This window comes from Lygodium microphyllum, chromosome 20 (assembly GCF_053477565.2).
Source record: "Lygodium microphyllum isolate KBCC chromosome 20, Lygodium_microphyllum_v1.1.10, whole genome shotgun sequence".
NCBI classification, from domain to species: Eukaryota; Viridiplantae; Streptophyta; class Polypodiopsida; order Schizaeales; family Lygodiaceae; genus Lygodium; species Lygodium microphyllum.
This window is the reverse complement of record NC_141154.1, coordinates 129,239,696-129,311,784: the sequence shown is the minus strand read 5'-3', so window position 1 is coordinate 129,311,784 and position 72,089 is coordinate 129,239,696. Positions and strand designations below refer to the sequence as shown.

The following is a 72,089-nucleotide window of genomic DNA, read 5'->3' as shown; positions in this document are numbered from 1 at the left end:
GCAACATCTTTTCCTTTTGTTGGAAAAAGCCTTCAACTCCGATAGCCTATTCAATGTATCCTTGAACTTGCGAGGCATTCTCTCCACTAGTGACAAGTTAGCAATGTAATCATAAATTGGACCTATACCAAAACCACCTCTCTAAACAAATGTTGCTTGTAGACTCTATCAAGTGAGACTTCTTCTCGGGAGAGACACCAACCTATTCATCTAAGGCAACCGACGACACCTTCCTAGGGAGATAAAATTACACATATCGCATGCTCTGTCTCTCTCTCTTCCCCCTCTCTCTCATCACTCTTTCTTTTTCTCCTCGCATTTTCTCAACTAATTGACTAATAATTACTTAATTGACTTTATGAGAGAGATATATAATTTTTAATACTCAACTAATTAAATAAATAACTACTTAAATAGATATAAGTTATTATTTAAATTCTAATAAGTAATTATTAGTTATTAATTATTAATCATTAGTTACTAATTATTATTTGCTACTTACATTTCAATAACTAGTTACTAATTATCAATTACTAATTTTAATTATAAACTAATGATTAATTAATGATTAATTATTAACTAATAATTGTAAAATATTTTTAACTAAGTACTAATACAATTTATGACTAACTATTCTTTGCCTAATTAAATCAATTAATTAGCTAATTGAAAATTCTCAACTCATAAAAATATTTATTATTAGTAAAATTAACTATATAATAAAATTAAATAACTAATTAAATTATTGATAAATTAATTTTCTTTCTAATTATTGACTAACAAATAAAACTAACAAAATTTTATAACAAATTAAGTCAGCTAACTAATTAATATCAATTCACTCACAAAAATATTAATTATAAACAATTAAGTAACATGGTTTTTAATTATAAAATTTTTAAAATCGGTTTAGTTTAATTAGTTTAAAGGCTCATTGACTAATGAACCGACTAATTTCTAACTAACTATTTAAATTAGATAACTAATAAATATTAAGTAAAGTTTAAATTAATTAATTAATTAATTAATTAATTAAAAAATTATCAATTATTAACAAAACTAATAAGCTAAATAAATTAATTATTTAATTTGGATTCTTATTCACATACACACACATTATATATATATATATATATATATATATATATATATATATATATATATATGCTTATTTTTAAAAAGTCAGCAACTAATTAATTAATTAAGTTTTTAATAATCAATTGTAATGTGCTTGCCTATCGGTTGTCCAAGCATGTTTTAGCGGTCCATCGAGAAACGAATCTAAGTGTTGCCACTCCCATAGAATGTTCCAGGGTTTGTCATCTAGGGTTTCCCGAGTCCGCCTCGCAATGGAACGTTCATGGCCGAACCCACTAGGATCGACCTGAAATCTGGGTTCCTAATTGTCAAGGTCTCCTGACAGCATTCTAGCGTTGAGTTTTGGACATCCTACTTTATGCAAAGATACCCAATCTAAAGCAGATCCATACCGCACTTGGTTCAAAGAGAATGGGAAATGAGAGGGATGTACTGCTCAACCTCACTGCCCGTAGGGCATAGTCCCATTCTGGTCCCCTAAAACGGCATGAATCGGGTTCTAAACTTAACAATACCTAAAGTTGAACGATGATAAATCCTTGTGAGAAGCCTCTCGATCTCTGGGACCACCCTGCCGTAGGATAGACCCATCGGGAATTCCGCCCACCCGCTTCCCTTGTTAGCTTTAGTTTTCTAATTAGGTCCTACCATATTTATGTGCGACATTTATAATCAGCTTCATTAATTGAGCCTTTTAGAAAACATGGTTCGTTCACGTAATTTACAGCACAAACACAAAAACAAAACAAGCAGTCCTTTTAACAAACAAGTTCCTTAACTTATCTTCAAGTTAGTCTTTGTCTCCTGCCCATACAAGAGAATTATGTATCCCTTCTATCCAACAGAAGTACCTAGTCCAAATCACATGGCACCAAAATTTCCATCCTTTATCTAGAATAGGATCTTCCAACGCCTCCAGACGTTGGGCTCACGGCAGTCTACAACTTCGTTTCGGACTCGGCAAGGGGTGTCTAGAGCTCCACTGACCCCAAGCGACCTAGGAGCGAGACACACTTTCCGTGGTTGGCCTTTTCACCACTCGACCTTCGGCTTGTGAATCGAGTAGTGCCCTCTTGAGGTAATCCGCGGTGTGATCTTGGAGATGATCCACCCGTGCAAAATATCATTCCTTAATTAATCCATTTAAGAATCGAGCACAATCAATGCAATCAGCCTAATATCATCTTCTAGGAAAACATTACTTTATTCCCATGGCAACTTGTCATTACAAATACCTGCCATCCATTTGCCATCAACACAAGCCTTGATTAAATATTGTTAAATAATTTTATCACATAGTTATTTTGTAATTAATATTATTAATTATTCAATTGATTAATATTAATCTATTAATTAAATTATTAATGATTTTTATTAGTATGAGAAGTAATTAACACATGTTAAAATAAATTAGTATTTACTCAGATGGTATCAATTAGTTTTTTACTAGTTAATTAGTGTATCAATAAAATTATATCAATTATATTATTAATTAATTAATTAATTAATTAATTAATAATTATTGGCTTGTTCATCAATTCATGCATATCAACTAGTTTTTTAATTAACTAGTTATTATAATGACCAATTAGTATGAACTATTGATATATTTATATCAATTAACTTGTATATTGATTTGTATGTTAGTATTAATCATTTCATATAAATCAATGTATTAGTATAGTAATACTATTAGTTAATATGATTGTACATTGATATGTTAGTTGTATGGGGGATGAAGAGAGAGTATGTGCATGTGGATTAGGATCGTTCTGCCCCTGCTGTTGAGAAAGGGGTTACCAACACCCGCATCTATGTTAGTTATTTGGGTTTAGGATCTATAGTATGGGAGAGGGAGTGCGTGTGGGCCAAGATGATTGAAGAGAGAGTGCATAAGAACTAAGATCATTATGTCCCCCAAGAAGGGGTTGTCAGTGCCCCCATATTTGGTGTAGAAAAATATGACACCCTGGCCCCCTCTTGCGGCTCTCTCTTTGTAGGACACATGTCTCTCCAGTCTCCCTACATCTCTCTCTCTCTCTCTCTCTCTCTCTCTCTCTCTCACATGCATTTAATGCCCCCTATCTCAAAGTGGCTATATAAGGCTACACACCCCCTATGACACACCACCTCCCCCTCCCTCAAGTTGTGGAATATGTTCTTAATCTTGCAAATACGTACACCTCTCTCTCTCTCTCTCTCTCTCTCTCTGTGTCTCTCTCTCTCTCTCTCTCTCTCTCTCTCTCTCTCTCTCTCCCCGTCTCCCCTCCCCTCCCTCACTCTATCCATCATCCCCCTCTCTCCCTGGCTCCCTCTTGCTGCCCTCCACCCTCTCTCTCTCTCTCTCTCTCTCTCTCTCTCTATGGCATCCACATCCACTAACACACACACTCTCTCTATCTTCCTCTTTTACTCTCTCCCTCCCACACAAATCTCTCTCTCTCTCTCTCTCTCTCTCTCTCTCTCTTTCTCTCTGGCACCCACATCCACTTACACACACACACACACACACTCTCTCTCTCTCTCTATCTTGCTCTTTTGCTCTCTCCCTCCCACACAAATCTTGCTCTTTTGCTCTCTCCCTCCAACACAAATCTATACATCCTCTCTCTCTCTCTCTTTCTCTCATATCAAAGCACTTGCACACACACACACACACACACACACACACACACACACACACACTCTCTCTCTCTCTCTCTCTCTCTCTCTCTCTCTCTCTCTCTCTCTCTCATGCCAAACATTTTATATATCTGGCACTCACACATACACATGCACACTCTCTATCCCCCCTCTCTCTCATGCACATGCTTTATATATCCTTCACACACACACACACACACACACACACACACACACACACACACACACACACACACACACACACACACACACACACACACACACACACACACACACACACACACACACACACACACACACACACACACACACACACACACACACACACATATGACATACATCCCTACACAGTCTTTCAATGACACATGTATTTGACATGCATATTTGTATATGTGTAGATAGCTTTGGAAATGGATCCAACATCAAATGATGCTAGCCAGGTATATGTTCTCGATACCTTGGTCTCACAAGACTATCTTGTCGAATAAGGAAATGGGCTGACATTGCAACCTTCCCCCACCATAGACCTCATCCAGAGCCCTTGTAGCATTGAGAAAACAATAATCACTATGGAAGCATCACCACCCCCTAGACATTGAGAAAAAAAAAATATCCCTATCACGCTTGATTGGAAGATGAGGGGATTCGAAAATCCTCTTATGTTGTAAGTGTGGTTGAGTACATAATATCTTCGGGGGGCTGACACTGAGTGTTAGGTCATTTGCTTTAGAATAAGAGTGCTATAGAGAGAGTGGAGGAGATCCCAGTTTTGTATGATGGCAATGTGGTGTATGAGCTTCCACTAGTAGCAGACAATATGTGTATGGAGCAAAAGTACAATGACCATTGTTGGACAAAGCTTGTGTCAACATCAATGGAATTCCTCGATAGTAATGTTTGTCGAAGCAAATGGAGGGTATGGAGCAAAAGTACAATGATCAATTGCTGGACAAAGCTCATGTCAACATCAATGGCATTCCCCGATAGTACTGTTTGCTGAAGCAAATGGAGGGTATGGAGCAACAACACAATGACCATTGCTAGACAAAGCTCGTGTGTCAACATCAATGGCATCCCCTGATAGTACTATTTGTCGAAGAAAATGTGTCAGAGAACTAGAATGTCCTAATAGAAATTGTGTTGGCAAGTCAATTTCTAGCTCCCCAAACAAGGTGGCATGGATAGGTACAAGATTCTTCATTTGCTAAACTATCATTAAAATGATTGCGGAGTCACATGACATGGTTCTAGTATCCTATTGCAAGTAAATCATACTAATCATCAAGTCCCAATACATGCCATGTAGGTAAACTCAATACCAGCATACTGGCTGTGGGAATGTTAGCTTATGGTCTTGGAAGCCTTGGATGTTTCTATTGTAAGAACCCCCCCATCTTGCTTTCCAAGCGTGAATATGTAGTGTATTATGTGATGTCAGCAAGCCCAATGTCAAGACTATCCATTCATCAAGGCACACACAACCATGAGGTGCAAAGAGGCACATGCAGAGCTAATGTCAAAGAGGTGCGAAAGACCATAGAGAAAATGGTAAGAGACTTTAGTGCAGCTAGACCTCGACACCTGCAAATGATTGTGGCTAGAAAACTATTAATGAGTGCCTTGGTTCATGAGCAAGGTGTCCCCATGTTTGACACTAAACTCTCTATGATACTCGAGGAACTTCAACCACTCATTCAGAGGAACATGTAACATATTATTCCATTCAAAACACATCTCAAAATATAATTAAAAGGCATGCATATGAAGGTCAATATTCTGTGCATGCAGATTCAAACACATAGTCCATGCAACATGTGTTGAGAGCGATTAGGGAATGAAATCTTGTCTTCTAAAGTTAAAGCAACATTGTGCATGCAAATTTTTCCATGGTAGCCTGTTTCTTGGCAAGTCAGTGAGACAATGAAAGTAGGTGCTTTATATTCAAAATGTCAATGACTGGGCCAGTCTTAGGGGTTGACTTAGTGAATTGTATGAGAAGGAATGGCATTAGGGACCTATGCAATAGCTATGTATGCTTCAACCATGTGTATCACATTAATGATTGGATTACCATGGCAACACATGTGTATGAACCAAAGGTAGTTTCACGTACATGATTCTACCATCACAACATGAACTTAACGAACATAGCCCTCCTTACTCTTCCATTCTTGTCTTGTGTTTCTCTAGTGTACAAGAGTTTATGACTCCAGAAATATGTGAGATGAAGGAAGAAGATATAGATGTATGTACAAGCTCTTTTGTGGACAAAGATGAATGAAGTGATGGAGAAGTGTGGACACCCAAGCATTGCTTTTCAAGGATTCATGGTAGATGAGGCAACCACCAACTGGAGGGGGCCATCCACTTAGTGTTCAATGGTGGTACAAACAACATAATGTAAGGAAGGGAGAGACCTTGCTTATTTCATTGGGAACAAAATCTCCAAATACACACATCATAGAATGTGCACAAGAGTTTCCAAGATGAGCATAAGTGCTTGTGCCACATATGGAGGTGTACAGCCCACGAAAGATGATGCAACAATGCAATATCAATTCATTTGGTCTTGTTGGGTCTCAGGGAAAGTTGTGGATTGCAATATACTAACAATGGATTGTTGGCTTAGTTGGTGGCATATTAGATATCCATGTCGGAGGTGACACTATGTCAAGGTAAGACTAATTTGTAATAGTAGGATGTAATATATAGAGAATTTGTTTTCTCATGCTCCATACCCTCTCGTGCTGTATTTTTGTCTAGGTGGTGGAGGATATTTCTCATACGCCAACCACGAACTTAGTAGAGCCAATGCATGCAAGTTGGTTGGCAAGGGAGGGATTCAAGGGATCTATTAGTTTTTATGATGCATGTGTCAATGATTTAGCCAATCCTCTACTATAGAGCACAAAATGGAATGCATTCATTGGTGGAAAGTTCCATGGTGTAGGACACACTACAAAGAAGATTTTGAGTTGACTACAACAAGGAATTAGCTCCACACCTTGATCAATAGCAAGGATGGTTAAGGAGGTGGTAGAAGAAACTAAATTGCATCAACATCCTGATTTTTGAGGGGACAATGTAATCGTAGCAAGAAAACATAAGGTTGATGGGAAAGTGGGGTCTAAGGAAGCCAACGCCTCTCAAAGGCTTGAGTATGTGACCAAAAACATACCTAGAAGAAAGGGTACAAGAAAACTAAACTTTGAGGACCCTTTGCCTTCCAACCAATCAAGAGTAGTATCACCAAATTATTTAGAGGAAATGGTGGTGGAGATAGTGCTTCATGAGACTATTTGGGTTATAAAAAGGGTTCCATCTCGCAGTCATGTGCAATGTCAAGGATGGTTGGGAGATAGAGAGGGAAAATGCAAAAAACATATAAAAAATGTGACGCATGGGGTGCATGCACCTTCATTTTGGGGCATCATGGAGTGGTCCAGATTAAGAGGAGAAGCTAGCAATCAACATGGAATACGATGCCAGCTCGTGGTTTTGTAATGATAGTATGAACCATACATGGAACATTCGTTCTTCCATTCATCACACACAGCCCAAGGTTCCACAAGTATGGCTAGTAGCATGAGGCACAAATTTGATAGCAAAAGAAATCCACATGTTGGAGAGTGGTGGGTTTGTTTTACAAAAGGTAGCACAAGAGGTGGATGTTAACAAGGGCTCATGTGAATATCGAAGGGGTGTTTCACAGGCTATAAGGAAAAGGATAAACTGGGCATTGGCTCTAGATGCAACTATGAAGGGCCACACAATGTAAAGACCTTGAAGTATGATGTTTTCAAACTAGAGACACCTAACTCAAGTGTCGTGCAAGAGTGTTATGATGTGCATATGGCAAAGAATCCAACATGTAATTTTTGGGATTTCATGGAGCATGTCGTAGAAGGAAAAGCATATTTGGCATGCAAGAACTTATACTATGTGCACCTTCGAGTGTTTGGAATGGATACAAATGCCAACATGTTTATACACTAACCCACACTCACTGAAGAAAACTTGCATATTGTATTTGGAAGTAGAAGAACTTTTCCAACACCACCTACACTATGACCAACAATGCAATGCCAACACTACCTCTTAGCACAACCATATTTTATTTTACCAAGAAATTATTGTTATACAATTTAGTTGGATGGCTTGTATCAAAATTTTGACAAGCCTTTGGTGACCTTGTCTCTCTTAATTTGTCAAGAGAAATAGTTTTGACAAGCCTTTGGTGACATTGTCTCTCTTAATTTGTTAAGCAAAAGCACTATTTCTAGAGCTAACACAATATAAATGTACATTTGGATTGCTTGTATGAACTGTCTTGTATCAAATTCATTGGGGCGAGGGGGGGAAGGGAGAGAGAGGGAGAGGGGAGGGAGCTATCAATCCATTGCAATTAAAGTTCTAAAAACACAGAGTAGCTGCACAAGTGTTCACATTATATATATATATATATATATATATATATATATATATATATATATAGCTAGCACAATATAAATGTACATTTGGATTGCTTGTATGAACTGTCTTGTATCAAATTCATTGGGCCGAGGGGGGGAAGGGAGAGAGAGGGAGAGGGGAGGGAGCTATCAATCCATTGCAATTAAAGTTCTAAAAACATAGAGTAGCTGCACAAGTGTTCACATTTTATATATATATATATATATATATATATAAACACCATGTTGGGGAATATGGGAATTTTCCATAAGTTTGGGACACATGGTCAAATCTTTGGATTTGTCATAACTTGAACACTATAACTCCAAATTGAGCCCTCTATAGCTCAATAAATTCCATTTTTTCCAATGATAGGTCACATCATATGGTTTTCAGAAACTTATGGGCATGTTATCTAGGTGCCACCTTTTTAGTATTCAAAAAATGGGAATTGGGAGATTCCCAAACTCACTAATATTGTGTTTATATATATATATATATATATATATATAATTTAAGAGAAGTGTTTGTTACAATACCTACCATAATCTGATGTAACAATAAGAGACATGGCTTTTAGATAAATTTTACTCTCTTGGTTGACTATTTTATTACTTTGGGATGGATCAACTAACTTTCCTTCCCATTACAGGTACTTTATCACGCAACTAACTTTATGTGTAGCGTTTAGGTATCGTAGATGGAGAACACTCAAGGATGAATGGTTGTACCTTGCTTAAGACACGATGAAAGTATAGCTATGGATGTTATTATCATTTATAAGGGTACAAGTCCCAAGTGTTGTAGATGGAGGATGATTAGCCCTTGAGTATAATATGCCAGGAAATTGCAATGTTAATGAAAAATCCACCTACTAGCTTCTATTTTAAAATAGATGGTAGAAAGGTTCGAAGCCGAGCTAAGGGTACTATTCATAGTGGAAAGTATGTGGCTCCACATATTTTAGAAATTATAAAGCTCCTTAAAATTCCAACTGCATAAGTTGTAATATCGAACACTTGTAGACTTTTAGATTTTTCTAACTAAGTGAATATTATCATTTTGCAAAATCATACACCTGTAATATTTTAAATTTTATTTTTTAAACTTGATGTGCATTTATTTATTTAGATTCAAAACTATTTGAACATGTGTATGTGTAACATACTTTAAATTTTGAGATAAGATACATGCATCCAACTACACACCAGGGGAGAGAAACACCTATCCCAACCTTGATTCTTTTGTGCGCGCGCGCACATACACACACGCGCGAGCGTGCGCGCGCGCGCGCGCGCACACACACACACACACACACACACACACACACACACACACACACACACATTTAATTGAAATAAGACACATATATCCAAGGAAGGTGTCTCTCTTTTTACATTAATTGATGGGTATGTATTTTCTTGCAGTTTATAATGAAATTTTTGAACATATATAACACCATTTTATTGACATCTAATATACACATACACACCTATGTAATGGAGGGGGGAGGGGGAACTCCTGGGTCATGCTGATATAATCTGTAATTCTCACATCAACATGTTTACATATTCATGTGAACTTTACAAATATGCTAAGTAAAACCATAACTAAACATCATATGCAAAAAATCATTTAATGGTTTAAACTTAGGGTTTTTAAGGTGGAACCATTTTAGTTCTTGTTTCTTTGTTTTATTTCACACATTCTCTCTTCATCTCTCCATATCCACCATATCCCTCCTCCTTGCTATTGTGATGGATGCTCACGTACACTTTGACGCATGAATCCATGAGACTCTCTTTGCCAGCCAGGGTGACAAAATCTTTGAGGTCTTCTCAAAGAACTTTAACCCTAAATGCATGCTCTCACCTTTGGATCCCCCCTTCAGGTCTTAGAAGACATTGTGACCACCAACACCACTTGCACATACTCCATCGAGGGATCTGACATGGATGCCTCTGGAATAGCTCATGGTGTTTCAAATAGAGAAGAACCATTGGAAAGTGGTGAATAGATATTTGGCTCATGTGGATCCTTCACACAAAGTATACATTGTTCCCATGGAAAGTGTACCAAGTGCAACACCTTTGGAGCTTGTGGAGCATGACTTTGCATTGGTGATTTACCTCCTTGCATTGGATACACCCATAGAGGAGGAGAGCAATAAAGATAGAACTCCATAGGGTGTTGCCATCACATACAAGGGAGAAGAGCCAATTGAAGATCCGATAAATGTTCAAGAGGAATATTGGGTAGTGGCAGAGCAAGGGTTGGCTCTCACAATGCCATCCTCTTCAAAAGAGCTCCAAGTCGACAAACTCAAACTTGCCTCCTTTATGCCCATTGAAGTAGATAGTGTGTAGTACTTGCTTTTATCGGATGTGCTACAATACTTGGAAATGAAGGAAAAATAGTTGTTTTCATCCTAGTCAACGATTTGATTCGATGGAAGACCTCATCGATTATGATTATGTGGATGTATATCCAACAATGGTAGAGGTTAGAAGATATAATGGCACAAGCTTAGATATAGTGAGTGCCATCATAGAAGTACATGAGCAGATTATCCTAATTGAAGAAGATTACCTTGTGTTGAATGTTGAGTTTGAAGTGCTACATCACGATCTATTCAAACCAAGGTCCCAACTTCCTACCAAGGAGTTTATGGATCCCTTTGCCCAAAGAGGTGCCTCATTAACACACGAGGAAATAAAGATATAAGATGATCTAGAAAAGTTGAAGTTTTTAACTATCATACATTTTTACATGATAAAACTTGACTGTAGGGTATAGTGGGTCCCCAAAGTCCATCCATAAAATCTTGGAAAAAAATGATACATACATCTACCTTGTCCAAAGTCCGATGTTTGGGGCCACTTTCGTGGTAAGAAAGTGGCTCAAAATGCCAAACTTTGAACAAGAAAGTGACCCCAAACACTGGAGTCTAGATAGGGCAACTACGTGTATCATTTTTTGCCAAGATTTCATCGATGGACTCCAAAGGACATAATGCACTCTCTGGTCAATTTTCATCATGTTCCTATAACTCTAGATCAATTACCAATCATATTGTTTGATTTACTAGTATCATTCAAGATATACTATATATAGATAAATTTGCATTGAGGCAAGGAGGATCTTGAGATGAAGATCAATAGAAGGATTTAGCTCTAAAGGAGTACATTGGCAACATTGTTGCTAACTTGGTGGTCTTCCACAATAAGTGCTCACCATGAAGAGTGGAAACAATCATGAAAATTCACTAACCAAGTTTGGACCGTTTTGAGTGATATCTCTGACATTTAGATTGAAGAAGGTGGTGCTAGTAAAGCAATCAAAGCTTCTCTACCTATTAGACCAAGCATATGGTGGAGCAATGTATGTGCTCACTACATTACATGAGCTCACAAAAGTGTCAGATCATCTTCTCCTAGAGGAAGAGCTAGAGGGGAAGTGTATCATTTTTGAAGCAAAGAAGAAACTTCTATTCTCATTGGGATCAAGCTTCTCCTCTTTGTTGATGAAAAAGCCAAGGAACGAATGAGAGTTCTTGTTGGCTATTGGCTCTTTGTATTCGTCATCATTACCAAACATCGCATGTATTTTTCTTGATGAATTTAAGACATTTTTCTTTGTTTCTATAAATAAATATTCAGTGAATAAATGTGTGGTTTGTATAAGTGTGGCAATAATTTGTGTGTTAATGATGCTTTTGCATACCTTAACATTATCTTATTTAATTATGTCAATACATACTACGTATACTCGCATCATACATAGACTATAACTTAACTTGTATCCGTACCTATTACTACATTTAAAGAGTATGCATGTTAATCAAAAAATAAAGATCATGCATTTCAAGAAACAAAACAAAACAATTTTATTTAAACTAATTGAATTGAGTATACACACACACACACACACACACACACACACACACACACACACACACACACACACACACACACACACACAATGTTACATACTATACAAGGTGTTTTGGCTTTTCAAATATGATAGTTCTGTAGCACTCGTGGTAAAATCTAGAGAGGAGTTCCCTTACTGTGTCAAAGCCAAATGATAAAGTGCATATCTTTATCTATGATTGTGATGCACTTTTCATGAATGGCCATTAGCATATATCATCGAATAGGTCGATGAGAAATCCTATTGTAGCTGTTTGCAGAGCCTCCATACCTATAGCAATCCGCTTGCATAACAATGGGCTATCAAACATTTGTACCCAAAACCTTCCCAGCCCTTTCAGTAACATGTCTTACAATATTTCTCAAATGACCTTCTAGAAGGAACTTTTTGGGATGAGAAGCTCATATCCACAATGGATTCTCCTTATCTCTTGAAGGGCAACAATCCTTAGTCTATATCTCCTCTTCTTCTATGGTGGTCTCTTTGGTTGAGGGGGAGCACGTGTTGTTACACTAGAGGAGGATCCACCTCATGCTCCAGGTGAGCCATGGCATTTGTTGGGGGCCCAATCTTCACCCTCGACAACTTGGTGTTCCATCTTTGAAGGAAAAAATGACAAGAATCTTGCTTGACGTGTGCCATGCAAGCTCAAAGAGGATGGGATGGAGGAGAGATAAAGGTTGGGGATGTGATAATGGAGGAAGTAATGAAAGCAAGATGTGAAAATGAGAAGAATAATGAACTTTTAACCCATTTAAACCTTAAATCGAGTTAATGCAGCTTCATAGCATGGTTCATAATGTGATTGTAAATCCATAAACTTTAATCAGAATGTGATAAAACTTTACATGTGCCCTATTAGATGGACAAGAGCCATTTTCTTTTGGCTTTTAAAAAAGCTAGGAGACCCCTTGTCCAAATTCTAGCATCTAAAAGTAACTCCAAATGTTAGACTTTGAACAAGAGGTCCCTTAGCTTTTTTTAAAACCAAAAAATAATAATAGGCTCTTGGCCACCTAAGAGGTGTACATGTAAAGCTTTGTCACATTCTGATATAGTTTTGTATTTTTATATTATACTGTACCAAAATTTTGGATGGATCAATAATCGAGAAATGAACATTGTGTATGGAGGATTTGCAAGTGTAGGAAGAACAGAGAGGAAGTAAAGTCAAAGTGTGCACTAGATTAATATCTAAAAAAGCATCTCGATGGTCTAGCTACATCTGAGTTTGATTGGGGTTAGGTGAAACTCCGATGGGAAGGTCTTCAAGGCTTAGATCAAAGACAAGGCCTTCTTGATACTCCAAAAATTGGTTCAGGTGGAAAGTAGTGTAGATGCAAGGCCAAAAAGAAAGAGGATGCAACAAATAAAGAGATGGTTGAGCTTGAACTAGCAATTGATATCCCATCAACTGAGAAGAGAAGAAGGATGAGGTGATGGAAGGTGTTGATAAGACTAAAGAGGTGAAGATTGTTGAAGATGTTTCTATACCCACTAAAGATGGGAAGGAGAACATGACACTGAGAAGGTAGATCCTTTAGAAAAGCCATTATTTGAACCAATTATAGAAGTTTTTTAAGCAAATTCATCCAGTTTTCAGAAGCCTTCTATTTGCCATCCACATGATCTGCATCAGCCGCCCCCAAATGCTACGTTTCCACTCTAACTGGCCTCCTTCATCACCACCTCGATTACCATTGTAGCTTACATGTTCCTCCCCATTTCTTATGTGCATCATACATCCAGCTTGTTGCAAGCTCAAGTTGAGACAGTTCTTTCTATTGTCTCCAATAGTGAAGGGGGAAAATCTAGTGCCATGGCTACTATTGACAAGGGACAATCCATGTGGATGATTTCAAGAATCAATTATCAACTAGCTTACATCAATCACAAGATGAGTTTCTTGCTTTGGAAAACAAAGAGGCTTCCATTGAGACTGATTTCAAGCATCGAAAACCATCTTGCTTGGATCAATTCGTGAGAGATGAATTACCTTGTGTTGTTTATTTGGATATTTTCTTTGATCCATCGACCACATCTTGTGATCATAGCTTTTGTAGAGAGTGCTTGCAATCTGTGCTAGAGAAGTGTATTCTATGATGCCCAAAATGATAGCAATAACTCGAAGCTAATACATGGAGGAGCTACCGTGTGAGACTGTGGTGCTATGGAATATAGTGCAACTTCTAGTCAGTTATAAAACACTCGCAACCTATAGAGAAAAGTTATAATAAAAGTAAAGAGCCAACTCATTTTGGTGCACTTTATAATATCTCATAAAGCCATATTTTGCATTTTTTATTAAAAGTTATATATATGTATGCATATAAAGACTTGTAGAATAAGTGGATCTACGAGCAAGTCCGCTTGTCTACATTGAAAAGCCAGAGGCATGTAAAATGGATAACGAGAGTTGAGAGAGAAAGAGGCTAAAGGTTGAGGCCACTTGCTCGGGAATCTTGTGTATATGTGTAAAAAATGAATGGAAAGTTATGACCACCTAGTGTGGTATCCGTGGAGTTCTCTAAAAGCTTTTCGAATAACATTTGGGCAAGGTCTCCTCAAGATTTGTGAGGAACTCTTGACAGCTCAGTTATTGTCCCCACTATGTTCATTTCCTTATTCTAGTTTGGTCTCATGTTGTCTATTTGTGAAATCTCGTAATCACTCAACTAAATTTTGGGAAGCTCTTGCATTAGCTAGACTCTCTTTTAGGACTTTGTTCATAGGTTTTCCTTCCAATTCTACATTGAGACTTTGGTACTCATTGTGATGAGTCTGCACGTGGTTAGGGATGTGGTTGATTCTTTTCTCCTCCATCTTGCCCCTCTTGCTCTTGTTTAATGAGGGTGTTGATCAGGTTAACAATGATAGGGATGGGAGTATGTTTTAGAAGGCCTTTGTTTATGGAAGACATTTCTGGATGTATATTTCAAAGTCAATTATTAAACACTCGCAACCTATAGAGAAAAGCTATAATAAAAGTAAAGAGCAAACTCATTTTGGTGCACTTTATAATATCTCATAAATCCATATTTTTCATTTTTAATTAAAATTTATATTTATGTACGCATATAAAGACTTGTAGAATAAGTGGATCTGCGAGCAAGTCCTCTTGTCTACATTGAAAAGCCAGAGGTATGTAAAATGGATAACGAGAGTTGAGAGAGAAAGAGGCTAAAGGTTGAGGCCACTTGCTTGGGAATCCTGTGTACATGTGTAAAAAATGAATGGAAAGTTATGAGCACCCTAGTGTGGTATCCGTGGAGTTCTCTAAAAGCTTTTCGAATAACATTTGGGCAAGGTCTCCTCAAGATTTGTGAGGAACTCTTGATAGCTCACTTATTTTCCCCACTATGTTCATTTCCTTATTCTAGTTTGGTCTCATGTTGTCTATTTGTGAAATTTCGTAATCACTCAACTAAATTTTGGGAAGCTCTTGCATTAGCTAGACTCTCTTTTAGGACTTTGTTCATAGGTTTTCCATCCAATTCTACATTGAGACTTTGATACTCATTGTAATGAGTCTGCACAAGTGGTTAGGGATGTGGTTGATTCTTTTCTCCTCCATCTTGCCCCTCTTGCTCTTGTTTAATAAGGCTATTGATCAGGTAAACAATGACAGGGATGGGAGTATGTTTTAGAAGGCCTTTGTTTATAGAAGACATTTTCTGGATGTATATGCATTTCTTTCTATATAGGGTGAAGTATTGTTGTTATGTTACATGTGTGCCTTTCCATCCTTAATTGGCTCGATATGTCTTTTTCATTAAGGGGACTCGCTCTTATTTAATGAGGCTATTGATCAGGTAAACAATGACAGGGATGGGAGTATGTTTTAGAAGGCCTTTGTTTATAGAAGACATTTTCTGGATGTATATGCATTTCTTTCTATATAGGGTGAAGTATTGTTGTTATGTTACATGTGTGCCTTTCCATCCTTAATTGGCTCGATATGTCTTTTTCATTAAGGGGAATATGGACTTAAAAATAGAGCCATGTAAGGAATCGCTTAACAAAAGCATTAGTTTGGCTAATATTCTTGGGAGTGGTTTCTTCATTCCAAGGTGGTCTTGGGCCATTATATAAAAAGAAATATTAAAAAGCGTACATAATAATATCCTTTGCAGGCAAGAAAGCACATGATTGGTACTTGGATTAGTGGTATTACAAGTTGGCTGACAGCCTCCTTGGGACTCAAGGTCAAATCGTATTTGTGTGAAATCATTAATTACCTCCCCTACTTTTTGAAAAGGAAGGGGTGTGCTATGCATGTGGCGACACCTGGTTCAATCCCAAGACGGAGCCTTGGGATGCGGCAAGATCTTCGTTGTTCCCGGAATTTGAAATGTGGGACCTTCGCTTTCCTAGTTCTTTTTTGAATAATCCTTTTTGAAATTCAACTTTGAAAAGGATGCTGCATGTCATTACATCGTTTGCTTTGAGCGAAATGGGGGTCCCTTAAAAAACCACTCGACTTTTGAAAACCACCACCTCTCCCACTAATCTGGATAAAATGTGCACATCACCCCTCTTCCTATTGGTCCACCTCAAATCCTTTTTGATTAGAAGGGAGATTAAATCCTAAGCTGAAGGGCCCTTTTATGGCCCATATCTCCCTTAATGGTTTGTGCATATGCAAGAGTATGAAACTTAAGGTGTAGACTTATTGCCGCTTCCTTTTTGGTTTGCATTTTGCTCTTCAAGAGTTGTAGTACTTTTGGTTGTGGACTACCTTTCTTTTCTTTTCTTTTGGTTGTGGACTACTTAAGGTTTATATGGCCCTCAAGTCAACCTTATAGTTTGGATTCTAGGGACATTTTTGTAAGATAAGCCCAATTCACTCAAGGTGGCCATCTAAACAAGTCAAAGTGATTGGAAAACTGTCTACTACAATCGTGCTTGTTTTTGCTTTTGTGATATAGCATGTGGCTTCGTACTTCCTTTTACTCGCTTGCCATGATCAATAAGTGCTTGGATTGGATTCTAGGGTCATTCTCATAAGATAGGCCAAAAAATGACTCATAACCCTAAAATGAATCATAGGATCACTCGTTTGTTGTCCTCTGGATGTAATCCCTCCAGATGCTTTGACTATGTAAGGTGGTACCAAGGATCCTGTATAATGCAAGATCAAAGTGTATTTATTGAATTGGGCACGCTCTGTGAAAATTGGAGACAATTTTGTGAGGCGGGTTTGTTGCTCAAAGTGATCGTGGGTCCAATGAATGTGATTGGGGAGCTATTCCTACTCATAGGAAGCATTTAGATTAGGTCGTGGGTCCAATGAATGTGATTGGGGAACTATCCCTACTCATAGGAAGCAATTAGATTAGGTAGTAACATGTGATGACATCCTAGCTTTCTCTTTTTGGCACAACATCATGATAGCAGGTTTATAGCTATGAAGGATGAGAACATCCCAAAATCCTATAAGAACTAGTGTGTGCATAAGTATTTAAAGATAGCCATTACCTAGAAGAGGCGAGACAATGGTGTTCTTTCCGAGTTCTAAGAATATATAAGTGACGAGATAATCTAGCAAGTAGATGGATAGGTGGAAGTTTTTGGTGAACTCTACTTGCTCCCACACCAGCATGAACCAATAGGTCCGACTCGCCTGTATGCCAATTCTCTAATTTTAAATTTTAAAATTCGCGTACTCGAGAGTCTTAAGCATTCAACCAAGAGGGGTTAAATCTTGTCGCTCATGTTGCTTGCTTGTTAGACGAGTGCACCGTGCTGACTCAGGACGTCACGTGCGCTGCTGCTGCGAAAAGATGGCTTTGGCAGCCAAAAAGCGCCGCCGGCCATGGGGCTCGAACCCATGACCACAAGGTTAAGAGCCTTGCGCTCTACCAACTGAGCTAGGCCGGGCGGTGGGCCCATTTTGGGGGCACTACATTTAAACCCAATACCACAGCTTTCGAAAAATTCCCACCCCCAGGTTTGTAATGTACCACCCACCTCCTTCAATGGTCTCTAACCGAGAAATTCAGCAAATAAAGCACGTGAGTGAATGAAAGAATGGACGTGCAACAACTATAGTATTTGCTTTGTTCGATCTAACTCAAAGACAAGCATTTCCTCGAAGTGAAATCACAAGCATATTTCAAGGCTATAGTTCCGCTTAGCTCGTGCACTACCGATTCTTGGGTGTGTCCAAATTTGAAGCACGTTTTTTGTGTTGCAAATAATAGCTAAAAGTTTCGAGCATAGTTTTAAACATGAAGCTTAGGAAATCGTAAGGTGTAGGACGATAGCATAGTGTGCAACTATTCAAATATGAACATAGTGGAAAGATGTTACTTGGAGTCCCAAATACAACTATCCTGAAATTTCCATTACACATCTTCAAAAGTTTGGTTTCCTCTCATCATATTGTGCTTATGTGTTATTCGAAGCCATTGTCAGTCCTTTCCAAAGCATACCATGCACCACAATCTTATTGCTCGATGCCAAACCTCCACGAACCCCATAGCTTGGGCCAAGAAGGCAAACACAATCTAGGCCCTTACAGAGTCCAAGTCATCATACACCTAAGCCTATGACCTAAACTTAGGAATATGTAAAGCGCATTCCACTCGCTCCACCAACAAAGTCTTGCTACCATCAAGCACAAATACTCTTTCCTCCTCTGCAGCATCATGTCAAATACATCTCTTTCCCTCCATTGCTATGGGTTGCTTTATGGGCATGCTCTTCTTTGTAGTATCCTCAATGGCATAGGTGCAGGGGTGAGCACAAATTGCATACTGAGAACAAAAAGTTCATGGTTTGTTCATCACTTCCTACCTACGAGGCATTTGTAGCTATATGATTGAGTTGTTAGCTAGGGGAATACCCTTTTATGCTTCTATCTCTAGAGTTATTCATTAAACTAGCGTGCAACATACACTTCCGCCACCACTTTCAGGCAGCACCAGGACCATGTACCTCTCTTTGCCTCTCTTTGTAACTCAAGCTTCAAGATGGGAGCCATACATGCAACACCAAATTAGATGATGGATTGATCTCAATAGTTAGGTGCAACACACTACCCTCGACATATACATTGATTATAACTTGACCATTTGATGAGAGAGAGAGAGAGAGAGAGAGAGAGAGAGAGAGAGAGAGAGAGAGAGAGAGAGAGAGAGAGAGAGAGAGAGAGAGAGAGAGAGAGAGAGAGAGAGAGAGAGAGGTCCACTATGGCCTAGGAAAGGGCACATACAAATGTGCCAGCATTGAGCTTCATATCTTGTAACACATGTGGTCAAGGATGTTATGGGCTCCACGTTTCATTAAGCTCAGCCTTCTTTAATCAACGCGTGCAATCGTCATGCACAATGTTATCCATACTTCAAGTGATGAATGTACTATTTTGCACGTTAAGAACATTCACCTTGGACAATTATCTTCTACATTCCTCCACCCTATAAGCTTTTCTAAGTGGCTTTCAATCTCTGCTTTTTCTCTTTGATGCCACGGTTATTGTAGACATCCAAATCTAAATGGTCCCATAGCTACGTATGTTTAGACCTCAATTTACATATATCTATGTTGTTATGCCAATCAATATAGTATAACGCTAGCTCTATGTTTCCATGTGTATATGAGTTCACATAGTTGACCTATAACATGTCCCATGCTTCAACCAGCATAGCCACAAAGTCCACATATACCCCTTATGGCACAACTTTTGCGCTTGCATCAACTTTGATTGCTTCCGCTTCCTTGATTGCTCTAGATCCAATTTTTTTGTTGCAATTATTTTTCTTCTTTCATCACATTGTATGTAGGTTCTTGCATCAAACATGCCAAGCCAAAAGAGGATATATCAGCCCTAGTTTTCCCCTACCAATGGATCATGTTGAGAATTATGAGCACTTGAGATATTATGCTCATTACAAACATAAAGCAATAGGGGTCGAATTTTCCTCTAGCTCAAGCTAGCTCAAGGCCAAGGCCAACCATTCCCTAGTGATATTGGCCTATCTCCCTTCTAGAATTAAGCAACCATTTGAGAATAAATGGAAGAAATACCACATGCATAACTATTCTAGAGTGTTCAAGCTATGGTGGAAGTAAGAATAACATGGATGACTTTATTTATTGTCACTTTTTCACAATGCCATGCTAGCCAATGTTCAATGTGCAGTGTCCTCCAAGACCCATAATCATGTTTTGGTGTTAAAACTTGTGCATGCATGCATGGGGAAATGAGCATTGTTGGAGCCCATGGATGGCCTAATTGATGATACCATACCTTTCGAAACATATGGAAACAACATAATGAGATGGAACACATCAATGAGCACAACACATCTAACAATTCAGAACTTGCATTCAAAGTAAGCATTTCTTTTGAATTGTTTTTCTATCTTGACAATTGATATAACCCATGAGGGCAAGTTAGGAGACTATATGTAAGAGACTAGGTATTTTTTTGATAAACATTTCTAGCTAGTAGTAATAAGAAACACAATGATTTGAATAAGCTATACTATTTTTTATCTTTGTAAAGATACATTTACTCCTATGTAAAACACTTGTAGAAATGTTGATAGTGCTGCTATGTGCATACACTATGTGATGGTGTAGCAAGGATGGGAAATACATTTCAACGTTGGAGCCAAATTGCTTTATTTAAAATTATGTGTTTTGTTGTGAATCCATATGTGTGCAAAGGTAGGTTCAAGTGAATTAGTAATAGGGGTCAATTTTATAAGAACCTAGACCTTAGTCTCTCAACATGGTGGATCACTTATATTAGCAATATTGTAAAAGAAGTTTCCTAGTCCATATAGGACTCTCTATACATTATGATATCAAACGTTGTTTAATCTTTATGCATTTAATGCACACTACTTTTGGAAGTCTCTAGAAGGTTCGCAAACAAATGAGTCCTTTAGGGCACAATCCCCTTAGCTTCCAACACCAATTATGAGGCTTTTGCAAGGTGAGCCCCCTTTTATCTCACACTCTAGTCATTTCCTTGGGTATGGTTTTGTACAACGATCTTGTAAGCAAGAAATATAGTTTTGTGCTCATTCTTATCCTCACATTATATTCTCCATCAAATTATCATCTTCTACTTTTATGAGATCTATATAGGCAAAAAAACTTAATCTTGCCAAGTTTTGATCATGCTCATAATAAATATAGGGGCACATCCCCTTTTCAAGGAGCTACTATGTGCTAGCATGGGTTGAACCCTAAGGCACCCAAAGAGATGTACTCAAGCCTATTAAAATGGAGTAGATAAACAAAACATTTGTAGTGTGTGCATGGATGAATACTCTCTCTCTCTCTCTCTCTCTCTCTCTCTCTCTCTCTCTCTCTCTCTCTCTCTCATATGGCTACCTCTACTTTGATCCTAGGTAGCTTTTGCACCATCTCTAACATGGTCTTAGAGCCAAACCATTCTTACAATCTCTTTAAGTTGCAAACATCTCCATTGTATCTCTAGTCATCTATTTGAGCTCTCAAAGCATAGAAAGACATAACCCATCCAATCGGACTTGATTTTGGATCTCTAATCCTCTATTTGAGCTCTCAAAGGATAGAAATACTTAACTCATCCTATAGGACTTGATTTGCTACCCATATTGCTCATCTCATAGCTTAGATTTAGGAGTTCAAAGGCTCAACATCTCCTTCAACATTGTTGCATAAGGACAAAGCTTGTTAAAATTTAGGGCTTCTTATTTTATGAGTTAGGGACTCCAAGTTTCCCTTATGCACTTCATTCTTCAAAGAAAATAAAGTATTTTGTTAAGTATAAGGGTTCATAAATGTTTGTCTGGAACTATATGTATCTATTTTCATGATCCAACTAAGAGATGTCGATGGCAATCTATATCATTTGAATGAGGCATTGCTTTGAATATCCATGGTGAAGACAATGAAATATTCATAGTGTATATCCCAAATCAAAACCTTGTAAAGAAAAGAGTTTTTATTAGTTCCATGAGACTCAATGAGAAAAGGATATGTGATGTTTGTTTTCCATGTACAAATGCAAAGCCTTGTCCAACTAAAGATGAAGAACATGAAGATTAAGAACATATGAAGTTCGAGAAGTCCAAGAAGACCAACAATAAATCCACAATAATAGAACACTTAAAGATCAAGTCACCAACAAGTAAATGACCAAGCCAGAGTAAAGTCTGGAGCAAAAAGAAAAAGAAAAGGACAAAGAACCAAAGACTAGAAGACCAAAAACTTCAAGTACTGGTATGAAGATTGAAGAAAGTGAGGAATGGAATAAAAAGTCAACAATAGTCCCTCATGAGATTCACTATATGTAAATTCTCTATATCACATATGTTCAAGGCCTCTTTAAACATACCCTTATTTGTGATTTTTTCATAAATAAATAATAAACCTCTTTCCAATTCAATTTGTGATTAAACCTTATATGTGATTTTTTCATAAATAAAAGACACCCCTTTTCTATTAAATTTGGGAATATGACACCCTTATGTATGCAAAAAATTGTGTTAAAATAGTATTAAAGATTCCCTTATTTTGAACTCATGTGATATTCTCACATATTTATGTGTGAACCCCCCCACCCCCAAGAGAGTCCCAAGAAGCTAAGAGGATAATCTCAACTAACAAAAATTGAAGCAATACACTTTTCAAAAACCCTTGAAAATTATCCCTAGTATGGTGTCCCTTAAGAGGCCAACCACCCAATAGGGGCTTTCTTTTTCCACTATTCATTGAACTCTATAGAAGCTATTAAGTTTCGAGTTCAATCCTATAGCCTTATGTTAGGATTAAGGGGGCACTATATTTCCACCCAATATAATCAATCAACAAATCATACCTTGAGGGGAGGTGTGAGAATTCATAAGTGTGCAAGGGTAGGTTCAATTGACTTAGCATTAGGGATAGATTTTATAGTAATCTAGACCTTAGTCTATTTGCATGGTTGCTCATCAATATTAATAATGATGTAACATATCAATCCTAGTATATTTATAAGTCTTTGAAGGTCAAGAGGTGAAGTGAATATATACACATATCCCCTTTTCAGGGAGCCACCATAGGCCATAGGTGGATTAACCCCTCAGGCACCAAATATATGCATTCAAGCATATTTAAAGACTGTAGATGAATGAAGAATTTACCTTGCATGCATTGATTGCTTCTTTCTCCCCCATTGTTATTGATTCCACTTTTGATCTTGTATAGCTTCCACACATACTAATATTGAGAGAAAATTGGTTGGATCGATAGTAATGCCTCCTCAAATCATATCTATAGTTATATTTCCTATCTTCTTTGGTCAACACTATCAAAGTAAAATATTTAAATCTACTCTTTTATCTCAATGGAACACTGGGTTTTCATTTTGGGGTTAAAGTAATGGATGAGAGCATTCTACTTCCGCGTTTCTCCACAAAATGAATGAGAGCACTCTACTTTTGTATTTCTCTATAACATGTCATCATAAAAAATTATTGACTTTAAAACTCATATCTCATCTCAATCATGACCAACATCAAGTTTATGGATAATGGGGACTCTTAGTTGTAATTTCTTTACATAGAAAGGTAATGGCTCTTTACATAGATAACATAGATAAGTACATAGGTAATGTCTCTTTACATAGGTAATGGCTCTTTACATAGGTCATGTCTTTACATAGTTGTACTCTCATCATAGATAAAAAAAATTCAAAAGGATAAACCAAGACCAATGCTATTGAGGATAAGATATTGTGAGTTATGATTTAATGTTTAGAAAATATTTAGGTTTTTCGAAGAAAACCCAACAAGCATAGGATTGTAGGCAAAGTGAAAGTATATTGGACACCATTTAAAATGGGCTGAGTAATTGTGTGTGAAAAAAGACATTTTTAAGACCATAACCCAATAGATGTATGTTATTGTAATAAACAATGACTTAGACATGATTTGTGTATTCCAACTAGGGAGACACTACTTGATTTGGAAGAATTTTACTTTGGTAACTGATCATATGAATATCAAATGGAACTTTATGCAACTAGATCTAGAAATAAGACAATGAAGGTGGATTGAGGTCTTATAAGAGTATAGCTTCAAGATCAAATATAGACCAGGAAGGATAACATCATTGCAAGTGCACTAAGCTACAAAGCATTCCTTAATGCTCTCATCTTGGAAGAACCTTTTAGAGCAGGATCACTAACCTCCATTGTATCGGATCCAAAATATAAACAATTGATGAGGGATGTTTAATTTATGGAACAAGATCCTAAGTTATGGCTCAGTTTATAAAGAATTGTTTATTAAGAAAGAGCTTGTATACTTCAAGAAGAGGATGTGCATCCTAACTAGTAGATGATAGTTGAAGAAGAATATACTTTGAGAGGTAACCACTCTCCATTTTCAAGATACCCGCACTATTCTAAGACACTCAATGTAGTTACGAAGAGATATCCTAGTGGGAGCTCACTCTCAACTACCAAGACCCAAAGACCACTTATCGCTTCAAGCATTTCAATCGAGCACAAATGGCTATCTCTCACCTAGCCGATGCATCTTTGATCCTACGGGGGTGTAGCGAGCTTACCTTGATGGCCAAATGAGTAGCCTCCTTCCTCAATCAAGCTAGTAGCTCCATGATTCAAGATGTGAGCTCAAGCAACCTCAAGCATCCTCCTTTGAGCTCCATCCTCCATAGCCACAAGTGAGAGAAGAAGAAGAAGAAGAAGAAGAAGAAGAAGATGATGATGATGATGATGATGATAGAGAGCTTCTTCTCCAAGATCCCTCACCCTCACACACACTCTCTCAAGCACACACAAGCAATCAAGAAGAAGAGTAGAAGAGAAGAAGAAGAGATCACTTTTTGCCACACACTAAAGAATGAACTCCTCATTCACTTTTCAAGTTTCTATACAAGCCCTAAATCCCTTGGGCACCTATCCCCTTTTTTACATAACCAGGCATCTTGCCAAGGTCATCTTTCCCTATTCCCTTGTAGTTGCCTTATCCCTTCATCTATGCCCTTTTAGAATTTACAACTTGCATAGGAGGGAGTGTGGCACTCTTATAAATGAATTACATTGCGCCCTACTCTTTCCTTGTGAGAGCCCTCGGAAGCTCTCCTTCATCCTTGAGAGAGCATCCTTCATCCTTGAGAGAGCAACTTGCTAGAATGTTTGGTGCTTTCCTTCATCATTGAGAGCACCTTGGTAGAATCTTTGGTGCTTTCCTTCATCCTTGAGAGCACCTTGCTAGAATATTTGGTGCTCTCCCACATTTTTTTTGAGCTTGCATTCTCCTCCACTTTTCTTGCCAGGGCAGAATGAGCTTCTTCATTCACTTTTTGACTTGGGCTTCCTCTACTTCTTTTTGGCTACATGTGTCAAAATATTGAGGATGCATGCTAAGGAGGATCATTGATGAGCAAATAGACAATCATAATGAGGCATAAGCAATGACAAAGAAGAACAACTAATATTATCCAAGCATAATGCAAGTACAACTGAATGATAATGACTGATCAAATGGGTGTGGGGCCCTGAGTGCCTTTTATAGGCTTACAGTAGGTGGTATTGGTAGGTGGAAAAAGGTGGAAAGGGACCATGGTATTCACCAATTGTGGTTTTAATAAACCCTGCATACATGACCTAGTCTAAGGCTTTATTTGCAATGTGATTATTTGCCTTGTTGTTCCTTACAAAGAGGCTATAGTGGATGTGATTGCACATTTCTCAACACCCCTCCTCAATCACAACCAAGAAAGACATTGAGTATACAGAGGCTGTCATGAGTAGAACCTTATTAGGTGTGGACATGGAAGGAAACAACCATATAAAGCTAGAGGCTATCACAGGGCCTCATTAAGTGTGTAGAGTTTGTAGTGTGCAAAGGTTACACGAGGAGTACAAATGATTATGGTAAGAACATTAGGCGAGTACACATTTAAAATTTAAAAAAGTTTATCAGAAAATGAGCTACGAAAGAGGGACTGGTGAGTCCTATCCTTTTGTTCTTGGGTGTCTTCTTCATCTTCTTCTCCATTGTTGTCTCCATCTTCTTTGACTATTGCAAGATATGCTCTTTGAGATCTTTTCTTAGCATGGAAAAACTTCTCAATATGCCCAGTTTTCTTACGAAAATCACAGACTATACTCTTCTTCCCTTTCACAAAGAGAAGTTGTTGGCCTCCTCTTGGGATTCTTGTTTCTCCCTTGCCCTTGATCTTCTTTTCTTGATCAAGGGCTGACCGAATGGAGAGATCAGAATCTAGTCTTTCTCTCTCCTCCCTCTCTCTCCTCTCTATGGGCTGTTCATGCGCACTATCTTGAAGGAGGAATCGGGAAGGAGATTAAAGAAAATGATGATGGAGATTGATGGAGATGCTGAAGATTGATGTGCAGCATTGGATTGAGAGCAATGGAGGCTCCGTCGGCTGGTCACGCAATCATTTAATGCGTCTCGGGTTTTGAAAAAACATGGTATGACTATTTTTTATGAAGGAAATGAAGATTTTTTTGGTATTTTATGATGGAAATGATGTTTTTATTTGATGAAAATTTGTTTGAGTGTTGGTTTCACCGTGTTTAATTGCTGTTTATCAGAAAATCTTGATTTTGCAATGATTTACATATGCTATTTAAATTCCCGCAAAACCCGAAATGTAGTTTTTAAGCGGTAAAATGATAGTTTTGTCGTTTCGGGTGGGTGAAATGTGTTCCTATGGGGGAAAAATGAAAAAATAAATTAAATGTTAAAATGTTAAAGTGATTGGAACAAGAAAAATAAAAAATAGCATATTTTATTGATCAATAAATCAAGTAAATGGGAAAAATAAGGGAAAAAATAGAAATACGTCTCACAAAAATAAGAAAAAATATAATAAGTGTTTGTGGATGTATGGTAGTGGCAAAGAATGAGGTTTAGCCTTAGTTTGCCCTATCTCTTTGTCAAATTTTGTGATTTACTGCTTTTCACACATCAAAACATGACAAAATGAACCTCTACGCGTATGCAATGAAAGCAATACCTAAACGTAGGGGGGTGGGATGTTTGAATGGTGCGATTTGCGTGCTGATTGTTGCTGATTTTCTGATGCATATCATGATATAGATTTTATTGTATTTTAATTAAGAGGATAGTAGTACGGGCGTTGTCTCGGTGCTATCCTTACATCGCCGCAATGAGTTAGTGAATGAGCATTGGGAAGCTTGGTTGTGCACAACACATTTTTGATTGAAAATCATGTTTGAGCACTTTAGAATCATCCACTTTTGCATGTGCATGTCAACCATTGTATCAGAATACAAAGAACTGGATGCATAGCACTTGTTTTTGATGACGATGACCCACGCTTGAGCGTGGAAAGGCAACCTAAGCCGTAGGATAGACATTCGTTTCTTGGGGAATTATTTGGTAAGGACACATGGTATCTCCGGGAATACGTTCAAAATGAAAGAGTGGAGTTTGTTCGTTTGTTCCATATGTTGAGCAGCACATCAAGGGGCCAATCCCTGCGATGTAGGAGAGCTGCAGTGGGGCCGCAGTGATTCCACCGAGAGGTTGCCTCCCATGTATGTGATTATCGTGGCATTTATTGCCAATCTGTATGGGTTCTTCCTTTGTGGAGTTTATAGGAAGGGAAACGTTGGGCTACAAAACTATAAACACATAGATTAGGGTTTAGGATAGTTCGTCCTTTAGCAGCAGATAGACACTCCTGGCCCCCGAGGCCGTGTTGGTGTGTTTGTCTGTTATGATCATGAAGTCCGGCTAGTGCTATAGCCAGTGCTGGCCCATTTGAGGTCAAGTCAATACTAGAAGATTCTAGATAGAAAGTTCTAGAATGTCTAGAAGATTGGTTTGTTTTCACATCATGTTTATATTGTTGTACATTATGATTTCAAGTGTTGTTTAATCTTTATGCATTTAATGCACACTACTTTTGGAAGTCTCTAGAAGGTTCGCAAACAAATGAGTCCTTTAGGGTACAATCCCTTCAGCTTCCAACACCAATTAGGAGGCTCTTTCAAGGTGAGCCCCCTTTTATCTCACACTCTAGTCATTTCCTTGGGTATGGTTTTGTACAGCAATCTTGTAAGCAAGAAATATAGTTTTATGCTCATTCTTATCCTCACATTATATTCACCATCAAATTATCATCTTCTACTTTTATAAGATCTATATAGGTAAAAAATCTTAATCTTGCCAAGTTTTGATCATGCTCATAATTAATATAGGGGCACATCCCCTTTTCAAGGAGCTACTATGTGCTAGTATGGGTTGAACCCTAAGTGTCATGAAGGAAAAATACTTTGATATTTTTGTACTTTGGAATCATGCTAATTTCATACCTAGTAATTTCCAGCCCTTGTAAATTCAGCCCTTGCCTATGTAAATGTGCCCTTAACCTTGGAAATGAGGGGTTAGGATAAAGAAGGCAAGAGGCTAAGAGAAGACATCTTTTGGACTCATTCACTAAGTTTGGCTATTCACTTTCTTGTTGTTAGATTTCTTGCTAGATGAAGTATCAACTATGGCTGTCATGTATTTTTGGAACTCTTATCATTAATACATTGCAAGATGTCTTGGTGCAATAGTTCTCTTGTTATTTCATGTCTATTCTATATTAGTTAGAGTTATTTTCTTGGTTGAATGCTTCATTACATTGGTATCAGAGCTTTAGTTTAGATCATGTCAGAAGTCATTTTCATATAATAGATTTAGTTGCAGTGACTAGGGAGTGAAAACCACAGTTAAAATTCAGTCTCACAGGAGTTAGTTCTTCCATAACCGTGGCCTGACATGGAGAACTTTTATAAACCGTGACTAAGATGGAGGTTCTTGGCATGAACCAGTGGACAATGGCGGGCTCCAACCAATTTGGCAACTCGTGACCAAGTTTTGGACCAAAAATTGGGGTAAGTTGGACAAACTGAGGGTTAAAGGACTTAGTGAAGGTAAAAGTTAGAGTTACTTTTCAGGAAACAAGGGTTTCTTCTCTTTCCCTTCAAGCTATCTTCAAGAATCCATGGCAATGAACTGATCTGATCTCTTCTTCTGGATCTCTATCATGTCAATGGATCACATAGCCTCGTTCCTCTCCTCATTAGCTTCATTTGGAATACTCATATGACTATTGTAGCTCACTTTTTTTGAAGAAGGACAAGAGTATGTTCCTGCCGCGACTGGGCAACAACATACTCCTGCATCAGCATGAAAAAAATGGAGCAAGAGAGCTCCTAAAGAGCTTAACTAGTACTCTTATACCTTTGGCCAAGCTCTCCTTCAAGCCTTGACAACCTTTCTTCCATGTTTGAGCTTTCCCTTCTCTCATGAAACACTAGACATGACTGTTTGGACAACACCAAAGAATTTTTGAAATCTTGAAGCAAATGAAGGGGGTTTTAGTGGTAAATCATCCCTGGAGCATCCTCAAGCATTTGCCCTCAAGTCTTCATCAACATTGATCCAACATTGGAGAGTTTTGATCCAACATTGATAAAGGGAAGGTAATGGACAGCATGTATCTTCAATGTCATTGAAATTTTGGAGTCTACACACTACATTGGAGCTTCTTTCATTCGTCCTTCAAGCTCTACAACAAGTAGAAGAAGAATTTTACCTACATCAACCATTCTTGAAGCTATTGGAGCAACCATGGAACTCAATGAAGCTGAGGCCTATTTCTTTATGGAGCATTCGTGAGATTTGGGAATTCTTGGATGGATTTGAAGTTGAAGTCAAGCTCTATTTGTGGGAGATTCCTTCATCAACAACAACACTCTTCTCCTACAAGCTTAAGAGGTACTCTAATCATCTTTTAATCTCTATTTAAATCCTCTTGCTAAGCTAAGTCCAATTGATGAAAGAGGGATTAAAATGATAAAGAATCCCATCCATTCTATCAAATGCATTTCATGGGAAATCCATAGAGCTATCTTAGTGATCGATCATTGCATAATCACTGTCATTACTGAAATAATCACTTCCAAGTGCCTTAAATCCTCATTTCATTTACCTAACCCTGATATTGAATTGTTTACTTTTTTTTGTTTCATTGACATGAGTGAAATTTTACCCAATGGTAAGTGAAATAAGAATTGTTGAGAAGTGAGTCATTGCTGAGGTTATCCCTTACCTATCCCCATTTAAATTTCAACCTATTCCATTCGAGTTCTTGCATATCATAAAAGGGCAATAAAATTCTTTTCATTCCATGCATTTCATGCTGATTTTTAGAGCCTAGCATTGAACTGCCATGTATATATCCACGAGGAAAAGTGGATGCCGGGTGAGTTGGTAGGACAAAAGAGAGGTGACCCTCCCCTACTGACAAGGACCCTGAAGGGGAGCACAAATCGGCTTGAGAGGGAAATTTGCAGACCCCCTCAAGTCTCGAATCCCACACATTTAAGTTCAGGTGCAGGTACCATTCAAAGGAATAAGATTTCAGCCTTCAACATGGTATATTTGGCATGGGATTACATGATACAAAAGCAAATCTATGGCAACATAATGCAATGCAAGTAGCAAATGTGGACATAGTTATGCTGAGCATTATGAATGCTATTGTTGGCATTTGTTAATTGGGTTAGTAATAAAAGAGTTGGAACATGATTTTCTTGCAAAGTTGCATTGATTGGACATTTCTTTTGTAGCATACAGTAGGATTATTAAATCCTTGGTTTATTGTAGAGGTTATTTTCAGTATTGGCAAATGTTGAAGGAATTTCCAGATAGCTACAGTAAATTGTTTACAGAATTTTATGTGCTCAACTACTGTCAACACTTGATAGCTCGTTAGAAAGGGGACTTCTCAAGCTTCAAGAAGAGCCAAAAGGGTTTGTTATTTTAAGCACTAGAACTCAAGATATTTGAGTCTTTCTTCTGTTGTATATACAGGACATGAAGTTACTCATGGCAAGAAATAAGAAAAGGGATCCTATTTTGGAGACCATCAATGAAGAGCTGAGAGAATACCACCATGAGCATGAACATGAAACCCCTCAAGAAGCTATATACCACATACATTATGAGAATGAAGAGGTTGATATAAGCTCCACGCATTCTCCTATCAATCAACCAACGAATGGAGTTGCGATGTCCCATGCTTCCATGAACTCTAACAGTCTACAACAACTCTCAAATGATATTAAAGACATGAAATCAGGCCTTGATGGTATGAGAATGGGTATTGACAAGTTAGTGGCTATCTTTAGTGAAAGGATGTTTCCTACAGCTGGTCCTAATATTCCAAACCCTCCTTTGGCTAAAGAGCAACCCGAACCCTCTACTCCAAAGGTGGTAGGACAATTTGAGATTGGGGAATCGCTAAAGGCTAAAGATTTTATTCAGCCCACTTCATTTCAGCCTCAACCCCATCAATCAAAGGCCTATTCTCAGCCACATGGGCAAGATCCATATGATAGGGTTCAAGCAAGCTCTAGGCATGAAGAGGACATCCACGGTTGCAATCCATTTTATAAACAATTTTATCCTCAACCAAATATTGGTGGGCATGGACAAGGGCATGTGAATTTAGCCCCAAACTCTTATGGACAGTAACAACACAATTCTCATACTCAAGTTCAGCCTAATAGACCAAGCCCCTTATCCAATCATGGTTGGCCTCAACAAAACAATGGGTAGCAACCACCATTTAATATTCCTATGCATGGACAACATCAAGGGTACCGTGGACAACCTTCCAATATGGACAACACTCATTTTAAACCTTAAGGACATTATTTCCAACCACAAGGTTATGGTTTGCAGTATGGATAGCAAACCCCATATGCACAAGGAACTTGGAATAATGAATTCCCTAGGCAAGGCTCATTTGGTAACTCTTTTGTACAGCAACACCATAATGGACAGCATCACCACAATGGGCAGCCACCTCAATATGAGAGAGAGAGTATAAAGAGAAAATTGTCATCTCAAATTTCAAAGGAGAGAATCCTTCACCCACAGAGTTGGAGGAGTGGTTTGACAAATTGGAGATGTACTTTTCCCTTTATCCAAGGCCCGAAAATGCCAAAGTGAAGTTTGCAACCCTTGATTTAGAAGGCTATGCACATACTTAGTGGAGATATATGACAAGAATTGGGCATGACTTCTTATCTTGGGAAGCACTAAAGAATGCTATGATTGAAGTCTTTGTCTCTCCCATTGAAAAATAGCGCCTGGAAAAGAAATGGTATGCCTTGAGCAACGTGACCTCTCAATTAGAGAGTATTCAAATCAGTTTTTACAGTAAGATACCAACTTTTCCCACTGTTTATGGACCAAAGTAGGGCAGTAATTTCAGATGGGGGAAGTCTACACAGCTTGAAGGCTCTACTAATCAAGAAGAGATGCATGAAAGTGAAGAGAGTATCCATGATGAGTTTTATGACCCAATGGATGGCTTTCCTTTTGATCCGAGTGGTCATTACATGGATGATTCTTGGATTGATTTACATCCCTCACTATGTTCCATATCAAATTATGCATGGAGTGGTTCAAGAGGGGACAATACCCTATGCCTCAAAGGCCAAATCAATGGAAGGACCGCTCATATACTCATTGATACGGGCATCACACATAGCTTCATTAATTCCAAATCACTCAATGGTCTGAAATTGAGTACACATGATATGCCTTCTTCCCTCAAAATCCAAGTGGAAAATGGAGACTTTGAAAATAGCAATCAATGCTGCCCAAATGTTCCTATTACTCTATCTCCATTGTGCACTACATCAGTGAGTTTGATCGCATTAGAAACGGGTCCCATTGACATTATACTTGGCTGCAATTGGCTGAAATCTTTGGGTACATTTACTATGGATCTTAACAAGCCACCATATTGCCTCTCCAAAAAGGAAAGGGAAGAGGTAGAGCGCCAAGTGAAAGAGCTATTAGAAATGGGTCTCATCAAGGCAAGCCAATCGCCTTTTGCGGCTCCAGTTGTTAACCCTCAAACGAACAAGGTGGAAAAGCTGAAAAATCTAAAACAGAAGACAAAGGCATGCCAAGAAGAATCTGGAAACACAAGAAGTACAAAAAAGTCCTAAATCAAGGAAAAAGGTGCACAGGAAAAAGCGCATGTCAACACTTTTGTAAAAGAGTGCAAGGCGCACTATGATTTATTTTAAGAGTGCCAGGCTCTCACTCGTGCAATTTGTAAATGTAGACGAGCGGTGGAAAGGAAGCTAGGAAGATAGGATGATAATGGGAAAAAGGGCCTACCGGCCATGTAAACAAGGGGATAAGGGGATGACCGTCCAAAAGGGTTTTAGGGTTTTGTATATAAGGTTGAAAAGTGAATAAGAAGCTCATTCTTGTGTGTAGCCAAAAGTGGATCTCCTCCTCTTCTTCTTCTTCTTGTTATTGCTTGCTTGAGCTTGTGCTTGAGAGAGGGAGTGTGAGAGTGCGAGGGAGTGAGTGTGTGAGGGTGAGGGACCGGGGAGGAGAAGCTCTCCATCTTCTCCTCTCTTCTCCTCTTCTCTTCTCCTCTCTTGTCTTGCTCGCAACGATGGAGCTTGGAGCGTGGAGCTTGAGGATGGAGCTTGCTTGAAGCTTGCACTTGGATCGTGGAGCTACCAGAGTGCGCGGGAGAGAAGGTAACTCGATTGGCATGGATGTAAGCTCACTACACCCGTAGATATGGATGGCACGTCGGCTATGTGAGAGGTAGCCATTAGTGCTCGGCTTGGAACGCTTGAAGCAATAAGCAGTCCGTGGGTCTTGGTAGTTGAGTGAGAGCTCCCACATTTTGATTCTGTTGCTGGGACCAACGGATTCAAGCCTTGAGCACTTGCGCGCTTTGAATCGAGCATTGAAGTAGGGTTTTTTCCGAACCAGTGCTTGAGGTATATATGTAGGAAGCAAGGGAGTTTGAAGAGGTATTCGATCTCCTTAGCAAGTAGGTTTTGGTTTTTGGACTTGGAAAAGCATGTTGGAGTAGAGCAGGTATTTGCTTTGTGATTCGGATGCATTAGCATAGGGAAAAACAAAAAAGAAGAAGAAAAAGAAGCACCAGGGTTTCTGTTGTCATAACAAGGCATGAGGGTTTGATTCATTTAGGGATTTGCATTTTGGAGTTTATTGGCTATTCCAAGTATATACAACACCTCCCCTATACCCATAGCTTTGATCTGGAGGTGTGTGAGATAGACCGTGACCTAAATCGTGTGATTCGAGCGATTTATTGCTGTATCGACTAAAATCGCGTCGCATTCGGCCCATCCGAGTGACAGTGATTCTAGGCCGAGTCTTAGAATCAGCCCTCGGTCCCGACCGAATCAACCATTTGGCCCATCTTACTCGGACACCCATCGCTCAGCCCGTCCGAATCGACCATTCAGACTAGCTTGATATTCGACCCTCGGCCCCGGCCGACTCAGCCACACACTTGACTCGACCCTCAGCCCACTCGTCCACTCGGTCCTTGGACAACCACACTTGAACAGGCAAATTTGGCATTTAGACCAATTACATTCGGCCCTTGATCGGGGCATTCGGCCCCTGTGATTTGGACCTGTTGGGCTGAATTTGGATTTTTTCAAAATTTAACATGTAGACCTTGAAACTGATGGAGAGACCATATAGAGCTGAAACCATATCATAGATCGAATACTGGGCTAAAATCTAGAGCAAGTAGTTCAACATTTGGCTACAAACGGTCCTTCAAATCACGCATGACATTTACCGTAACGGCCTTGCGGGCTGAGGGGGACTACCCCCCCTCGGACCCCCGTAAAAAGGGAGCTATGCCCCCTCTACATCTCCCCCAAGTACGTTGGAGAGAAAATGCGCGTCGTGACAGGTCCTCCAAATTAGGTCTTAGTGTAGTCATGGCTTTACACAAGCATGGATTTGCACTTGCAAAAGAGCAACCAAAAGCTCGTAACCAAACAAAGACAAACAGAGACCCTAGAACCTCAATGGGCCAACCTAGCCAACAAGGGCAAAAAGGTCACACCAAAAAAACACATATGTGTTGCATTTGGACTGCATCTAGTCAAAGTAGAAATCAACAACATCAAGCTACAACCGCGAGGATGACTAGATATGATAATCCTGACGATAGATGCACCTTGAATAGCACTGCACAGATGATCCAAGACATCAGTGGAGAACCCACATCTGGTCATGTAGTTGGGGACTACAAGCCAAGACCCAGAAGACAAAGACATAGTACCACCTGCTTATTTTAGGGTTAAACTCACCGCGAAAAGAGAGCACACTATCGATGCTTTGATCGATGAAGGAGCATATTTTAATATCTTGACCTATGAAGCATGGACCCTACTAGGCCAACCAAAGCTCACACTGACTAATGCAACTCTTAGTCCTTACGGGGGACACCCACAAGCACTTATAGGGAAATGCAAAATCCTTGCAACAATTGAAACTGAGAGCTTGCCTATCCTATTTCATGTTCCTCCAAATAGTGCTAATTGTGGAAAGGAAACCCTCCTAGGAAGACCCTTCAAAAGAGCGACCAAGTGTGAGGCCGATTATGTAGCATAGAGGATACACTTGACACTACTAGGTGTGAGGATATTCACAACCTTTAGCAAGGGTGACCTCATCAAACCTCGAGGGAAAGGCAAGGAAGGTGATGACATGATAGGCAAGCCTAGTAATGAGAGCAAGGACTTGTTGAAAGAGTTGATACAAGCACAGGTTGAACAAAGAGAACCAATGAGCAAGGCCATGCTTGAAACAAGAAGGTTAGGAGACAATGCCAAGGATAGGCTTTGGACTTCAACATCTCCTTCAATATTGTTGCATAAGGAGTAATGCTAGAGAGAAGGACTGTAGTAACAACAATAAACCCTTCACTAAAGGCTAGTTTCAAACCTGAACAACCTTCATAGCCAAAGCTTGTTAAAATTTAGGGCTTCTTATTTTATGAGTTAGGGACTCCAAGTTTCCCTTATGCACTTCATTCTTCAAAGAAAATAGAGTATTTTGTTAAGTGTAAGGGTTCATAAATGTTTATCTAGAACTATATGTATCTATTTTCATGATCCAACTAAGAAATGTCAATGGAAATCTATGTCATTTGAATGAGGCATTTCTTTGAATATCCATGGTGAAGACAATGAAATATTCATAGTGTATATCCCAAATCAAAACCTTGTAAAGAAAATAGTTTTTATTAGTTCCATGAGACTCAATGAGAAAAGGATATGTGATGTTTGTTTTCCATGTACAAATGCAAAGCCGTGTCCAACTAAAGATGAAGAACATGAAGATTAAGAACATATGAAGATCGAGAAGTCCAAGAAGACCAACAATACATCCACAACAACAAAATGCTTAAAGATCAAGTCATCAACAAGTAAATGACCAAGCTAGAGTAAATTCTAGAGCAAAAAGAAAAAGAAAAGGACAAAGAACCAAAGATTAGAAGACCAAAAACTTCAATTACTAGTATGTAGATTGAAGAAAGTGAGAAATGGAATAAAAATTTAGCAAGAGTCCCTCATGAGATTCACTATATGTAAATTCTCTATATCACATATGTTCAAGGCATCTTTAAACATATCCTTATTTGTGAATTTTTCATAAATAAATAATAAACCTCTTTTCAATTCAATTTGTGATTAATATTCAATTTGCAAGTATGGCACCCTTATGTATGCAAAAAATTGTGTAAAAATGGTATTAAAGATTCCCTTATTTTGAACTTGTGTGATATGCTTGCATATTTATGTGTGAACGCCCCCACCCCCAAGAGAGTCCCAAGCTAGGAGGATAATCTCAACTAACAACAATTGAAGCAATACACTTTTCAAAAACCCTTGAAAATTATCCCTAGTGATGTGTCCCGTAAGAGGCCAACCACCCAATAGGGGCTTTCTTTTTCCACTATTCATTGAAGTCGATAGAAACTATTAAGATTCGAGTTCAAATCTATAGCTTTATATTAGGATTAAGGGGGGCACTATATTTTCACACAATGTAATCAATCAACACATCATACCTTGAGGGGAGGTGTGAGAATTCGTAAGTGTGCAAGGGTAGGTTCAATTGACTTCGCATTAGGGATAGATTTTATAGTAACCAAGACCTTAGTCTATTTGCATGGATATTCATCAATATTAATAATGATGTAATAGATCAGTCCTAGTATAATTATAGCTCTTTCAAGGTCAAGAGGTGAAGTGAATTGTAATGTCCCCATTACTTAGTTTATTTTAATGCATGTATACATCCCAAAGAAAATTTATTTATGTTGCACATCTAAAAAAACTAGCTCTAATTATGAAATTGACTCTCATTAAAAAGATAATAATAATTATTAATGAGGTATTATATGCTAGTTCATGGAAGAAAAACTTGGGAGACCCTCCCAAGACTAGCTTATTCAAACTATGTTTGTAGTATAGAATGGAAAAAAAGAACTAGCCTAGTGGATAGTCACTTGGCAGTTAAGCACACTTGGGTAACGACAGTGTTGGGATGGGTGACTTCTCGAGAAGTTTTTCCTACAAGCTAGTGGGAGCTTCTTGCGCGCAACCAATGGTGCCAGCGAAGCCTTCATAGCCCGTTTCCAAGTATGCCAAGGTTTATGCCTTGGTCGCCACCTTGGTCGTAAGCCTTGGAGTGATGGCCGCCCGATGATGCTCCATGCGGTGCTCGCCCATAGATTTGTAAAATTTTATATTTGTGCTACAAAAATGGAGCTTCCTCTCTGACAACATTAATGATGTCATTAGAAATGCTAAATGAAAGCGCTCTCTTTGTCATCAATGATGTCATCGAAAAATTCTAAAAAAGCAAGTGTCCTCTCTTCCTCCCCCCCTGCAAAACTATAAATTGAGGGCTTGGGGATGACTAGGAAGAGGGACAAGAGCAATCTTGACGAGGATGAGATGTTGATCGAGAAGGAGGAGACTCTATTCCACGAGACAAAGAGATATCATTCCATTCAACCCAAGGAAGGATATGCTGAAGGTCTCTCATCCTCTTCTACTCTAATCCGAGAATAGAAGACACTGAAGAAATTTATCCTATTCTATCAATCCGGTTAGAAGTCATACCTCTACTCTTGTCCCTATTCTATCTATTAGAGAGAGAGAAGTATTACTCTCTCTCCACGAAGTAAGAAGAACCATCCACGAGGCCTACATCATCGAATTCCGCAATAACCATCATCATCATCATGAGTCTTACACCTTTGCTAGCCGGTATTACTACATTGTTCTTCTTCTTCTACGAATGATATTTCTGTCATGGCCTTGAAGAAAAAGAATTCAAAAGCAGAAATCGCGAGTGACCCTACCAACGTGGAAGCAACAGTTGGAGTTGTGAGCATGGGAGTCACTAACGGAGTCATGGGTACAGATAACAACCCTTTACCAATTGTGATACCATAGATTTTTCTAAAAATTTATATCCGAATTCAATAGAAATAAGATAAGTCTCTTGAGAAATACTGCGATCTTAGAGTATTCACTTAGTAAATTATTAGAACATCTTATAGGCTAGAAACTGTTAGGGGAATTATGAAAACCTAAAACTCAAGAGAAATCATGAAGAATTTTAATGTTAATCCCATAGAAAAGAAGACTAGTGAATTCAAGACGAATTTACTAAGAATGAAACCCTAAAGAAACTAGCTAAGGATATAGTTTTAATCTAGAAACTTTGATCGAAGATTTAAAAAATAAATGAAAATAACTCTAAGTTAAAGAAACTGACTTAAGGCCAAGAAACTTGGTTACCAGAAGAAACCTTAAACAGGGAAGTTAGAGACCCCAAAATCTAGATACCCTTTGTTAAATTCCAAGGGGGAGAGTTTATTATGTGAAATTCAAGTATCAATTGCTACTAGATTAATCATCATTTGAAAGTTGCATGATTGATCAAAGTCATAACTTCTTGAAGACATCAATCTTGTTTATGATTTTCTAAATTAGATCTTGATTGAGTTAAGTATTGGAATAGATAAAAATTGGGAAGCCCTATACCTCCCCCAAGGATAGATGCTGAATTCCCATACTAAGAGGGGATGTTTTTGTCGCCACAAAAACATGGACTGGCTCCGATGGCGAGAGGCCTCCCAGCAGGGATTGTATTAAGTAGGAGGTTGATAGGGATCTGGCCAGAAAATCCTTTACACACCTAGGAACTACTTGGTCCCTTGTATGGCCCAAGTTTTACTTAGGACACCTAAAAACACTAGCTATAGGTGGATTTGATCTTGGTGACATATAGATGCGTCGGATAAGTCAGCATCACGTGAAATTGTAATTTTTCTCATGTATGGGTGGGAGAACACACATTATGGAACATAATCAATGAATTTGTTTATCTGATTGTATGTCTGTGAGTAAATTATGAAAACGAACAACTGTGCATAAAAGGACTCTTTTTAATTAATGAAGCAGCTTTTATATGTTTCATGTAATGTGGTAGGTAATTAGATAACTAAGAACTTTCATAGAGGGAAGCAAGTGGATGGATTCATGACAAATGAATCTAGTCTTATGGGAGGGTGGTCTTGGTTAGCTGAGAGGTTTCCCCAAAAACAAATGCTAGGAAGAAACTCTAGGAAGGGCAAATTGGCTAACTTACCTAAGGTTTGGTCTCAGAACCCGAACAGTAAATTATCTTAGGGGAAAGGTACGATGACTATGCTAGAGCACTACGAGGGATTTCATAAATCTTTAGTCTGCTAATGGAAAAAAGTGTTGTACTCCATGAACCAAAGGTAATGGCAGTTGCTCCTTTCGAACAATAATCCTCTCAAAGGACACCTCTGGATGTGAGCTAGTTGTTGATAGGTGACTGTTAAAGTCAATTAGGAACCTTCATGTCTGGTCCTCCGTGGGTAACAACAGGACGCTTCCCCAGCAGGCTAGACCTAGGGTAAACTAGTCGGACAAAATCCGATCATTCTGGTTACAGTACAAATGGTGACAGCAGCTGGAACGTAAACTCTGGGCAACTACTAAAATGTTATCCATCACATAATCAGGGCAAGTACGCTACATGAATATAGACACACATCCTCGTTTCAAGGAGCATTATAGGCCATAGGTGGATTAACCCCTCTCAAGCACCAAAGATATGCACTCAAGTATATTTAAAGATTGTAGATGAATGAAGAATTTGCCTTGCATGCATTGATTTCTTTTTTCTCCCCCATTGTTATTGATTCCACTTTTGATCTTGTATAGCTTCCACACATGTATCGAGATAAAATTGGTTGAATCAATAGGAATGCCTCCTCAAATCATATCTATAGTTATATTTCCTATCTTCTTTGGTCAACACTATTAAGTAAAATATTTAAATCTACTCTTCTATCTCAATGGAGGTAATAAACTTAACCATTATACCATCAACAAGCAATCTATTCAAATTGTTCTATTAGTAATAATTTTACACACACATTGGGTTTTCATTTTGGGGTTTAGACTAATGGATGAGAGCATTCTACTTCCAAGTTTCTCCACAAAATGAACAAGAGCACTCTACTTTCGTATTTCTCTAATAACATGTCACCATAAAAAATTATTGACTTTGAAACTCATATCTCATCTCAATCATGCCCGACATCAAGTTTATGGATAATGGCGACTTTTAGTTGTAATGTCTTTATATAGAAAGGTAATGGCTCTCCTTCCATCTCTCTCTCTTTTTCTACGTTACGACTACGACCACGACCATGACTATGACTACGACCACGACCACGACCATGACCACGACTATGACGACCATGACCACGACTACGACCATGACCATGACCATGACCATGACCATGACCATGACCACGACCACGACTATGACCACTACGACCACGACCACCACAACTATGACTATGACTACGACTACGACTATGACTACGACGACGACGACGACCATGACCATGACCATGACTATGACTACGACTACGACCACGACTACGATGACGACGACGACGTCCACGACCACGACTACGATGATGACGACGAGCACAACGACGACGACGATGACTATGACTACGATGACCATGACCACGACCACGACCATGACCACAACCACAACCACGACCACTACCACGACCACGACCACGACCATGACCATAACCATGACGACCACCATGACCACGACGATGACTATGACTATGACTAGGACTAGGACTATGACTATGACTACGACTATGACTACGACCACGACCATGACCAGGACCAGGACCACGACCATGACTATGACCACGACCGCGACCACGACCACGACTACGACCACGACCACGACCATGACCATGACCATGGCCACGGCCACAACCATGACCACGACTACGACTACAACTACGACTATTACTACGACCATGACCACGACCACGACTACGACTACGACTACGACTACTTATATAGAGATGAAGAGAGAGACAAGAGTTAGGGAGAGAGTAAAGTTAGAGAAGAAGAGGAGAGAAGTGAGAGAGGTAGAAATAGAAAGAGAGATAGAGAGAGAAAAGAGATAGGGGGAGATAGAAGGATTTAGGGAGAGTATAGGAAGAGAGAAAGAGGGAAGATTGAGGGAGAGAGAAGGGTTGAGAGAAGAGAGAGGAGAAAGAGAGAGAGATCCGACTAGAGCATTTGACACCCATAGTCAACATACTGTGGAAAACACATGCACAAATTAACATTGAATTATGGCAAGAAAATCCACCACTAAACAATAGTTATAATACTCAAGGTAGGATTTCAAAGTCTTACTAATTTCAATCGGTCATGGATGCCATACTATGGGTAGGTTGCACTCACTAAGAATAGAATTGGCAATTCATCTCATCTTCTCTCCATCCTTTACCATTACAACTCACCCACCTTCTCTCCACACTATTACACACTACAATCTCTATGAGGGCACGAGATTCGGATCTCCACAGATACCAGAGCATGATCTCTAGCTTGATGGTTGCATATATACTACTACTACTCATGGAATAAACCTTAAAATAGTTATTATGCTCAAATATATGCTTGTTAGAGCAAAAATTTGTTCCTAAGACTATTCTAAGGAAAAAAGTGGGTTAATGATAAAAGAGTATCCTTCCTTGCAAGTGATTTTATATTATATTTTTAAATTAAAATTGATAGTTGAATATGAGTTTCCTAAGAGATCTTGTGGTGATGCTGTTTTAGTTTTGCGAAGAATATGAATGATGTTGTTTTAGTTTTTTGTATTTGTCTTTTTAAGAAGAGATTGATTTTTATGGAATATCCAAATTTATTTTTGGATTTACGTTATGAAAAATGAATGTTTTTCATACTGATAGGATGATTTCCTTTGTTGTATACTTGCATGGTGGAGGCTAGGACAAGCCCCATGTATGAGAGGTCTCTTTGTAGGAAGAACATTATGCTAGGAGGCACAAGTGTGCTAGGGTTCTCTAGCCATATATCCCTTAGGTTTGTTGAGGATCGGCCTAACCCCTATGAGCCTAGGATGAGCTTATTGTAAGGTCTTATTTCCTTTTCTCCCTTTCTCTCCCTCTCTCATTTCCTCTCCCTCCCTCACCCTCACCCTCTCTTTCTCTCTTTCCCTATTAGATTTAATGATTTTTCTCTCTCCTCTCCCTCTCTTATTTTTTCTCTCTCCTCTCCCTCTCTTATTTCTTTTTCTCTCTTTCTCTCCCTCTCTCATTTCCTCTCCCTCCCTCACCCTCTCCCTCTCTCATTTCCTTTTCTCTCTTTCTCTCCCTCTCTCATTTCCTCTCCCTCCCTCACCCTCACCCTCTCTTTTTCTCTTTCCCTATTAGGTTTAATGATTTTTCTGAAAAGGAGCAACGGATCAAAGGTTAGAATCGAGAGCTATGGTAAGAGAGCAAGAGCAAGAAAGGGAGAGACTAGAAATGGGAACTCCAACAGTCACAATGTGTGACCGGGCCTTCCTTTATTCAAACTATCACTAAAAGAATAAAGAATACAGTGACGGTGATGGGCGCCCGCCACCTATAGTGTGCAGTGGCCGTGACTGTCAATGTAGTAATACACGGGTGACTAGGCAGAGGCACCTTTACCCCCAACAACCTCCCACTTAAAGGCGAACCTGCCCTAGTGAGGAGTGAAAGGAAAAAGAAAAAAGATAGTACAACATGTACACATGTACAACAGGATGAGAAAAGACGTCATCTCATCCCACACCCATCAACCTCCTGAGAAAGGCAAAGCGCTCTGTAGAGAGGCTTTTCGTGAGCAGATCTGCAAGATTCTGGTCAATCGAGATCTTGACAAGCTCAACAGACTTTTCCTCAATGACCCCACGTATGAAGTGATACCTCACCTCAATGTGTTTCGTCTTCGCATGGAAGTCTGGATTCTTGGCTAATTCTTGGCTAACTGAATAGCACTCATAGAATCCGAATGCAGTGTAGGGATAGCATCAATACTAAGGTCAGCAACTAAACGACCCAACCAAATGGCCTCCTTCCAAGCCTCAGTGGTGGCTGCAACATACTCGGCCTCTGTAGTAGAAAGGTCCATGCAGCACCTCCAGCATAGGTGAATACATAGCTGGAAGTGGACTTCCTACTCTCTACATGTCTTGCAAAATTAGAGTTAATGTACCCCACGACTCCTGTATCGTGGCTGCCATAGCATATGCACATATCTGCAGTGCCCTTCAGGTACCTCATGATACCCTTCATGGCATCCCAATGCTTCTTGCCAGGTGTAGCCATATAGTGTGCCACAACACCAACTGCAAAGGCAATATCTGGACGGATAGCTATCATGGCATACATAAGACTGCGACTATGGATGCATAGGGAATCTTGTCCATCTTGGCCCTCTGCTCATCTGTCTGTGGACAATCAGCCTGTGATACCTTCACATAAGAAGGCAATGGACAGCCAATAGGCTTTACGTCCTGCATGCGGAAGTGCTCAAGGACTTTATGAATGTACTCCCTCTGTGACAAGTAGAGGAGTCCCTGATGCCTATCGCATCTAATGCGCATACAAGTATGTGAGCGGCCTGTCATCCCAGATCTTTCATCTCAAAGCTCTTCTTGAGGTGAGTCTTAAGAGCATCTAGCTCATCATGAGCTTTCCCTGCTATTAGCATATCATCCACATAGAGTACCAAAATCAATAAAGAACCATAACGGGCTTTCTTCATGTAAAGACACAGATCCATAGCACTCCTGCTGTAGCCCTGTGATTGCATAAAGGCTTCAAACTTATGATACCACTTCCTAGGTACCTGTTTCAAGCCATAAAGGCTTTTCTTCAATTTGCACACTAGGTGCTGCCTATCAGGTTCTGCAAAGCCCTTAGGCTGCTCCATCTAAATCTCATCATGCAAGTCCCCATGTAAGAAAGCCGTCTTGACATCCATTTGGCATAAATCCAAGTCAAGATGAGCAACCAAAGCCAAGACTAAGCACAAGGTAGTCATCTTAACCACAGGAGAAAAGACCTCGTCAAAGTCCACACCATGCTCCTGCTTAAAACCCTTTGCTACCAATCTAGCCTTGTATACTGGCTTGGGGTATCCAAGGGTACTTTTTAGCTTGTACACCCACTTTCATGGCAAAGCCTTCTTGCTCGTAGGCAAGGAAACCAAATTCCAAGTGTCATTCTTATGCAGGGAGTCTATCTCAGACTGCATAGCCCTCTCCCAGGAGTGACTGCCAACCCTGTGCATAGCCTCATCATAGGTGAAAGGCTCTCCTGCATCTATAACCAAGACATAATGCATCGAGGACTCAAATCTATCAGGTGGACATTTGTCTCTAGTAGATCGTCTCATGGCAGGCTCTACTGCCTGCCCAACTGCCTATCCAACACCCTGACCATGAGCATCTGCTGCAACTGTAGGCTGTCCAAGTGGCTGTGCAGGAGCTCTCGGCTCCTCTTGAAATATGACCCTACGGATCTCAACAACTCTCTCAGGCTTCCTATGCATTTTGTCTTCATGGAAGACTACATCATGACTGCAGATGACTTTTCGTGCCTGCGGATCCCAGAGACGGTAACCCATCTTGTATGCATCCCCATAACCAAGGAAAACACATTTGACACACTTGGGATCCAGCTTACTTTTCTTGTCCTTGGGCACATGGAAAAATGCCTCACATCCAAAGACACAGAGATGAGCATAAGAGGGAGGTTTTCGAGTCATACCTCCTCTACAACCTGGAAATCCAAACCACTAGAGGGTGATCTATTTATGACATGCACAGCTATACTAACTGCCTCAGCCCAAAAGCTCTGTGGGAGGCTTGCATGGCTAAGCATACTGCGTATATGCTCTTGGATGGTTCTATTCATCCACTCAGCCAAACCCCTCTCATCACATAACTGCTCAAAAGAACGTGAGACATACTCACCCCCATTATCTGTCCTTAGGCATTTTAGCCTATACCGAGATTGGTTCTCAACCAATGCAAGCCATCTCTGAAACACAGCCAAGACATCGGATTTCAGCTTAATGGGATAAGCCCAAACTTTCCGTGAAAAATCATCTATGAACGTAACAAAATACTTTGCACCACCCATAGACTGACAAGGCATGGGCCCACAAACATCCGAATGTACCAATGCCAAGGGATCACTCATGCGTGGCCTACCAGACTTCTTATGCATAGATCTAGTCTACCTGCCATAAAGACAATGCTCACATGAATTAAAACATGCATAATCAAGGGGCGGTAAGTACTGCAAACCAGAAAGCATTTTCATTCCCTTCAAAGACATATGGCCCAAACGGGCATGCCAAAGAGATACATGTGGGATAGAACCCACAGACAAAACATGATCAAGGGAAGAAGCTGATACAATCAAGGGGTAGAGACTGCTAGCCTTGGCACCTCTCGCAATCACAAGTCTGCCACGAGTGATCTTCTATGCAGAGTCTCCAAAACATACATGATATCCTACGTCATCAAGCTATCCAGTTGACATGAGACTGTGTGTCAAAGCAGGTACATGACGTACATCATGCATAACAAAACTGCTGCCAGAAGGAAACTGCAGCCTAACATCACCAATGCCCACAATATCAAGAGAGCTATCATTACCCAAGCGCACAAAACCCGAAACAGTATGGTATGAATGAAACCACTCTCGGCAAGGTGTCACATGAAAGGATGCACCTGAGTCCAAGAGCCAACACTGTGCATACATAGAGTGTATCTTTGTCATCTGTGAAGCACTAGAAGAAGCTGCTAGGATATAATCATCATCATCAACATTCTCAGGCTGCATAACATTAATCTCTTCAATTTTAACACTGGACTTTGCAGGTACTATGTTGTGATCAGAAGACTTATCTTGCACTTTGTCTTTCCCCTTATCTTTGAGCCTTTCATTGCGCAATTCATGGCATTGTGGCCTAATATAGCCCTTTTTACCACAATAGTGACAAGTAATATCTGCATTCTTGCCACGGGATTTGCTACGTGACTTCCCATGAGACTTGGATCGAGATTTCTGAGAATCCTGTCCATGGCCACTACCACTGCCATGCTTTCCATATCCATCATTCCTGCCTCTAATTGCCATAGCATGAGACACACGAGAGGCATTCAAATTCTTACGGTTAACCTCTTCCCGCAGAAGAGCACTCTCAACATCATATAATTTCAAGGTAGCAGTAGAGGCACATAATGCAGTGTAGAATACATCCCATGACTCATTAAGAGTACCAAGCAAGAAAAGAGGAATGACATCCTCTACAAAAGTGATGTCCTACGAAGTCAAGTTCTTAAGTATAGCATGGAACTGGCTCAAGTGAGCAGACATAGTCACATTATCCTTCATGCGCAGATCCATAAGCTGCTTCAGCCAATACATCTTACTCGCTGGACTTTTCTTATCATAGAGATTTTTTTTCTTTTTTCATAACTGCCATGCACTCTGTTCTTCCTCAAAGACATTATAGTGAACCTGTTCTGTGGTGAGAGACAATACAATAGTGGACTTGCATAACTCATCAAGCTCAAGCCATTCCTCATCTGGCATAGTTGCACGCGGATGCCCACTTAACCTCAAAGGTTTGATCTGCGATTTTTGCACCAAAACCTGCCAAATCTAGCTCTTCCAATAAGAGTAATTTGTACCATCAAGCTTAGTGATGTTGAAAATAGCATGATCAGTGGACGAACTCGCCATAATGCACGCTGGAATACTATAGACAGTTCAAAACTGCTTGTTGTTTACTACAGAAAATGACAAAAAATCACCAAAATCGAGGAAAAATGGTGAAGAAAGTGGAACCAAAGCTGCTGTCCACCAAGTACTAGTGAAAGTACATCATTTTAGAGTGTTTCAGTATGAAAAATCCATGTCAGTCCATACATATATGCTTGCTGTAATAAATTTTAGATTTCAGTAAAAGAGAGCTAACAGTGCCAAAATCGAATCCCAAGGCAATTAGGTACTGCCAAGACCAAATCGGCATCATGCGGGCATAGCATAAGAATATGACAGTCGATAATTATCAATCCAACACCCAAGTATGTCATACAAACATGTGCCAGTGAGTAGGCACACCCCCTAGGCAACGGGGCAAAGTGTTCCTGCCACTACCAAAACTTGACACAGATAGGTGTCAGTTCACAAAGATACAGATCCAAAACAGAGAATTAGCTCATAAGCATACAGTGAACCAAGACATATGATGTATCATCCCAAAAGGTAAGAAGTCCCAAAGTCTCAAGTGTCTGACTGCTCAATAGCATGTAACGGCTCAATGCATAAAAGTACCACCTGCTCAATGTCTGATAAGCATTCAAGAATGCTCCCACTGGTACAAAAGCCGTATGTACAAGCTCAAGAGCTCAAGCCAAGGCAAGACACAGTGCCAATGACATAAGTCCAAGACAATACATCAATAGTACATCCCGAACATGTGGGCAGTAGAGCATGCGTATGTAGCATCCATAAGCATGTAAGATATCAAGTACATCCCAAGATACAACTCTGGCAAGCCAATAAATAGCTCAAGTAAGCTCCGAGAATCCAAGGTCAAGCCAAGACCGAGCTCCAGTAGCAATAGGCTCCAAACAATGTAACTAGCATGTAGTAATGGCATAGGCTAAGCATGTTAAGACCGGTCAGACATAAGTAACATACATGCCATAAGTACATCCAAGACGGAGCATCCAAATGCTTTGCAAAGTGAGCTCAAGATCAACTAATGATCCCGAATCAAAACCAAGCTCTATGTCGAGCCCCAAGTGTCAATACATCACCATATATGTCCGAAACATAGCTCGAAAAGCATAAGCATAAGTATACATGAGTAAAATTACTTCAGCCCAACTATGTACAGCAGTGATTTACTGTTCAAAACTAAGAATTTCAGCACCAAAATCAGCTCCAAATGGTTAGCAAATAATAGGCATACATTCCCCCAACATCCGGGCATCAAACGGGACCAACCGGGCATAAAAAATGACAATGCCAAACAAGTTATAGCATCAAATGTCATTGTAACACTATCATAAACTGCCCATGGACTATTATGACAGTCCCAAAATAGTGTTAAATCAGTCCAAATGCTATGCCAACACATCAACCATCAAAACCAAGCATCAAAGTATGTTCATATGCCCGAAATGGAGCCTTTCCAAGTGCCAATGGAGAGGAAGAGCTGCTATTGTGACTGTCAATGCTAACGACACATATGGGAGGGCTGTGTGATTTCGACAACTATAAATATTGGTCTTGGGGCTACAAAAAATGGTGGCCAAGCTTCGAAGGGGTCCGGTTAAAGCTAAGGAAGGCCTCAAAACAAGCTTCAGCAAGTCTTGTTCAAAGGCAAGTGAGATATGAAGCAAGGGAGATTCAATGGTGGTTGCCCCAATCTTGTTTACAGCCTATGAGACCTGAGAACTGAAGTAAACCCTAAAGAAAATGATCAAATACCTCTGATGTAATGCCATGAAGGTGCCCAATAATGCCAGGAAGGTGCTGAGAAGCTGGGGAGTGACGGGAGCTCGAAGGAGTCGCATATGGCTGCCGGGAAGGAGACCCAATGCAAGTAGGGAGTCGATGGGATACTAAGAATGCCATGAACCAAGCGCAAAGCTCTGATACCAGTTGAAAGGGACCGACAGATCGAAGGTTGGACTCGAGAGCTATGGCGGGAGAGCAAGAGCAAGAAAGGGAGAGACTAGAAATGGGAACTCCAACAGTCACAATGTGTGACCGGGCCTTCCTTTATTCAAACTCTCACTAAAAGAATAAAGAATAAAGTGAGGATGATGGGTGCTCGCCACCTGCAGTGTGCAGTGGCAGTGAAAATCAGTGTAGTAATACATGGGCAGCTAGGCAGAGGCGCCTTTACCCCCAACATTTTCTCTCTTTTTCTCTCTCCTCTCCCTCTCTCATTTCCTTTTCTCTCTTCCTCTCCCTCTCTCATTTCCTCTCCCTCCCTCACCCTCACCCTCACCCTCTCTTTCTCTCTTTTCCTATTATGTTTAACATCTTTTCTCTCTTTTTCTCTCTCCTCTCATTCTCTCATTTTTTCTCTCTCCTCTCCCTCTCTCATTTCTTTTTACTTTCTTCCTCTCCCTCTCTCATTTCTTCTCCCTCCCCTCCCTCTCTCATTTCCCAATTATGTTTAATGTCTCCCTCCCTCTCCCTCTCCCTCTCTCTCTCTCATTTTCCTATTATGTTTAATGTCTCCCTATTATGTTTAATGTCTCCCTCCCTCTCCCTCTCCCATTTCCTCTCCCTCTCTCATTTCCCTATTATGTTTAATGTATCCCTCTCACTCTCTCATTTCCTCTCTCTCCCTCTTCCTTTCCCATTTCCTCTCCCTCCCCCTCTCTCTCTCTCTCCCTCTCCCTCCCTCTTCCTTTCCCATTTCCTCCCCTCCCCCTCTCCCTCTCTTTCTCTCTCTCTCCCTCCATCTCCCTCTCCCATTTCCTCCCTCTCTCTCTCCCTCTCTCTCATTTTCCTATTATGTTTAATGTCTCCCTCCCTCTTCTTTTCCCATTTCCTCCCCCTCCCTCTCTCGCTCCCTCTCTCATTTCCTCTCCCTCCCTCTCCCTCCCCCTCTCTTTCTCTCTCCCTCCCTCTTCCTTTCCCATTTCCTCTCCCTCTCCCTCTCTCATTTCCTCTCCCTCCCCCTCTCTTTCTCTCTCCCTCCCTCTCCCTCCCTCTTTATTTCCCATTTCCTCTCCCTCTCCCTCTCCCTCTCCCTCTCTTTCTCTCTCTCTCTCCATCCCTCTCCCTCTCTCATTTCCTCCCCCTCCCTCTCCCTCTTCCTCTCGCATTTCCTCTCCCTTCCTCTCCCTCTCCCTCTCTTTCTCTCTCATTTCCTCTCCCTCCCTCAATATACAAAAATTATACAAAAAACAAGTAAAAGAGAGAAAATGCACTCACTGTAAAGACTCGAAGAAGGGTTTGGTGGCTCCTCTTCACGAAGACGGCTCCTCTTCACCCTCTGTACACCTCCTCCTCGTCTTCGCAAATGGCGGTGGTGGCGGCGATGGCGGTGAGAAGCCTTATTTCTCTCTTTCTCTCCCTCTCAGCAAGATGGTCGCTCTCTCTCTCTCAAGCTCTCTCTCTCGCTCTCCCTCCTGCTCTCTTTCGTGAATGCGCACAATGTAACGCGCTCGGGTTTTGGCCTGCATTTTTTTGCTCTAGGTACCGTTGCTATTTGTGTCGCAAATGCGACGCTAATAGCGACGCAAATAGCAATGCCGCTATTTGTCGTCGCTGTGGCCTGATATCCTTGTAGTGCATCAATCTTGTTTGTGATTTTATAAATTAGATCTTGATTGAATTAAGTATTGGAATAGATAAAAATTGAGAAGCTCTATACCTCCCCCAAGGATAGGTGCTGAATTCCCATACTAAGAGGGGATGTTTTTATCGTTGCAAAAGCATGGACCGGCTCCGATGGCGAGAGGTCTCCTAACAGGGATTGTATTAAGTACTTAGGACACCTAAAAACACTAGCTATAGGTGGATTTGATCTTGGTGACATACAAATGCGTTGGATGAGTCAGCACCATGTGAAATTGTAATTTTTCTCCTGTATGGATGGGAGAATACACATTACGGAACATAATCAATGAATTTGTTTCTCTGATTGTATGTCTGTGTGAGTAAATTATGCAAATGAACAACTGTGCATAAAAGGACTCTTTTTAATTAATGAAGCAGCTTTTATATGTTTCATGTAATGTGGTAGGTAATTAGATAACTAAGAACTTTCATAGAGGGAAGCAAGTGGATGGATTCATGACAAATGAATCTAGTCTTATGGCAGGGTGGTCTTGGTTAGCCGAGAGGTTTCCCCAAAAAACAAATGCTAGGAAGAAACTCTAGGAAGGGAAAATTCGATAACTTACCTAAGGTTTGGTCTCAAAACCTAAACGGTAAATTATCTTAGGGAAAAGGTATGGCGACTATGCTAGGGCACTACGAGGGATTTCATAAATCCTTAGTCTGCTAATGGAAAAAAGTGTTGTACTCCATGAACCAAAGGTAATGGCAGTTGCTCCTTTTGAACAAGAATCCTCTTGAAGGACACCTCCGGATGTGAGCTAGTTGTTGATAGGTGACTGTTAGGTCAATTAGGAACCTTCAAGTTTGGTCCTTCATGGGTAACAATAGGACGCTTCCCCAATGGGCTAGACCTAGGGTAAACTAGTCGGGACAAAATCCAATCATTCTGGTTAGAGTACAAATGGCGACAGTTGGAACGTAAACTCTGGGCAACTACTAAAATGTTATCCGTCACATAATCAGGGTGGGTACGCTACATGAATATAGACACACATCCCCATTTCAAGGAGCCACTATAGGCCATAGGTGGATTAACCCCTCTCAAGCACCAAAGATATACACTCAAGTATATTTAAAGATTGTAGATGAATGAAGAATTTGCCTTGCATGCATTGATTTCTTTTTTCTCCCCCATTGTTATTGATTCCACTTTTGATCTTGTATAGCTTCCACACATGTATCGAGATAAAATTGGTTGAATCAATAGGAATGCCTCCTCAAATCATATCTATAGTTATATTTCCTATCTTCTTTGGTCAACACTATCAAAGTAAAATATTTAAATCTACTCTTTTATCTCAATGGAGGTAATAAACTTGACCATTATACCACCAACAAGCAATCTATTCAAATTGTTCTATTACTAATAATTTTACACACACTGGGTTTAAATTTTGGGGTTTAGACTAATGGATGAGAGCATTCTACTTCCATGTTTCTCCACAAAATGAATGAGAGCACTCTACTTTCGTATTTCTATAATAACATGTCACCATAAAAAATTATTGACTTGAAACTCATGTCTCATCTCAATCATGACGGGCATCAAGTTTATGGATAATGACGACTCTTAGTTGTAACATCTTTATATAGAAAGGTAATGGCTCTTTAAATAGATAACTACATTAAATTTTATGGATAATGGTGATTCTTTATATAGATAGTTATAGTTGTTTTCATCATAGCATAGGTAGGTGTTTGGGGTTATAATAATGGCTTCCTTTGCCAAGAACTACTAGCTCAAGTGGTAGCAAAATGGTGTAATCAACCCAAGGTCACACGTTCCATTCTTTCACATGTAGCAGTGTGTCACCGTTGTATCATGTATGATGTAAGAAGTTGATTATGGTTCCACTTGGTTGATCACCAAGATGGACATTGTAATGGGACCACTTGTAAAAATACATGGTCAAGGGTTTGGCCACCTCTAAGGCACAAGTATCAATGTAAGCCTTGATATTCAATTAATATAAAAATCATTTCACATCTAATTATGGTTTTCTTCATTCTTGTTTGATGGATCAAAAGGAAGCAAGCATTTATATGAAAAGTTTGTCTTGTCGTGAATGTAAGCCAATTCAAGATAATAGTCTTGATAATTGCTTCCTTCTCCCAACTTCCATCTAAAACGTGCACTTTCTTTGGTTGTTGAAGATAATTACTTAATAAGCGTTTCTTGATTCAAATCTCATGATAGATAAAAATTTCAAAAGGATAAACCAAGACCAAGTGCTATCGAGGATATGATAAAGTGGGTTATTCTTTAATGTTTAGAAAATATGTAGGTTTTTCGAAGAAAACCCAACAAGCATAGGATTGTAGGCAAAGTGAAAGTCTATTGGACACCATTTAAAATGGGTAGAGTAATTGTGTCTGAAAAAAGGACATGATTCCTGCTTTCCAACTATGGAGACACTACTTGATTTGGAAGAGGTTTAGTTTGGTAACTAATCATATGAATATCAAATGATCTTTACACAACTAAATCTATAACATAAGATAATGAAGGTGGATTGAGGTCTTATAAGAGTACAGCTTTAAGATCGAATATAGGCCATGAAGGATAATGTCATTGCAAGTGCACTAAGCTACAAATCATTCCTCAATGCTCCCATCTTGGAAGAACCTTTTAGTAGGATCACTAACCTCCATTGTATCGGATCCAAAATATAAAAAATTGATTAGGGATGTTCAATTTACGGAACAAGATCCTAAGTTATGGCTTAGTTTATAAAGACTTCTCTATTAAGAAATAGCTTGTATACTTCAAGAAGAGGTTGTGCATCCTAACCTTTAACATTAATGACGGTGAATTTTGGTCACATCCTTAGTATGTGCATGTGATGTGAGATTGAGACAAAAGATGCTCTATTTGTCTAAAAAGGAATACATTGGAAAGGCATTAGAGCATTTCAATATGGAGAGGAGAAACAATTTTAGTGTTCCATTGCCTCAATATTTGAAACTTAGTTGGGACGATAGGCCTAAGTTATATGAGCATACGATCGAAATGGCCAAGGTTCTATATGCATCCGTAGTTAGTATCTTGATGTACGCCATGGTTGTTATATAAACAAACATTGTCTATGTAGTGGGAGTCGTTAGCAAATATATGACAAACCTAGGCAAAAAGCATTAGGAAGAAATAAACAGTATTGTGAGATACTTGAGTGACAATATATCTATTTGTATATGCTTCAAAAAGGAAGGATGCATATGTTCTTGGTAAGCACAGATTTTAAAGGTTGATTTTGAACCAAAAAAGAGGTCGAGAGACCGTCAAAGTCCAAAATATCATGCAAAATGAAATGGTTGTGGATCAATGAGCTAGAGTTTTCCTAGATGGAGTTCGATACCAAGAAGCCAGTGCAAGTCTCAGTTCATCGATTGAAGTTTGTTTCTCCCCCCATTTAATTCCCACAAGGTTTCGCATTATGAAGCAGTTATATGATCCGAGAGCTAGAAAGTGTGTGTCGGCAACTAGCTTTTATAGATTTGAATGTCACGAAGCCAACTGTCTAGATGGATCTCAATTTCAAGCGTGTTTGCCCCTCCGAAATAAAAAAACCATGTTGAAGAAAGTGTGAAAGCAAAAACCTTGAACTAATTTTTTTGCAAAACAAAGATTTAAGCTTAATAAAGCTTGTGGATTTCAATGGGCACGATTGTTAAAAATGTTGTGGGGGGCCGGTATTTTTTTCGGTGCCCCTAAATTATTTTTAAAAATGCCATTTTTGTTGTAGCAACCATGGAAGGAACTTAGGTGTGATCTCCACCATTTTCTTGCTCTTCATCACCATGGAAATGATCGCATTTGATGCACTATTCAGTAAGATTAGATTTTAGTCTCTCTCTCCCCTCTCTCCTCTTGTGGATTGTTCTTATGGATCGATGTAAAAGAGAGGGGGATGGGCTGAGATGGACGTTTTTGGTCAAATGACGATGTGGGAGTGGAAAGAGACAAGAATCTAAGGAAGATGTCAACAGCCGTGAGAGAGCTTCAATGATCCTCTAGCATCGAAAAATGCATGTTATAATGAGCAGTTTTATGAGAAAAATGTAAATTTTACCGTTTTATGATGAATTCTTGTTTGAAATGGTTAGTAATGCTTGGATTTGATTGACAACCCTATGTTTGATCAATCATGTTGAAAGAATCATAAAAAATAAGTCATATAATAATTCATGCAAAGCACACAAAAGTAGAGACTAGGCGGTTTAAGGAAAAATATGCGCTTTTTTGTGTGCATTTGCCATTCCTATGGAATGAAACATGCTAAGAAAATCATTTTCCATAAGAGTAATCAATCTACACCTAAAATTAGTAATCATGTATAAATTTTTATAAATAAATAGAAAAAATTAAAAATGAAAAAAACTAGGTTTTTTGCATCATAAAAATAAGAAAAAATAAGATCTATGGTTGTGATTGTATAATGGAGTTGAGGCATGAGGTTTAGCCTTAGTTCAGACCCATTTCTTTGTTAGAGTGAGTTTTTATCACTTCCAATAAAGAAAAACACAAAAAAAAACGATGCCTTACACCTATTAACGCATGCAAAATTTCAAACGATAGGGAGTAGGGGATTGTTGAGTAATAAAGTGAGTTAAATTCTAATGTTTCATGGTGCATATCATATAGAGTTTGTGGTTGTTTAAATTTAAAGGCACTAGTAGCATGAGGAAGCTCGATGCTAGTCCTAAGCAATGAAGCAATCACATAGTAGAAAAGAAAATCATGAAAAGAATTGTCTTTGCACTTTCATGTTGTTGATTTTCAATGAATCTTTATTTGAGCATGATAGTCATATTCACACTTGCATTGATGCACCTCATGGTATAGTATCTTAAATGCATAGCACATGTTTGTATGAGTGATGAACTGATGCTAAGAGTGTGAGATATCCCAAGCCCTAGGGCTAGATATTTGGTTCCTTGGGGTTATTTGGTGAGGTTTATCTATCGCCTCCTGGATCATTTATCAAAAGAGTGGACTTTGTTTCGAATGTGTTTTATGTTCACAGTGCATCTTGGGGCCAATCTCTGAGGTATAGGAGAGCCATAGTAGTGGAGCCACAGTGATCAACTAAGGGGTGCTCCTTGTGTGTGTGCTATGTGGCGTATGACACCAATATGTTTAGGGACTCCCTTTGAGGAGTGGGAAAAGAATTATTGGTTGGACTACAAAATCAGGCAAACACAAAGTTCTTAGACACTCTTGGTCGTGAGGCTGTGTGGGGCAGTTTTGGGTGAGTGGTGAGGCCCGTCTAGTGCCTTAGAGCTAGTGTCGGGCCCGTTTTAGAGGTCCCGACAAGTGGTGTGTTTGCCAGGAGCCGCTAATAAGTAGCAATTTTCACATTTCATTCGATATGAAATAGTTTATTAGTGTATGTCGAAAGCTAATGAGATAGATTCAAAAGACTATCAAGCTAAACTTCGGAAGCAAGAAAGAGCTAAAAGGGTTACAGCCGGCCAAAATTATTAGAATATATTCTTTGAAAAGGAGTGGTCCAATATCCCTACAAGGGCGAGGTCTTAGTAACCCTAGCTCAACACATAGTCCACAAGGAGGAGGAAGTTCTAGTACTTTTTCCCTTCTAGTCAGTCCGTCCACTTCGAGTGGGGTAATAGCTCCAATCATTCAAATTCCTTTAGAAAATCCTATTATCACCATAGCGCAACCCATTGCAATCCCAATAGGGACATCAGACTTGCTAGCCTTAGGGTTTCCTCTACACATTTTTAATAGGTTAGGAGAGGAATATGTGAAACTTCATATCAATGAATTCCAAAAGTTAATATTTAACTATCGAATTCAAGATGGACACTTGATGATGTTCTTTAATATGACTTTGAAGGACGAGTTGCAATATGGTACCATAGCCTAGAAACTAGAACCAATACTACAATTGACCTTTTCTTTGCGGACTTTCAAAGAGAGTTTGCCCCTTGAAAGGGGAGGCCAATATTGGCTACATGTCCTGAATGTAACGTGTCAAGAATCTCACGAAAATGTTCATGGGCATGCCAAGAAATTGAAGGAAGTATTCTGTAAGTTGCAAACCTATATTCCTATTCTAGCTGTTGCACAGTTGCAATACTTTTTGAATGGGTTAGACTTTAACATTCAAGTGCAGTTGAGTAGTGTTGCTTTTGTTGACATTGATATGGCTATTACAAAAGCAAAGAAGGTAGAATTGCGATTACAAGTGGCTTATACCTCTAGGGTAGACTGTAATCTAAGTTTAGGGTTTGGAAATACTTTAGCATTGACAAATGGGAATCAATGGATGCCCATGAGTCCTCCTAATGGGAGAGGAAGCACGATCCAAAATGTTCCTATGTTGCTAGCTCCTCCCACTGTGACCATGTCTATGGCTAGTTCTGTCAGATGGCACCACCAATGTCGGAAGCCAAACAATAAATCGTACCATTGTTCCAAGAAACCATAAATCGATTCCCAATCAAGTGGTTAGGCTAATGGAACGGCAAGTAGATGATCATGGCTATGAGTCAAGTGCCTCAAATGTCCTTGGCAAAGTTAAGGATATGATGAAGCACTATACTAACATGATCATCAAACAATATAGGAAAATAGCCATTGATGTCAATTTCCTTAAGAAGTAGCAGAATTTGATAGGGAATCGATGCCCTACAAAGGGATGGCCCCTCAAGATTCAATTGTAAGTGGTGTGGCAGCCCACATTTCCCTTGGAATTGTCTAAATGTTAAATGTGACATATGTGGAAAGTTTGACCATTTAGCTAGTACTTATTGGAGCAAGATTAGTTCTCTCCAAAAAGGAAGTAAACAACCACATCCAGTTAATCATCGAGCACAAGGGAATAATCTCCAGCAAGATGAGGTACCAAAACAAATATTACATAGAGGGAAAGCTATGGTAGAGGAGCTACCTAGTGGTAGTGGAGTCAGCCTTATTGAAGTCGTTTGTGTCAATGGCACTAAAGCTTCTAATCTAGGGCTCTTACAAGTGGTCAAGAGGGTAAAGAAGCTAATAAAAATACGGTAAAACCTATCAAGGGAAACCCTAAGCAAGATAATAAGGGGATGCAAGTCCTTAATCCCAATATGGAAGGCAGACCTCTCAAAGCCATAGATGCTAAATCCAACCCCGAGAAGGATAAGGAGTTACCAAAGAAGAGGAAAAAAGCCAAGAAAGAGGCACCAAAGCCAGTTCAAAGACCAAAGGAGAGAATGGTCTAGCAAGAAAAGGGAGCTCTTGCTAGCTATCATGAATTTGATTTAGCAAGTTCTCTTTGCAAAGTTAATCCGGTCCTCTATCAACATTATGAGTTTGGAAGGATGGGATTAGAATTAAAAAAAGATGCCTCGATGATTCTTTGAATGGCTAATAACAATTTAAGACAACCTGAAGGTTGTATTACTAAAGTCCATGTGACCGTTGCCAATGTGGAATGTATTTTGGAATTTAGGATCATTAGGTTTGTAGGCCAATCTAGCTATCAAGTATTGCTAGGCATGTCATGGATCTTACAAGCAAACTGTTAGGTTGATATACAAGTTGGTCGATTGATATTTGGTAGAGATGCTAGACGTGTAGTGGTAGATGCCTATCTTGAATATCCTCAAAGTGAGAGAGTTCCTTTATCCTCGTCAGAGTTTGATATGCTATGTGTTCCATCTTCTAGTGAGTCAACGTCTAGTAACAAATCCAATGAGGGGTCCACTATAGATGATATCTATCAAGTGACTTTGAATGAGCCAATAGAAGCTCAAGAGAGGATTAGAGATGCGAATGTAATTGAGTTAGACCTTGGTACGTTGAATGATACATAGCCAATTAAATTAGGTTCTATGCTTAGTTTCGAAGAAAGGAAGGACTATGTGTCCTTGATTCAGGAATTCCACGACAACTTTGCTTGGAGTTATGATGAGTTGAGAGGCATTCCGTAGCTTGGCTGCTCATATTATCCCCTTAAAGGAAGGTAGCCACCCTGTGCAACAAAAAGTGAGGTTTATGCCTTTTGAATTAACGGATGGGCTATTTGAAGAATTGATAAAGTTATGAAAAGCTAGCCTGATATTTTCAGTTCAACACACATAATGGTGTTCACTGGTTGTTATCAAGAAGAACAACAACAATCAAATTTGGCTTTGTGTTTATTTTAGACAACTTAATAAGTAGATGATTATGGATTACTATCCGTTGCCCTTCATTGACCAGATTTTGGATCAATTAGCGGGTACGAAAATCTATTAACACCATATTGGGAAATATGGGAATCTCCCATAAGTTTGGGACATGTAGTCAAATCTTTGGATTTTTCATAACTTGAACACTATAACTCCAAATCAAGCGCTCTATAGCTCAATAGATTCCATTTTTCAAGTGCTTTTCAATGATAGGTCACATCATATGGTTTTGAGAAACTTATGGGTAGGTTATCCAGGTGCCACCTTTTTAGTATTCAAAAAATGGAAATTGGAAGATTTCCAAACTCACTAATATTGTGTTTATTCGTTTATGGATTGCTTTGCTAGATATAATCAAATGGCTGTTGTGGAGGAAGACAAGCTGGAAACGATGTTTATCACTTCCTTTGGTACCTTTGTGTATCATGTGATGGCCTTTGGGTTATGCAATGTGCCTAGTTCTTAGCAACGAACAACTGATAAGACTTTTGGTGATATCTCCCCAGAGGATTTAAAAGTCTTCATTGATGATCTAGGGGCAGCCACCACAAGGGAAAGACAATTGATTATCCTAAGGAAATTTTTTGAGCATTGTAGATGATTTTGCATTGCTCTTAACCCACGAAAGTGCATCTTTGGGGTGCCCTATCGGTTGTTACTAGAGCATGTGGTTAGTTTGATCGGTATTGTGACTAACTCAGAAAAGATAAAGGTTATAGTTGCTATAATCCCACCATGTACTCCAAAGGAAGTACATAGCTTTCTATCATTAGTGGGATATTATCGAAGATTTATCAATGCATTGGCAGAAATAATGTTGCCACTGACAAACCTCCAATCTTGTAACTATCTGTTTGAGTGGAATGAAGCCTGTCCGATATTGTTTGAGGATGTGATCGGGAACTAGCGAAAGCACCAATTCTAAAAGTACCTAGAAGGTGTGAAGTTTTCTATATATTTTTAGTAGCCACAATGCATAGTAGTAGCTACTGTTTAGCCCAAATTTGGGAAGAGAAATGGTATCATCCAATTGCCTTTGCTAACAAGAAGTTGGGGATATCTGAAGTCAACTATACATACATGGAGAAATTGTGCCTTGCAATGGTTTTCACCACGAAGAAATTCAAGCATTATATTCTATGAGAAGGTAGTATTTTTTATGAAGGTGGAATGACTTAGATTATTACTGACAAGTTGCAACCGCCTTGATCGTTTAGCAAAATGGTTAATCACTTTGCAAGAGTTTGATTATGAGATTAGGAGTAAGCCACCCAAGCTACAGGATATTGTGGAATGTCTTGTGGATTTTGGGGTGCCAAAGGAAGTTCTACCTTAAGGAAGTGACATTGAAGGTTTATTCAAGATCGATATACAACTTCCATCCCTTTCTAGTATGCTGCTATAATGCATCATTTATCTACATGAGGATTTGGGACTACTTTATTGAAGTTTGAAAAGAGGAAGATTAAGCAACAAGAATTACACTTTTTGATTATAGCAAGTGTTTTGTATTGAAGAGATGTAGATGACATCTATCACCAATGTGTAGTACCCGATGAGGTACCATTCGTTCTTCAGAAGTGCCATGATTCAACATGTGGGAAACATTTTGTTGGCCAGCTTACCGCCCAAAGAGCTCTCCATGCTGGATATTAGTGGCCATTGATTTTCCAATATGCTTTCAGTTATGTTAAGCACTGTGATGTTTGTCAAAGACATGATGCAAAGGAATCTCGTAAGCGACCTCTAAACCCTATTTTGGTTACATTACCCTTTGAAAAATAGGGTATCAATTTTGTGGAACCAATATACCCTTTATCGACTACACACAAGTAGTATATTATTGTAGCAACAGACTACTTTATAAAGTGGTCTAAAGCTTAAGCCACGGTGAAGGATAATGCTAAGGAGATGGCCAGTTTCATTATGGAGCAAATTGTTTGCTGTTTTGGGCCACTAAAGGAGATTGTGTTTGACCGAGGGACACACTTCTTGAATAATGTTATCGTAGCTTTGACTAAAGCTTTGAATATTAAGCACAAGAAGACTATCCCGTATAATCCTCAAGCGAACGATCAGGTTTAGAGTACAAATAAATAATTGGTGGCTTATATAAAAAAGTAAGTGCGATAGGGATAAGAAATTGTATGTGGCAATGTGGGCTTACAACATGAAATTTGAGAAAGCTACATGCCACACCCCATTCAAGCTAGTATATGGGGAGAAGTGCATTTTGTCATTGGAAGTAGAGCTACCCATTGTGCATTTTTCTCTCAATCATTCATTGGGAGAGGTGGAAGCATTACAAGAAAGATTTACTTCTCTTGCACATCTTAATGAGATTTGATTGTAGGCTTTACTACATCAAGAAGCAGGGAAGTGGAGAATGAAATCCCTTCATGACCTTTGGGCTAAGAAGTACAAATTTGTGAAAGGTCAGTTGGTGATGTATTATGATGCTTCTCGTGAGCTATTCCCAAGTAAATTGAAACCCAAGTGGGATGGACAATACAAGATTGTACGCTTAGGAAAGAATGGCTCTACAACTCTTCTAGAAAATTTGCAAGGGGTAGAGTTTCAGAATAAAGTTAATTTTAATAAGATGAAGCCTTATTATATGTAAGGGTTGATGTTGGGCTTGGTGCCTGTGTAGGTTATCATTTAGGATTCAACTTTAACGTGCAGTAGGTACAAAGACGAGTGGATGGGATGAATCATTCCATATCTGGAGAAATGTTACCACCAAGGTCGAGTGATTTGATGGAGCAAAGGGTATCAGGTTATTGAGTGGCAAGATGGATCTTTCATGTGGGAGATTAAGGACTATTGCTACCATTGTCAATGAATTTTGACTAGCATTCATGGGGATTCACTAGTAGTAATAAGGAGACATCACCTGCATGCAAGAAATATATGAAAATACCCCTTATCTACCCCCTATTTATGGGATCTTAACTTATAAAATGTACATTCCTTCCCTTAAATAACCCCCCTCCCTTACACTCATGTGGTACCATATGGTTAACCCTAGAGGACCCCCTGGGCTAGCATTCCTATCGAGTTGAGTGAGGAAGGAGGGATGGTAGCTATTATACATCATCTATCTTGGTTTGACTTTGATTATCAAAAGTATGAGTGAGTTGATTAGTATGATGGGGCCTATCACTGAAGACTAGGTCTATATGGAGCTTCGAGAGGGCCCGCTAAATGTGCTTCGAGAGACCCCCCATTTAATTCTCCATCATTTAAAGACTGTTAATTATGAAGCTAAATGGGGGATCGACATTTAAATGTGCATTATGAAGCTAGCGGACCCCCTAGGCTAGCATTCCTATCGAGTTAAATTTTCAGGTGGTACCATATGGTTAACCCTAGCAGACCCCCTGGGCTAGCATTCCTATCAAGTTGAGTGAGGAAGGAGGGATGGTAGCTATTATACATCCTCTATCTTGGTTTGACTTTGATTATCAAAAGTATGAGTGAGTTGATTAGTATGGTGGGGCCTATCACTGAAGACTAGGTCTATATGGAGCTTCGAGAGGGCCCGCTAAATGTGCTTCGAGAGACCCCCCATTTAATTCTCCCTCATTTAAAGACCGTTAATTATGAAGCTAAATGGGGGATCGACATTTAAATGTGCATTTAAATACCGTTAATTATAAATGCAAACCGAGACGTAAATTTAATTAGCGGGCCCTCATTTAAAGACCAAATGCTTCGAGAGACCCCCCATTTAATTCTCGCAAGGTTTTGCATTATGAAATAGCTATATGATCTGAGAGCCAGAAAGTGTGTGACAGTGGGGGGAGAGGATGTAATATCTCCATCATTTCAAATGTGCAATTATGGAGCACCCAAGATGCGATCATCAAGTTTGTCACTTGGAAAATTTGAAGCATGGATTCTCAAGCATAAAGATTAGTGTGTGTGAAAGAGGGATTAGGTGATAAAGTAACATGCTATTCTCTACGATGAAGAGACTAAAGATCACAAAGAGAGAATAGATTGCCATGAAGATAATGTTAGCTACTCTTGGCCATCCTTATCATCACCACATAATTTCTTGAAGAGGTTATCATGATGCAAAGGAAGAGAAGAGGTAGAACAAACTCGAGATCATCATTGACATCATCAAACCGACTAGAATTGTCTTCATCATTTGTGAGTTGCAGTAAATGTAGGCTGACAGTTGAGGAAGCCATGCAATGATCACTAAATGGATTGTGAGGGAAGTGTAAGACTAAAGAGAGATAAAGAACCTTAGAGGGCTATAATAATCCTTAGAGGTAAGCGCATGGGCTAATCCACTTTTTCCTTTACAAATTGTTGTTGAGTTTGAGAGAGAGAGAGAGAGAGAGAGAGAGAGAGAGAGAGAGAGAGAGAGAGAGAGAGAGAGAGAGAGAGAATGGACAAAGAGATAGATAGAGGGAGAGATAATGAGGAGCTAGAGAAGTAACCAAAGGCAAAGGTTTCATTGACAATTTGCAAAGATAGGAATGCTACATCAACCTATCTTTTCCTCATCTATATTACCATTATGGATATCCCTACTCAATCCATCATCTTTCTACTCCCCTACCCCTACTCAATCCATCATATCTCTATTAACCCCCTTTTGATCTCCAATTATACCAAACTTCCAATGCTTACCTTATTGTTCAAAGATTCAAGGAGAATTCCCCACATAGAGCACGTTGAAGATAGATCAAGTTCATCACAAAATTTATAGATCCAACATATCCTACCTTAAAGAATGCATTTCTTTAACACAAAGTGCTATCTTGACATTCACCCTATCCATAGCTACCTACCAAATTTTCTTTAGCCCAATACTTTTCTTAGCCTTGTTGAAGGTCACTTTGAAAATCTTATGAGTTTGGTAGCTCTATGAGGATTGAGTAAGAAACTAAAGAATGAGTGTGATTTAGAAGAGCTCATGTGTTTGTGATGGGTCCCAATAGAAGAAGCATCGGATCTAGGCAAGAGAGCACACAAAAAAATGAGGTTCCAATGCAGGTGTCCCTTTTTGTATCTAGGTCATATGTTCTCCTTATAATACTAGTTGAAGTAGTATTTATTAATGGAAGGATAAAATAGAATAGGATAAGCACTTGATCTAGGGATCCTTGTGGGTACCTTATATTTGAGTAGATGGACAATAGATAGGTTGTTTAGGAGGGATTTTTGATAAGCAACATCCTCTCCCATGATAAAACCTAATCCATACATGAAGTACTATGTAAATTGATTAGATGATTAGATAAACTATGATGAAAAATCGCTGGGTTATCTATAGGAAACCCATTATTTTGGGGCTATCAAAAAAGGGCATTAGAGCTAGTAGCTAACCTTTTCTTACAAAAAGTTAGTATAACAATTAGTACTCTATGAGCTCTCATGCGATCATCCCATGCCAAAAGAGAGCTAGATCTAACAAAGTTAAGATAATCTTGACATTATTTTTTATAGTTGTATCAAAGAAATCATTTATTAGTATAATATTTTCTTCTTGACTATAAACTATTATATTCTTTAACTTGCAAGATATTATCTTCATTGCAAGACCGAGGATGGAATTATTCAAGAAGATGTGAAGTCTACAAGCTTGGAGGACCTTCTTTCAAGATTTGGTTATAGGAAAAGGCTTTGCATGACCTTAGAATAAACCATGGAGATGAGTCCTAGTCAAATTGAATTAGAGGCTAAGGTTGACAAAGACCTAAGGTCTCAAGAATATATGAACTTAGGAATGAATAACATTCCAAGGAAGGGCCTATGATAAGTTAAAGATGCTATAATGAACCCAAAAGATTTACTTTACTCCAAGATGATAGGTTAAGGCATAACTCAAGTTCATGGAAACTTAATTGGTTCAAGTAGAACCTTGTCAGCTGCTACAGGGCAAGGTACTTAGATAAATCTCATGCTTGGATTTATATTGTAAAGGACTACTTCATACATTGCAATGGATCATTTGATTGTTTGTGTATTCTAAGTCAAGCTATGCCAATATATGTTGATTTTTGAGTGTGCTTATCTTCCACAAGGTTAGACGTCAAGCTCTTTTAGGAAGGAGCTAATTGCCCACTCTAGATGTTAGGATTGGCATCGAATATGAGAGGTCCCTCTATAGGTACTTATTGTTTGCTAGAAAGCACCAAGGACCGAAAGTGAAGACACTATCCAATGCCCATGAACAGTCTGTAGTGTGCAAAGGGCTTAAAAGGTAAATTCTTTATGAGAAGATCTATAGGGTTATCATCCATATGGATCTTAATGAGCTCAATGCACTTTCCTCAAGGACCTCCCTAATGAAGTAATAATTCACCTCAATGTTCTTTGTGTTTGCATGAAAAACAGGTTTGGTGCCAACTAAATGGCACTTTGACTATCATCTCCAATAATGCCCTAGTGTCCCATTAGGTGAGTAAGCCATATAGCTTTCTTATGGGCCTCAATAGCTACAACATACTCTATCTCAATGGTAAACAAATCCAAACATGGTTGCAAACAGGAGACCTAAGAGAGTACACCACCTGTGAAAGTGAAGACAAAGCCTATATTAAACCTCCTAGATTATACACCACTTGTAAAATTATCATCTACATATCCAAGTGCCGGGACCTAAAATGGGCCTAACATTGGCTCTAAGGCACTAGTCGCGCCTCACTACTCATCTAAAACCACCCCACACGGCCTCGCGGCCAAGAGAGTCTAAGAACTTTGCATTTGTCCAATTTTGTAGTCCAAAGAATAATTCTTTCCCTACTCTCAGAGGGAGTCCCTAAACATCTTGGTGTCATACACCATGTAGCACACACATAGTGAGCACCCCTTGGTTGATCATTGTAGCTCCACTATAGCTCTCCTACACCTTGAGGATTGGCCCCAAGATGCATCGTGAACATAAACCACATTTAAAAAAAAGTCCACTATTTTGATAAAAGATCTAGGAGATGATAGATAAACCTCACCAAATAAACCCCAAGGAACTGAATATCTAGCCCTAGGGCTTGGGATACTTCACACTCTTAGCATCAAGTCATCACTCATACAAACAAGTGCTATACATCCATGATAGGTTACCATGAGGTGCATCAATGCAAGTGTGAATATGACCATTGTGTTCAAACAAATATTCATTGAAAATTGGCAACATGAAAGTGCGAAGACAATTATTTTCATGATTTCCTTTTCTACTACACGAGTGTTCGCTGCTTAGGGCTAGCACTGAGCTTCCTCGTGCTATTAGTCCATTTAAATTTAAACAACCATGAACTCTATATGATATGCACCATGAAACATCAGATTTTAATGCACTTTATCACTCAAAAATCCCCTCCTCCCTACCTTTAAAATTTTCATGTGTTGATAGATGTAGGGCATGGTTTTTAATGTGCTTTTCTTTATTAAAAGTGATAAAAACTCACTCTAACAAAGAAATGGAGCTGAAATGAGGCTAAACCTCATGCCTCATCTGCATTATATGGTCACAAACATAGATTTTATTTTTTCTTTATTTTATGACGTGAAAAACCTAAATTTTCTATTTTTCCTTAATTTTCCATATTTATTTATAAAAAATTCTAGATAATTACTAATTTCCAGGTGTAGATTGCTTACTCTTATGGAAATGATTTTCTTAGCATGTTTCTTTCCATAAGAATGGTAAATGAATACCAAAAACCTGAAAACTGCATATTTTTCCTTAAATCGCATGGTCTTGGGTTCTGCATGTTTTACATAGAATTATTATATGGCTTATTTTTTATTATTCTTTCAATATGACTGATTAAACATATGATTAGCAATCAAATCCAAGCATTACTAACCATTTCAAAGAAGAATTCATCTCATAAAACGGTAAAATCTACCTTTTTCTCATAAAACTACTCATTATGATGCACATTTTTAGACGTTCGAGGCCCGTTGACACTCTTTCACGGCCACTAATGATCTGTCCAATTCCAATTCACGTTTCTTTCCACTCCTACATCATCGTTTGACTAGAAACATCCATCTCAGCTCATTCCCCTCTCTTTTACATTGATCCATAAGAACAATCCACAAGAGGAGAGAGGAGAGAAAAAGACTAAAATAAGATCTTTTGAATAGTCTATCAAATTTGATCGTTTCTGTGGCGATGAAGAGCAAGAAAATGGTGGAGATCACAACAACAGCATTTGTTCCATGGTTGTTGTAGCAAAAATGGCATTTTTTAAATAATTTAGGAGCTTTGAAAAAAATGGCACCCCCTTCCCCATGTTTTCAGCAATCGTGCCCTTTGAAATCTATAAGCTTTATTAAGCTTAAAGCTTTGTTTGGCAAAAAAACGAGGTCAAGGTTTTGATTTTACACATTCTCCCAAGTGGTTTTTTGAATTTCAAAGGGGCGAACATGCTCAGAATTGAGATTTTCCTAGACGGTTGGCTTCGTGATGTTGAAATCTATAAAGTCTAGCCCTTCCATTGTATGAGGTATCCTCTAAGAGTTTTAGTCCTAAGGATCATTTCTTCTACATCAAGTACTCTTTCTAGTTGAAGCTCAAGGACTCCTTTGTTGGGCATTGCAAATTATTAGTTATCAAGAACATGCTCTGGATTGGGTACATAATCCTTTAGCAAGAAAACATGGAAAAGATTGTGAATTTTCAAGTGTTCAAGAAGTTTTAGCTTGTCAAGAATCGCGTGGTGGGGAAACTTGCTCAAGGTGCTGCGCCGAACACACACAGAATACACAAGGAGAAGCTCACTTAAGAGACAAGAAGAGAGATGGAGGCCAAAACGTTTTCTTGCTGGTTTCTTCTTCTTCTTCCACCCACTTTACAATGTCCACAGAGTATAGATAAGATACAACATAAAGGAAACTGGCCTACTAAGTCAAACCATGCATAACCGACTACACTAGTCGACTGGCGCTATAAATATGCCAGCTGTAAATAGGTGTAACAACCTGAATATAATAAGTAATGAGTCAGTGGCCATGTGAGAGTCATAATGACCACCGACGTGCTAAGTGTAGACGTGTGGACCCATCTAACCAGGCGGTCCATCATCAATGTCCACATGTGTTGAGCTTGTCATCTCAACACTCCCCCTCAAGCTCAACTACATCTCTGCAACTCCAAGTAAGCTTCGAAACTTTTGAAGCTTCTTTGTACCCAATGCCTTTGTGAAGATGTCAACTATCTGATCCTGTGTGCTGACATACACCAAGTCAATCTCACCTGCTAGTACCTTCTCTCTCACAAAGTGGTAGTGTACCTCAATATGTTTTGTCTTAGCATAGAACACAGGGTTCCTAGCCAACTGTATACTGCTCATGTTATCACAATAAATGACAACTGGACCTTTCACCTGCACATCTAAATCATCCAATAACTTTTGCAGCCATACTACCTCACATGTTGCAACAGCAGCACCTCTATACTCAGCCTCTGTACTCGACAAAGCAACTGTAGACTGCTTTTTGCTACTCCAAGTAATTGCTGCACTACCAAGAGAGAACATATATCCACTGGTAGATCTTCTATCAGACATACTACCAGCCCAATCTGCATCTGTGTATCCAAACACCTGTACATTTGTACCTGCCTCATAGAAAAGTCCATAATGTAATGTGGACTTCACATATCTCAAAATGTATCTGACTGCATCCAAATGTGGCTTTCTAGGTACTTGCATAAACTGACTCACAAGACCAACAACGTAGCTCAAGTCTGGCCTTGTAATGGTCATGTAGATCAAACTCCTCACTATCCTCCTGAACATAGTAGGGTCTTCTATCTCATCCCCAACATCAACACTCAACTTTACATTCTGCTCCAACGGGACTGAAAGTGGTTTGCATACTGTCATACCATACTTGGACAACATATCCAAGCCATATTGTCTTTGGGACAGCCATATACCATCATCACATCTAATCACCTCAATGCCAATGAAGTACCTTAGCTCACCTAAATCCTTCATCCCAAACTTCTTCTTCAAAAAGTCCTTGACTTTAGCAATCCCACTATCACTATCACCTGTAATAATCAAGTCATCCACATAGATGACTATGATGACCAAACCTACATCTCCCTTTCTCATATAAAGTGAGTGATCAGCATCAGAAACATAAAAGCCAATATTGACAAGATACTCTCTGATCTTGTTAGACCTGCTCTAGGTGCTTGCTTGAGCCCATAGAGCACCTTCTTCAACCTTCACACATACATGGGATGCTCTAGGTGCTTTCTTGAGCCCATAGAGCACCTTCTTCAACCTGCACACATACGTGGGATGCTCTAGGTGCTTGCTTGAGCCCATAGAGCACCTTTTTCAACCTGCACACATATGTGGGATGCTCTAAATCTTCATAACCTGCTGGCTTATCCATATACACTTCTTCCTGCAAATCACCATGCAAGAAGGCATTCTTCACATCCATTTGCTGCAACCTCCAACCTTTGGCTGCTGCCAAAGCAATCACACATCTGCTAGTTGCCATCCTAGCAACTGGTCTGAAGGTTTTATCATAATCTATGCCATATGTCTAGGCATAGCCTTTTGCAACCAGCCTAGCTTTGTACCTACTAATAGAACCATCTACATTGTGCTTAATCTTATAAACCCACTTACATCCAATAGATTTCTTGCCCTTCGGCAATGATACTAGATTCCAAGTCTTATTGGCCTCTAATGCAGCCATCTCCTCATCCATTGCTGCATCCCAATGAGTATGACCAACAGCATCCTCAAAACAAGTGTGCTCAACATCCTCAACTAGTTTTACCATATAAGCATAATGGTGAGCTGCATAACCTTCAAAACCAAATCTTTTAACAGGGTATCTGACCCTGCTAGATCTACATACCACTAGATCACTCAATGGAGCCTTTACATTATTATGAGCTCTTTGTACACCTGGTGTCCTGACAAAAGGAATACCAAGCTCATCATCTAAGCTCTCTGAGCCACTGGAGTCTCCATCAAGAACTGCATCAATGCCATCTAACACTTTATTCTTTCCTTTGTCTTTACCTGTAGTACTACTAGATGCACCTGAAAATGTAGAGCTACTCCTTAGTCTCCCAAACCATGGACTACCAGATGATGTCTCTGGTCCACTAAGAGTCTGTGATTCTTGCTTTTCAGCCTGTACATGAGTGTCATGATCATCATCATCATCCAATGCATCACCGCTAGATGCATACCAACTACTCATTTCATCAAGGATGACATCCATGCTCACTCTGAACTTACATATGACAAGAATATAACAATGATACATTTTTTGCTCTAAAGAGTATCCAATAAAGACACACTTTTCAGCCTTTGGATCTAGTTTCTTACACAACTCATCTGGCACATGAACGTATGCAACACAGCCAAATACCTTCAAGTGCGATGCATCAGTCTTCTTGCTAGTAAAGCATTCTTCAAGAGTCATACAATGAACTGCAGCTGTGGAAGTTCTGTTCATAATATAAACAACAGTATGAACAGCCTCAGACAAAAAATGCTTAGGCATATTCTTTTCAGCCACCATCAAGGCACGTGCAACTTCTGCAATATGCCTATTTTCCTTTCTGCAACCCCATTTTTCTGTGGGGTATGCCTATATGTGAGCTGTCTCTTTATCCCATGATACCTCAGAAAATTACTGAACTCATTCGAGAGGTACTCTCCCCCTCCATCTGACCTCAAGCACTTTACTTTCAAGCATGTTTCTTTTTCAACTGCAGCCTTGAAAGTTCTAAAGTGCTCAAATGCTTCACTCTTTTCCTTCATAAAATATACCCACAGCTTTCTAGAACAATCATCAATGAATGTGACAAAGTATGAACCACCTCCAAAAGATACATTTTGTGTAGGCCTCCAAATGTCTGTATGCACAACATCAAGGATATTTGTGCTTACATCTCTGTCATGTGAAAAGGGTTGTCTTGCCTGCTTACCAAACTAACATGCTTCGCATACCTTATGAAATTCTGCAACTCTAAATGTAGGCAAACCTATAACCAACCCTTTGGACTGCATTAATTTCAGTGTTTGTACATTTGCATGTCCAATGCGTTTGTGCCAAATTTCAATATCTGCAAATAACACCTTTTCCTTTAGCATACATAGCAGCATTCATAGTAGGAATTTCAGCATCCAGAGTAAACATACGTCCAACTCTACTTTCCTTTGCAACTAACCTGCACTTGTCATTGAAGTCTTCTACAAAGCAGCCCTTTGCATTAAATTTGACTTGCAGCCCTTGCTCTACCATCTGACCGACTGACACCAAGTTCTTTGTAATAGATGGCACATGTAATACATCTGAAAGACTCTTTGTCTTACCATCATGCAAGGACAAGGGAACTTTTCCAATGTGTGAAATTGGGTGGCATGAATCATCACCCGTCTGCACATAACCTGCATTTCGCAAATCCTACATCTCTCCAAACCATTGTTCATGGCTAGTCATATGATTGGATGCACCTGAATCAACATACCAAACATCATCATGTGTTCCCTTTCCTGTAACAGCATTCAACATATGCTGCATAACAAACAGACGTTCATTTTTGTCTTCATTCTATCGTGAAGACAATGCATAGTTTCCTTGCTGTGACTTACCATTGTGAATATCATCTTTCTTAACATAACATTGGGCTGCAATATGACATGTTTTGCCATAGTAGTGACACACAATACCAGAGTTGTTAGAACCTCTATTCTACCATCCACCTCTTCCTCTAACGCTCCCCCTACCTCTAAAGTTACCACGACCTCCTGAAACCTGCATATCGCCAAATTGCTTATTCAATCTGTTTTGCTAGTTGTCACTACTACATCCTGTACCACGGCCTCTTGAAGAGAACCTGCAAATGTCCCCTTCCTGAAATGGAGTAGAAAGGTTGGACCTGTTCACCACTTCTTTCAGATGTCTCACTCTACATGTTGATCTCTTTAGTGATCATAAGGGAGATCAACTCATCGAAATCTGGAAATGGCTTTCTAACATATACGGAAGTTATAAAAGACTTCCAAGCCTTTTCATTGTTAAGTCCACCCAAGGTAGACGACACCAAATCATCATCATCGGGCATTGCA

At 39.3% G+C, this 72,089-nt stretch overlaps 1 non-coding gene across 1 annotated transcript; it reads right to left on the bottom strand.

Moving 5' to 3' along the window:
- Positions 1-17,933: 17,933 nt before the first annotated feature.
- TRNAK-CUU (transfer RNA lysine (anticodon CUU)) lies at positions 17,934-18,007 on the bottom strand. The gene has a single exon. It is a non-coding gene; the product is annotated as a tRNA-Lys (tRNA).
- Between the last annotated feature and the right edge of the window lie 54,082 nt (positions 18,008-72,089).